The following is a 72,089-nucleotide window of genomic DNA, read 5'->3' on the forward strand; positions in this document are numbered from 1 at the left end:
TCAAATACATTTTGGCATTTGTTACTATTTAAAGATGTGATGAAATAACGTCCAATCGGGGCGTTTTTTTCCCACTGAACACGCGTAAATCGCCTGACGTGATGTTCATTTTTTTATACAACACAAAATACATTCTCACTTTCCATGCGACGTTCTACATGTCTGCATACTTTTCGCGCGCTTTTTATGGAGACAAAGGATATTTTAGCACTTTTTATTTGACGCTAGAATTTGTTAATGTCGCATTAGCATTAAAATTCGGAAACGTGTTTCGGATTACAAATTTAGTAAAGCTCATTTGAGAATCAAACGAAACATTAACATTGTGCGTAATTAATTCAACGATAATTTGTTTAAGCGCATTACGTGCCATATCGCTAATTAAAACGTGAAAATAATAACTAGGAAAGTAGCGTAAATCTAGGTTTCTACACTACACAAATGTAGGTGTATATCTTTAATACACTACACAAATGTAGGTGTATATTACGCTGAGCGTACCTGAAAATAAAAATTAATAATGGCATTACAATTTCCATGGTAATCAAAACTTTAATTATGATATTATTTTATACAAATAAATTTTTTGTTGTTTTACAAAAGTACATGTAAAATTGGTTTGCAATTATTACGATACAAAGATAAAGCAGCGCCGTACATAAAATGAAAACACTGATGAAATTTGACACATTAACTGCACATCAACTGCTTATAAACTAAGTCAGACATGTCTTGATTTATATCGCGCTCCGGATATATCGCGATCGCGATCTTTGGACCCCGTCAATCGTGATATAATGGATCTGTAGTGTATATTTATTTATTTATTTATATATTGTATTGTTTAATAATCTTGTTGTGGCATTGTAGATATGGTGCCTGCCTAGCCATTGGGAGGCCACAGGTTTGATCTCTTCTTGGGGAGGGTTCTCATGATATTTACAAAAACACTATGTACTGGTTCTTCTCAGGAAACAGACTTGAGAGTATCTCAATAAGCCTAAGGCTTTGGATGCAGTCTAGCTAAAATAAATAAGTTTATTATTATACATACATTAATCTTAATGTTTATTCCAATGGTTTTCAATAAAGTTAATATTAATTTCCTAGTCCTACCACATAAAGTATGTTATGTTTTGTTCTCACAAAAACCATTCATGTCCATATTAAAAAAGTGGTTGTTAATCTTAAGAATCTTTGAACTAGAGGCATGTTACTGTTGAGTTAAAATTATATCTACATAAATATATACATTAATGCCAAACCTTATAAAGAATAAATAGCCATTTCTGGAGACGATAAATGATATTATTACCCATGAAATCATTCAATCTGATCCCTGGAATTACTCTAACTCGTTGGACTTGAAGAGTCATTATGACTGATAAGCACTTTCAAACACCTATAAAAAAGTAATAGCAAGATATGAATGCATGTTTCTTTTATATAAATACAACAACAAACAAATATACTGATTAAATGCAAATAACAATACAATTTATATTCAAAGGAGGTACTTCATACTCAAATTCAAATAATCAGTGCCTAAGTGATAAGCTAGAAATAAAGGTTTGATGTTTTCAAATGTTATTGAATAATATTGCTACATACATGTATGAATATGCATGATCTGAGTGTCATAGAACATACATTTTTTAACTGTTGTTGTTTTTTGCACTATTTTGTAATGAAAAGTTTTAGTAAAAATGCATGGTCTATAATTAATTAACTTTGATTGCATATATGATTATGCCCCCCTTCGAAGAAGAGGGGGTATATTGTTTTGCACATGTTGGTCTGTCTGTCTGTCCACCAGATGGTTTCCGGATGATGACTCAAGAACGCTTAGGCCTAGGATCATGAAACTTCATAGGTACATTGATCATAACTGGCAGATGACCCGTATTGATTTTTAGGTCAAAGGTCAAGGTCACAGTGACTTGAAATAGTAAAATGGTTTCCGGATGACAACTCAAGAATGCTTAGGCCTAGGATCATTACACTTCATAGGTACATCAATCATGACTGGCAGATGACCCCTATTGATTTTCAGGTCACTAGGTCAAAGGTCAAGGTCACAGTGACTTGTAATAGTAAAATGGTTTCCGGGTAAAAATTTAAGAATGCTTATGCCTAGGATCATGAAACTTCATAGGTACATCGATCATGATTGGTAGATGACCACTATTGATTTTCAGGTCACTAGGTCAAAGATCAAGGTCACAGTTACTCGAAATAGTAAAATGGTTTCCGGATGATAACTCAAGAATGCATATGCCTAGGATCATGAAACTTCATAGGTACATCGATCATGACTGGTAGATGACCAATTGTGATTTTCAGGCCACTAGGTCAAAGGTCACAGTTACTCGAAATAGTAAAATGGTTTCCGGATGATAACTCAAGAATGCTTAGGCCTATGATCATTACACTTCATAGGTACATTGAACATAACTGGCAGATGACCCGTATTGATTTTCAAGTCACTATGTCAAAGGTTAAGGTCACAGTGACTCAGAATAGTAAAATGGTTTTTGGATGATAATCCAAGAATACTTACGCCTATGATCATGAAACTTCATGGGAACATTGATCATGGCTGGCAGATGAGCCCTATTGATTTTCAGGTCACTAGGTCAAAGGTCAAGGTTACAGTGCAGTGACTCGAAACAGTAAAATAGTGTCAGGATGATAACTCAAGAATGCTTATGCCTAGGATCATGAAACTTTACAGGTACAATGATAATGACCGGCAGATACAATCTATGGATTTTCAGCTCACTAGGTCAAAGGTCAAGGTCACAGTGACTTGAAATAGTAAAATGGTTTCCGGATAATAACTCAAGAACACTTACCCCTAGGATCATTACACTTCATAGGTACATTGATAATGACAGGCAGATGACCCCTATTTATTTTCAGGTCACTTAGCTCAAAGGTCAATGTCACAGCTACAAAAAACGTATTCACACAATGGCTGCCACTACAATTGACAGCCCATATGGGGGGTATGCATTTTTTTCCAAACAGCCCTTGTTTATATTATATTCACATACTGTGAACAGCATGAGATGTATAAATAATTTAAAACGGGTTGATAGGCTGAAACGGCAATTCATCACCTTTATTAGAGATTTACATGTCTTTACTTTCTAGATTGAAATGATCTTTTGCCCGTGGTATTTTGTTGGCACCTTGTTCCTGTTCTTGGAGTTTGGACTATTTCTATCGGCCAATGATTAGAGCATACCCTGGTGTATCTGTAACATCAATATACGCACAAGGGTTTAAATAAATACCGAAAAAAATAAAAAAAAATTATTAAAAGCCAGCACACCTTAAATTCACCATAGTGATAAATGAAAAATGCTAGTTTGTGTGTAACATGGCCACAAATTTAATATGTAACAGTGGGGCCGGGCATTGGTGTTGTATCTACTGTAAGTAAACCAAGCAATATAGATTGAAAAAAATAGTTCAATATTGTATTAATAAGAACACGTTTTCATTATAAATGGCATTTAATTTTATTATAATACAATTTTGGGCATTCATGGAATAGAAGAAATGATTGGTGGTATTTACATTGGTCTGTTCTGGTAACATAAATATGCAATGACAGTCTGCTCAAATTAATCATTCAAGTTTGAGATTAGCAAAGCATGATGTAAAATGTCAACACATTAGGCCATATTAAATTTTTTTTTTTACCGATTAATACTAAATAAAATGTTAATAATAATAATGCTTGCCATCTACATGGTGTAATATATCCTACAAATACGATATTTATGTACATTAACAAATAAGATATCAATACACTAATGATACCTACCCGTTTGGCGTCGCATCTTGCCTGCTTATAGCTCTAATTCATGCGGTTTTCGTGGCATGATTTCTAGGCATTTTGTGCAGCGTTACATGCTTGCCATATATGCCAAATTGTCCCACATCAGGCCTTTACCTTGCCAGTTTGGAAAAAAATCATATAATTTATAGTTATATACTTTGTAAGGTTATTATAAAATACAATTCATATATAATAAGCATAAGACACTTCTTTCTTTAAAAAAAAAAAGACATCAATGGAAATTGGGATTTTTTTTTGTTCAATATTGGTTTGGAATCGGGTACCTTTTAGGGCAATTTTTACATAGCAAAAACCCCCTGATATAATATAAAGTAATTGTTCAATAATGTATATGTGCCATTTTATTGCTACAGTAGACTAAATAATACATGTTTTCAGAATTATTGATTTATAAACATGAGAAATGAAGTATTTTGACTGTCACTACATGACATGTCTATAAATAGAAACTGAGTTCCTGGGAAAGAGACACTTTCTGACCTTGTCTTAATTTTGTGGTTGTTTAATGATTGTACATGAACACTATGTTTACCTGTTGATTGAACTGTGCAATTGTTTCAGTATGTGTAATTGTTTTCATCTGTGTAATTGTTTTACTTCAATTCATGTCTTACTCAACAGTCGCATTTCAACATGTCAAACGTTAACTAAATAGCTCTGCTACTGAAGTTTATTGTCATGTTTTACTATTGAATCATTGAAATGTATGCATATATTTTAGATGTGTAAAGGCCTCTTTATAGCAACATATGTGTAATGCAATATCACTGCAGTATGTTTAATAAGATTATTTAACATTGACAGTAATTCAATATCTTGATGTTACTCTGTTTTACAGTAGACCAGTGTGCTGTGAGTCCCACAGGAGACAGGCTGTACATCATCATCAGTTACTGGCAGCACAACCACTTGCACAACAAGCTTCTCACCCTGGCCAGGGATGGCACACTCCTGGCTACATACTCAGACCCAGCACTAGAGTGCCTAGAGGGTCTACATGTGACCCCTGCAGGCCAGGTGCTGGTCTGTGGATACTATTCCGACACTGTAATACAGGTGGACAGGGAGGGAAAGAGTAAGCTGGCTACATGGGAGGATGGAGTGTTGAACCCATGGTCAATCTGCTACAGCAGCACAACATCATCCATCATTGTGGGACAGGATTGGGACGACACCATTCTGGTGTTCAGAGTGGAATAGTGTGTACATGTATGTATTAGCTGTTGTAACTAGTGATTAGTATTTTAATTACAATGTGTTGTTTAGCATACGAACATAGTAGTGTGTGATGTTACAATACAACATTAAGTGTGTAGTGAAAGATACAAATAATTTATGTACATGTACACATATTGTTATCTGCTTATACAATGTGAGGGGTTTTGTTGGAACATTAGATCTAATGCATATTATGTTATGTTGTCATAACATTTGTGTCATTATGGTCCTAACATTTAGTTCTTGTAAACTGTGCATGAAAAAACAAAGCATTTCAACTGAAAATTTCATATTTGTACATAAATGCACATGTACATAGCAACTGAGGCTATTTTTAGACTTTCATTTCTATAAACACCATGCCATGTAAGAAATGTATATGGATGAATATTTTTTAAATAAAATATTGTTTAAGTAATCTTTGGAGGAACATATATTGATATTTTACGCAATGTTTACAGAAAGGTAACACTTGATGTGAGATTTATTAATTTGCCATATTTTATGCTGTTGCACATCTGTTATTGATTTTCATTACATTTATATAAATTTGTGTGAGTCCTAAAATTCAAGAAAAACATCAAGCTATTTTGCTGCTCCAGTTGCTGCTGAGTCAGGACAAGGATGCTGAGGATGTGGTGGACAAGGATGACCTGAATACACAGAAGGTAACAAAGACGTTTTAATTATCAGGCCTTTTCATAAAGTTGTGAGATATTTAATAAAGCTTATAAATATGATTCCATGGAATACATTTGTTCTCAATAAGAAGGACCCTGGCCTCATTCCCAGCACAGTGTAATAAAAGCTTTAGAGTTAGTTTTCATGCATGCAATGGCAACAATGTAAGGCTGCATGGGAAAACAGGACTTAATGCATGTGTGTAAAGTGTTGTCCCAGATTAGCCTGTGCAGTATGCATATTCCATATTGGTTCGCTCAACGTTACAGCTACTCGCTCAGCAAAGAAGACAACTGTCTGGTGAAAGGCTGGCCATTTACAGTCCAGTGATGTGGGGGGGAACGCGGCCTTTCCATGTCTGGGGATTGCATTTAAGTTAAAAATATTAATTATGAATTGACAGATTAATAAAGTATTGACAAACACTTTAAATGATGTTTGAGTATGATATGGTTTGATTGAATCAATTGTCATGTTATTTTGGATAAGAAACCAGTGAAATGCCAAGTTCAAAATTCATGAGAATGAAGTTTTGCCTTTGAAAAACTTCAACTCTTATTGAGAGACATGGTTTGTTATAGATTGTAATATAAACCTTTTGTACCAGTTCATATTTCCCATGTTTTCAGGAGAGCCCTGGTTTTGATATAGAGTTGGTGCGGCAACAGCACCAGTCGGGCCCGCACAAGCCTCAAGTCAAGCACGACCCCTCCCCTGACCCCTAGCTTCTCCCATTTGACTTCCAGCTTCAAAGGGTCAGCATCGTTGAACAAATTCCTCCTATAAAAAATTTTTAGCACAAAGAGTTTTCACACATGGTTCTCATCAACCACAATTTTCGTGTCGAGTGATCCGCACTTGAGCCTGTTTGGTTTGTTAGACCCGAGTGCCAGAGATGGGACAACCGTTACAGACACAAGGACTTATTGCAGAAGTTATGGCAACATGTACAGTCAGTTCTCAATGTTGGACTTCACAACTTATATCACGATAAATACAAAGTTGGATAACTCGTTCCATTCTTTTTGGGACAAACAATACAACGGAAAGTAACAAGAGAAAATCAAGGAATATTTGTAGAGTTTTAGTCGGAAGCGTATGCTTACCACTGGCATACTCCTGGACAGTCGTAACTTTACTGACAGTCCCGGTTTGTCCTCACAGGTGTCCAAACTGTCCAAAGAGAACGCACTTTTGACGCAGTTGCTAACTTAGAAAGGCAGCACCTACTTTGTTGTGAACACTCAGAGCATCCATGGCCATGCCTCAGGCGGGAAGTTCGACCAACAGCTGAAACAAGATGCTAAAGGTGAACCCATCAGGGTTTGTAACTTCCCACTCCAATCCTTAACAGCCTGGCATTGAGTCGGCGCTTGAGAAGGCGTTGAAAAATGACAGCAGTTTTGTTTTGTGGTCCAGTATGCCCTTTGGCTCTCAACCTGATGTTAGGTAGAACTCAAACTGGGCCCTTAGCAATATCAGCGAGGCTAGAATGTCATCTCTGCATCTTGAGCTTCAGGTGAGACCTTACAGTGTTATTTATTTGGTCAAAGCATTCCTAATCTCAAAAAGTCTATTCCATATTTTTCGATAATTACTGGCTTAATTCCCAATTAAATGTTTGCCAAAACAAATACTGTTTTGAATGGGTTGTGACATTGAGTTCATTTCCTTATTCAGCTCTATAAGTTGAACATTTATATTTATAGCACTGATTCTAAATTTTTAAGTATTCGTTAGCAAAATGTTGTATTGCGTCATATTTAAAGTGGTATAGTGTCACGTCTAAAAGTGCTTAAGTTATTCCTGTTTTTTTAATGTACAGATAAATATGGCAGCTTGCTACATAATGTACTTTACCATGTATTCCTCACTGTTTAAAACCCCAAAATTTCGATTTAACATGTTGGTGCGCGTTATTCATTATTACAATGCTATTGTGAGTGCTAACTTGAGAAAAATAAATCATTATGCAATCCTAAATATAAAATATAGACTCAATGTGTTGCATTAAAAAGCAGGTGTGTTAAGTAAGGTGTTTCAACATACATTGTCAAGGCATATTCATTTGTCACTAAAAACATTCTATTTTTAGCTCGACTATTATATATGAAATATATATAGTAGAGCTATCCTACTCATGTCGGCGTTTCTGTTTCCGTTGCTGTTTCCGTTAGCGTGCAAATGTTAAAGTTTTTGTACTACCCCAATTGTTTTAATTGTCCCTTGACATATTGCTTTCATATTTTGAATACTTCTTTACCAACATGAGCCCAACCTATAAACAAGAGCAGACAACTCTATCAAGCATTTTGTCATAATTATGGCGTCTTTTCCACTTAGAATATGCAGCAAATGTTAAAGTTTGCGTATTACCCCAAATATTTCCTATATCCTTTGACATATTGCTTTTATATTTTGCATACTTGTTTACCAACATGACCCCAACCTATAAACAAGAGCAGACCACTGTATCATTTTGACATAATTATGGCCCCTTTTACACTTACATAAATTGCCATAACTTCTCTATTTATGATCACATTTATTATTACTTTGACAAAACAACACTTACCTGAATACCACAATGGATTCCACCCAAAACAATACCCCACGCCCCTACCCAGAATCCCTCCCCCCCCCAGCCTCCCCCTCCCCCCAATTTTTTTTTTAAACATCATCTTATAAATAACCACACCTCACAGTATACCCTCCTCTCACCCCCCCTACCCCCCCAACCTCCCCCCCCCTAATTTTTTTTTAAACATCATCTAATAAATTACCCAACCCCCCATTATACCCCCTCTCACCCCCCCCCCTACTCCCCCCTACCCCCCCCCCCCCTTTTTTCCTTTTTTTATTTTTGAAAGATCGTCTAATAAATGACCAAACCCCACATTATACCCCCCTCTAAACCCCCCCTCCCCCCTCTTCCAAAAAACAATTTTTGTTTTTCCTTTTTTTATTTTTGAAAGATGGTCTTATAAATTATTGAATATAAACAATTTTCCCATGATGGCTTACGTTATACTGTCAAGCACTCGAATAGTCCAGCGCGCTGTCCTCTGACAGCTCTTGTTAGTTTACTTTCTATTTCCTTTTCAGAAAACATTATAAGCAAACAAGACAAACATCATGAATGTTTAGGCAATCCCAATCCACTTAGTGCACAAATACTACAACTCGCTCAGGAAATTCAGCACGCCACCTTTTAGCATATTCTCACAAGGCGCTAAATCTACACTTCCAACAGCTGAGCCTTGGTGAGTTCAACTTTCATCACGACGAGTCACTCGAGGTGAAACAATCTGATCCACAGATAGAGCAGGCGCTGAGTGACTCGCCTCTTAAAGTGACTGACCTCCATATGTTGCTCTCCAATAATATGAACCTGACGCCTGAGGAGCAGCGTTGTCCTACATTCCCGGTTCAGGGTGGTGACTTTGGCGTCAAGACTCACACAATCTCTGGCTATGGCAGCAGCAGCAACAAAAACAGGAAGTATTTCAGCTGCGCTCTGGGAAAACAGGGCTTAATGCATGTGCCTCAAGTGTTTTACCCATAAAAGCGTGTAAAGTCTGCCCAAGCTAATTTGTGACCACACTTTCCGAATATACCTTAAAACAAAGAATTCCATAAAAGCTGAAAGTGTCGTGGCTGATTAGTTTGTGCAGACTGTACAGGCAAATCTGGAACTCTTTACGCTATAAATGCATTTAGCCCAGTTTTTAAAGAGTTTAGAGTTGCACATTTAGTTCACGTAACATCAGCTTTTTTTTTTTTACCTTTCTGTAGAAAAGTTCCCATTACTGATCAGGAATTTTGTGTTTTTAAATTGGTCAAACTGACTAAATAAATACATATAAGAGTTGATTTGATATCAGTTTTAATCATAAAGGGTCAGGGCATATTTTCATACATTTTTGTGCCAAAATTCAGCCTCATAAGTAAACCAAAAGGTTTTTTTTTGTTTTTCACATGTATATTAACAAAATTCCCCTTGCATAAATTAAAGAAAATACCTATTAAATGCTGGTTGATTTAAATTAAACAATTATTGAAATGCAGTCAGCATTCTATGAAATAATTATCTGCATTTATTTTTTAATAAGGATATCTATAAATTAAAATTAACCACCTGTCCAAGTTTTAAGTATACAAATATGCCGCTGGAGTAAGAATATGCCCTGAAGATTTTTATTCATTATACCCCCGTGATGATTGGGGTATATAGGAATCACCTTGGATGGATGTCTGTCGGTCTTTGTAAATGTCTGTGGCCTATGGGTGTTCACTAACAATTCAACGTTCAGCATTCAAACTTTCAGGTATTTTCATTCTCATATGAGGTTGTGCATCTACATTTTGTATCATATTTCACTGAAAATTACAACACTTAGACAATCTATAACATCATGCGACATATTATGACTTGCAGAATTGGATGATAGTTTAATTAAGTCACAATGGTTACAACTTTTTGTTTGACTAGAAAGCAATGATACCTTTTTAGCTTATAGTATTTTTATACAGATTAAAAGATGTAGTTTCTTCTAACAATAAAAAAAACAACATATTTTTTGCTTTGCGATATGGTCAGCCACATAACTTGTTAATTGAATGGTCATGAAATAATTGTTATGTCCATTCTCTCAATGATTATAGTATGGCAGTTGTCAGTTACTGGCATAAGTATATGCACTTAGTTGATCCAGGAAAAGGTTAATTTAATGACCACACTGCTAGGACTAAAATGCATTTTTATTTGTGTAGAGGTCTATTAAAATCTGATAAAATTCCTGGATTTTCTAGATTTTCCAGTTCCTGCAGGAACCCATACAATCACACATCTTTACACAGCTGAACAACAACAGGCCCTCTGGTCAGTTGGGCCCCCACATCCAAGGACAATGCCTTGGTATAGGCGTCGAGCTCTTGGGTCAGGAATTTTGGGCAAAGCTCCTACCCCAAGGGTACAGCCAGTCTAACCATGGGACTCCAAACTTCACTGCTTAGAGGCCAAGACTACCTCATCTACAAGGTAGGTTGTTATGCAAACAGTATCGCAGTCATTCAAATACTTTTTGGAAGAATATGGATATTAATGTCCCCACTATATGAGGTAAGGGGGGGGTATGAAGATTTGCCCTTATCCGTGATTTTGTCTGTCCTTCCATCCTTCCTTCCATCTCTTACCCTTTTGTGGCTGCCATAGCTCAAAAAGTATTGTGCTAGAGGGATTGAAACTTTGCATTTATATCAAAAAGCATGTAAACTTGTGAACCTCCATATTTTGATTTGATATCTCTGACATAATTGGAGTGATAGCCTCTTTTTCTGATTTTTTTTGTCATTTAGTCATATTTTTTGCTACTAGAGGCCTGAAACTTTGGATGCATTTTGGATACCATGGTATCTGTTGTTCATCCTTTTGCGATGTTTTTGTGTTTGTCTGTCAACTTTTTTTCAATGGACATTTGCTCCTGAAGCACTTGACAGAGTTAAATGAAATCTCACAGGAATGTTCCTTAGGTTTTCAATTTTTTCTTCTTTTTTGAAACCCATAGCCAAGAGGTTTAATGTTTGGTGTGCAATAGTGTAAGTGAGTCCTGTTCAAATGTTACCAATTATGTCCCTTGGGTCAACAATGGCTTAGCCCTAGGATATTCCAGTTTTACATAAACATATTTAGGGACAAAAAAAACAACTTTAAAGCCCAAGTGTTATATATTTGGTATGGAACATAATCTAGAGGTTCTCTACAGAGTTTGTTTGATTAATACACCTGGCCCTAGTGGTCATTGACTTATACAGGTAAAACCTTCGAAAAACATTTGGTTGAACCACAACGCCCCTTGGGTTCATATTTGGTCCATGTACTGGATGCCATTTCTGATTGCATTGAATACATGTCTGAGATTTTTAAAGATCTTTCTATCTGTTCTAAGGGGCCTTTCCCTCACAAGTTCAGGCCCAGAGAATCATGTTACCCAACTCCAGCTGAGGCACTACATCTCAACAGGTAAGTCCCAGTAATAGTTAGTTTCACCACTTTAGAAATGGGGACTGGGGCTCTTTGGATTTGGAAAAACTGTGTTGTTTTAAGTAAAATGGTGACATTGGTGTTGTGGTTATTTTTGCTTACAATTGCTTTAACATTGAGAATAAAATGTGTTCAATATTATATTTACTATGGTTCAACTTGTAGAGCTGAATAGGAAAATGAACTTAAAATTGCATTTTTGTAAATTTGTTTTGGAATCCTTCAATTGTTAATTGTATTCAGTCATTTTGGAAAAATGTATACGTTGTTACATTTAAATTGGGGCCGAATAACAGCCTCAAACAAATTTATATACAAAAACTGAGGTAGTGCCTTGCCATTGGAAAAGGGATCACTGTGGCACAGCTGTGACCATGACCATCCATGAGGCCCATTCTGGGAAAACTAGTCTTAATGCTTGTGCTGCTTAAAGTCTCGCCCTAGATAAGCATGTGCAGTCTACACAGGCTAATAATGCTAATAATGGACGACACTTTCCACTTTTAGGGAATTTTTGTTTAAGGTTTCTCTACTACATGAAAAGAATTTGTCCCTGATTTGCAATCAAGTTTTAACAAATTGTTAATACCCAAATGCAAACTCAGTTTTCTGCACTTCACTTAATTGACCAGTATATCTTATTTCAATATTAGGGTTAAGCGTGAAACAATTGCATCTTGAACAATACAAATGTGAAGGATATACAACAGTTACATGCTAAACCCTCACATTGAGGGTTAAATTGACCATCAAAAGCTCTTTTAAAACAACAACAACAACATACAAATTATCTATAGGCCTAAATCAAACTGACGTTGTATCTGTTTACAAAATCATGTTCCCTATGAAAGGTAATTATCGTAATAAACCTGCCATTTATATATGAAGGAATCACTTGTGTCTGTGCCTTTGCATTAGATGGGTTGTATTTTTGTGGAGATCTCGATTGCAACTTTAATAACCAATAATGCGATTGTAATTGTAATTATATGCAATAATAGTAGTAGTATAAAAACCTTTGTATTGACATCAGGAATTTATTTTATTGCTATAGCCCCAAGAAGACTTGTAAGTGATATGTGATACACATTAACACATTTAAAGATCTTTGTTAAGCTTACTTGAGCATAAAGTGCGCTGTAAAGCAATTGTGATAACCCTATGTAAAGCATTGTGCTGTGTGTATGCATGGTCAACTTTTGGCTCGTTACCACTCTAGATGCCTTATTTGTTAATCCAATCTTGATGAAACTTGGTAAGAATTATTATCTGGACAATATCTAGGTCACTTGCATCCAAAAACTAGGTAACCATGTAACCAAATTAAATCTTTCAAAACCCTTGATGCCACTACAGGGGCAACATTTATGGCATAATCTTGATAAAACTTAGTGAGTATGCTTATATTGACAATGTCTATGAAAATTTAGAGTTCAGTAGATGTGCTAGGTCAAATGTTAGAAAAACCTTCTAACCACTCCAGAGGCAACATTTATGACTCAATTTGATGAAACTTGGTCAAAATGTTTATATTTTAATCAGGGCTATAGATAACAAGCGTATGTGCGTTATTACACAATTAAAATAACCAAAAACATAATTAAATTCAAAATCAAGCGTACAAAAACGCAAATATAAATGTAATAACATAATTCCCGTAAAAACCTTGCGTCACGAAACGCAATTCTTACAAACACCGGGCGTATTTTTTAAGACTGGTTATATCCCATACAAAAATGTACCGAATAGTTTATATTCTGTCCTATGAATAAAAGAAGGCAGTCTTTCCAGCGGTTATCAACCTTTGGGGTAAATTACTGTAATTATTCGTAGACCCGTCTGATTTCTACTTTCATTGTCTTAAAATATCAAAATGGCCACTCGTGGCTGTAGAAAGAGAATCGTCACACAAACAAACACCTAAGACAGGTATTTACACCAGAATATTGGGGAAACCGAAAGCTTCTGTGCTGCTTTGCTGAACGATCTGTTGAAAGATGTGATCATTTCTCCAGAGAATTTAGTTCGCCCGTTATTATCGGAGATTTTGAATGAGGTTGTTGAACCAAAAAAAACACATTATGGGGAGTGTAAGTGAAAAAACTTTAATAAAGTGGCGAAACAAACACCCGTGGCTGGTGATTGATATGGAAAGTGGAGTTATAAAATGTACATAATGCACAAACATGAAAAGTAAACTAACTAATGTTGCTATATTTATTTTTCACATGCACATAATAATATAGTAATCTTAGTAGATTTTTATTATATTATATATGTCATTCCCTAAATTACCCAATGGAGTTAAAAAAAACGGGGGTGAAAAACCCAATTAAGCTCAACAGTAGGTGGTTAAATTTTTTGCTAAAACTCTATTGAATTTACAAAAACCCAATTGTTGTCAAAACAGGGGGTGAAAAACCCAATTACCCGAAAAATTATCTTTAGCCCTGATTTTAATGTACGAGGCTTAGTTTGTTTCAATGTAACATTCATTAAAAAACTAGGTCACCAGGTACTATCTTTAAAAACCTTCTTTCACTTTAGAACTCACATTAATAACTCATTCTTGGTGAAACGTGGTCAAAATGTCGATATTGAATGCTGGACATTGAATTCACATAATGTGCATTCAAAAACTAGGTCACTAGTTCAAATGTTCTAAATATCTTGTTACCACTCTAGATAACTAAATTGACAACTCAATCTCCATAAAACTTCATATGAATGATTTTTGTATTTTGTCGAGAACAACTTTGAAATCGGGTCACATCTTTCCATTAACAAGGTAAATAAGTTAAATCTAATACCACTCTAGAAGCCACATGTATGACTCAATCATTTTCAAACTGGGTCAGAATGTTTATTTTTACATTATCAAGGCCATTTTTGAAACTTCAAGTCTTCTACCAAAGTTTTAAGTTGAACTAAGGTAAGTCTTCAGGGTCATCCTGACCCTCTTGTTTCAATAAGCAAGATGCAAATTATTTTCAAAGAATGATATATTGGATTGCTTTCAATTAAGGAACTTATTGATGTTTTTAAAGATAATTTTTGCATTAAAGAAATATGTTGTGTGTTGTGTTGTTCAGTGTACTTAAAATACTTTTAAAAGAAAATGTATGTTTTCTGCTCATTCTATGTTCAAAGGTCCTCAGTCTCTCTTGCAACAACAAAAGCTGAAGTTGAAGTGTGAAAGAGAGAAAGAGTTGACATGAAATTGCTGCTTCAGCCTTAATTGGAACATCAGCAGCACCAGCAACAACAACACTTAAAATTCAGCAATCAACAGTTCGATTGACGAAGGCTTTCAAATGTATGAGACTTGAGAAAATTAAATTGGAGAATCACCTTTGGTGAATGTTTTTTTTTAATATTTGAGCGGATAATAACAATTGAGGCTTGAACATGTGCTTAAAGTGTCGTCCACACAGGCTAATCTGGGTTAACACTTGTAGCTGTAATGGTATTTGTTTGTATATAGGAAGTCTTTTTTGGCAAAAATCTAGCTAAGGCGGATTGTCGTCAGTGATGAGCCTGTGAGAACTGCACAGGCTAACTTGAGACAATACTCTACATACATTTATTTTATGCTTTCCGGTGGTTTAAAGAGAAATATCAGTGAAATAAAACTGGTTTCACTGTTTTAAACAGTGAAAAATAACAGTGAAAAATATCGATATTTTTCAGTTTTACGGTGAAATGACGTCATTTTTTCGACTAAATGACGTCATAAATACAGCGAAATTATCAAGTTTATCTCTTTTACAATATTAATAAGCGGTGAAAAAAGCATTAAATAAAAAGAAAATGTGTTGGATTTGATCGAATATATATTTTAATTCACTCGTGATCATAAAAAATGCATATTTTCACTCCCGAAGCCTGGCTGCGCCACTTGTGAAAATATTATTTTATATGATCACTCGTGAAATAAAATCGATATTCCATCGAATCAGACAAATATCCTCTATACATTTAACCCCATTTTCACGGAGTGAGGCTCAATTTTGTGAATATTCATATACATGTGGCATTATGATTCTGTCCATGTGACCTTTTCATAGCTCGATGAACCAAATGCATCTACAAATTATAAACTCATTTATTTGTATTACCATTTTATTATTCCATTCCTTTGTTGCGAAATTACATCATTATTTTGTGCCAATCTTTACACAGTAAATATGACGTTACCGTTGGCATTTACCGGAACCCGAGCAGGGTAGGTTATGTTTGGGAGGCAGGTGGTTGACTTTTTAACTTCCATAATGACTGTTTCTTTTCATTTGTCTATGGCAAAATGACGCATTAAATGATGCCATTAAACAAAAATGAAACCAGATACAATAGCGAGTTAGACAATTTTGATATTTCAGCCTATGTTAACTAAAAGTCTTTGTTTTGTAATTATAAGGGTTTAATAGTATTTAAACATTATTTACTATGGGTAAAAATGTGGCGTCTTTTAGTGGTTTGCCTTTAACATTCTATCTGCTCTATATTTCAAAACATTGGATCATCATAATAATTGGTGATAATATTTTTTATCATCATCTCTCGTCCAAGTTTTGTTAGCAGCCAGATCGACTTTAGCACTTTCAACATATGTTTTTGTTTAATGAACACAATTTGACCAAATTAAACTTGTCTGCCATTGCACTCACAATCACTGTAACACAGTTTTCTAAACAGGCGTATGTTGTTGGCATTCTCGTTGTTCATTTATTTGGATTATGAACTGAGTGAAAAAATAAGCCCTGTCTAAGCATAAATACCATAATAATTTATGCACTTGGCGTAATTTTCTTGACAATTAACATATCTTTCGGTGTACTGCTCACATTGCAAAACTTTGCAATGCTTTGTAGAGTTTATGCCCTGTGTCTAACTTCATGTCAAATGGTGACTTGCCTACTTAAAATGACCTTGTTGAGATGAATAGGATAATCTCGTGCTGATGCAACTGTTTCACGTTGTTTCTATTTTATTTTACAGGAAAAACTGTCAATTTTCAAAGCACCCTTCCCTGAAAATCTGGCCAAGCTAATACACAATGTGAATGCATCAACGTGACCCTTCAGAGAAACAGGATTCCAGGCCGAATGTCAAACCGTCTGGGCTCCAGCAGCAGCCTCAGCCGTGGGGGTCAGGTTCATGATGCACCTATGCTCTCAATGCTCTATGAACATCATAATCTCACAGCAACAGTGGATAACATGACCTTCAAGTTGGGGATGGTAAAGCATGATAATTTTATTAAAACCCACAAACCAAGTCTTAGAGAGGATGTATTTAAGTCAATTTTCTGTTAGTTGGTTATTCAGATGGGCGTTTTGTCTGCATATTACCGTATTTCCTCGATTATAAGACGGGTTTTTTTCCCGATTTTTTAAGGCCTAAAGTGGGGGGGTCGTCTTATAAGCGCAGTCTACGAAAAAAAATAAGTTTCTTTACCAATTTTTGTGAAGTGATAACCGTATTTCTGATGAAGAAAAGAAACTACTTTCGTTTAGATACGTGATTTGCCGCTTACATCCTTATGTTATGATATATTATAAATGATATGTCTGTTTGGAATACTCGCGAGTTTAAAATCGAATAAAAATTAAACATAAAAATTTATTAAAGCAAATGTGTACAAATACTGTTGTTATTATTCTATTATTTTCTATTTGCAGCAAAATATTTACTGCGGATCGTTGCTACTGTGGCGGTGAAGAATCAGCGTTAGATCGCTTATGTCATTTTGAATAAATCGGTTGGAAACAATTAACGTTTCTTAAATTTATATAAATATATCGTCTATCTATTTCATTATAATAAATAATTTTTTGCATATTTTGTTCTATTTTCAGGGAATGCAGGGTAAATGTACGTCATGCTTTATTATCTGTATCTTTATTTTTCTAAATAAAACACCTATTTGTTTCCAATTAAACTGCAATTGTTGTGCAAACACTATTGTCATAGATGACAGTTTGTTTATTGCCGAATGACTATCAACATGTGCAACAGTTATCTAGCCGTTAATTGGCAGTTTTATTGATACAATTCGAGATAGTATTGACCCCTAACAGACCCCCTACAGATAGCTTGGTGCTACAAACAGCTAGCAACTAATTGTCAGACAATACTCTTGTTTATTAAGCCGTTAATTGGGTGTTTAATGGACACAGATGGCATTATACCTCCAACACTAATCAAGTTTAAATGACATACCTGGTATTTGATTGGCCAATCTGATGCATACATTAATTATTGAGAAATATGATTGGTTTCAAACATACAGACAGCAATCAAACAATCAGAGATATAACGCGCCGATAATCATAATCGTCATTAATTTCCCAAGTATTTCATTGTATTGAAAATAGGATGACGTGAATCAGGGAACGAATCCAATAACGAGCTTACTTGGTGTATTGTACTTACTTACAAAATGGCCGACCAACAAATTTTGACTATTGAAATTTAACCGATTTTCGTCTTTAAAAAATTGCCCCGTCTTATAAGCGAGTCTACGCAAAATACAGCCAATCTGGACCTAAAGTTGGGGTCTCGTCTTATAGTCAATCCGTCTTATAATCGAGGAAATACGAATAATTGATCATGACTCGCAGATGACCCCTATTGATTTTGAGGTCACTAGGTCACAGGTCAAGGTCACGGTGACCAGAAATAGTAAAATGGTTTCCGGATGATAACTCAAGAACGCATATGCCTAGGATCATGAAACTTCATGGGTAGATTGATCATGATTCGTAGATGACCCCTATTGATTTTGAGATCACAAGGTCAAAGGTCAAGGTCACGGTGGCCCGAAACAGTAAAATGATTTTCGGATGATAACTCATCAACCCATCATGACTCGCAGATGACCCCTATTGATTTTGAGGTCAATAGGTCAAAGGTCAAGGTCACGGTGACCCGAAACAGTAAAATGGTTTTCGGATGATAACTCAAGAACGCTTTCGCCTAGGATCATGAAACTTCATAGGTAGATTGATCATGACTTGCAGATTACCCCTATTGATTTTGAGATCACAAGGTCAAAGGTCAAGGTCACGGTGACCCGAAACAGTAAAATGATTTTCGGATGATAACTCAAGAACGCTTTTGCCTAGGATCATGACACTTCATAGGTACATTGATCGTGACCCGCAGATGACCCCTATTGATTTTCAGGTCACTAGGTCAAAGGTCAAGGTCACAGTGACAAAAATCGTATTCACACAATGGCTGCCACTACAACGGACAGCCCATATGGGGGGGCATGCATGTTTTACAAACAGCCCTTGTGACATATTGATATATTGACTATGCTTTGATTTATTGTTTGATTTAATCACTTTTCCTCTCTTTTACTTACCAGGTTGAGGGTCTCCCAAAACCACCCAGTGCCTTGCGATGAAAACCTCCAACGGGACTGTGAGCTTGCCCTTGGACTCACCTAATGGTCAGGTTCAAGGTCACATGGGCTTAGATAGTCACTGCAGTAAAAAAGTGTATGGTTTTAAAGGTACTTGTTCACAGATTTCATGAGTAGTTTGATTGACCAGACTGACATAACTAAAGCACATTTAAAGTGGCTACGTATACATAAATAAAAAAAACATACAAACATATAACTACAAAGAATACCAATATTTGCAGTTTGGTATTGCGAATTGCTTTTACTGCTTTTAATACAAAATAATAGTAATAATCTCAGTTAAAAACCCAAAAGAAGGCAGTTTTTATAATTTTCTTTCTTAATTTTGTATATTTATTACTTTAGGTTATTCCATAAACTGTGTTGTTGTGGTTTAATAATGTTTGAAAAATGATATGGATAACTCGATGACCAAGTTATATTATATTGTTCCATCTGTATTTGTAAACAAAATGACCGCAGAACAGGGCATCACTACGTTAATGTATTAACATTAACCTTTAAATTTGTATTTTTTTACAATTTTGTATCTCAATACTGTCCCTTCTGCTTAATGTCTATTCAGCAAAAACAAAGGACCCCATTGGAAATAAGTGTTTGCACTTTAATGGGTTATCCTTGACTGCAAGGTCAAAAGAAATACACATACACATTTGTCATAATGACTAAAAAAGGGTATCAACAGAAACATGTTCATTAAATATTGCTCAATCACTGACAGTAAACGGAAATTCTACAGAAAGAAAAATACTTTAAAATATTGCTCCATTGTTTTACTGTAAACGAATTGACTACAGAACAGGAATATATCTTTTAACATTTCCCTTAAAATATTTTATATAATTTTCAGTAAAGAAGATGACTTCACAACATGACATCCAAGACTGCAGGGACGAAATGACTCACGCCAGCAGAGGAAGCCAAGACACAATACGAGAATTTCCAGCGGCTTACCTGCTTGTATGGGTTTATTTTAAACCTAATTATTATTTGATTTAGTTAGGTAATTATATATATTTATATAGTTTAAATATAGATTTGATATTATTCACTGAAGTAAAAATATGAACACAATTATTACAATATTTTTGTTCAACATCAGCCAGCCAGTAAATTGTTTGTTTCTAAAAAATGCAAATGTGTGTCGAATATCAATAGGACATTACGTTTGTCATAAATCAATTTAAAATATTAAATTAATCTACAACAGTGCACACAATCTGACACTTTTTTTTCCACCATACTCAGTCATCGAAATTAGCACACGCCCGATCGCCCGTGGCGAGTAAAATTACTGCCGGGCACATACAAAAATTCACGTTTGTGGCCCGCCGGGCATGTAAATTATTGAAGCCAATTGACAGTTTATAAAAAAAATCGTAAGCGGTTCTTGATATTTGCAGATCTATTTTTCAATTTTGCGAACAAACACCTTGCCATAAGTTGTAAAACAATGAAATTCGATTGGTTTAACAACACGCACCTGCTTGCACACGTCATCGTTATTGTTTTTGACCGATGCAATTCGGTCACATTTGGTTCTTATTGACGGTTTCTCTAGACATTAATCGAGAAGCAATCGTGATACATCGGCTATCTCGGATTCCTCCGTAAGATATTTATGAAATAAATCGTCTGCTGATCCAGAGTGATCGAGAAGATGCTTTTTAAATCGATCATTTCAATCAAGTAATACGCTTCCGTTTTTGTCAATGTAAACAAATGCCATTGTCGACATAGAGGCTATGCAGTATCTTAGGTATGTTGATGGGGCTAAGCCCGATAAAGCACTTCCAAAATAGAAAATTGACAATGATTTAGAGAAAAAGGAAGTCAAGAAATAGTACGAGGACACCAGAGAACGCTCTTTTCAAGAGCACTGGTGTAACGATCGACCGTCTTAATTCTAGTGACTGATTAGATGTAATTGTATTCACTACTATTGAAACAAATGTTCTGCTTTACTATGTGAAGCATGTAAGTGTTAAAATGTTGTGATTTGTTATAATTTTGGTTAAAAAAGTTTGGGCATGTAAAAAATATGTTGGGCATGTACAAATTCTTAAGTAACTGGCCCGACTGGCATGTAACTTTTCAAAGCTTATTTCGAAGACTGCATACTTTTTGTCAGTTTGTAAGGATGCAATTAAAAAGAGTGTGTATCCGACTTTGCATCAGACCCATATTAGAAGTAGAGCCCTGCCTATAAAGAGACTAATCCAGTACCGACCTGTGCACATGTCTATTGCAATAAACAAGCTGTCATAATTGCACTTGTCTTTGGCTTATTCTCAGATGAGTCGCTATATCAATGTATTTAATGTTATTTTTTACCTTAAAAAATAACAGTGTGTAAATGTAAACCCTGTCAATTCAAGTGATTTCAAAATAAAACACATGCAAATGACTTTTAAACTGTCCTCACGTTAGTTTCTGTTTTTGTACTGAACATAAAAAAGTGTTGCATTTGGTAAATCTTCATTTATGAATAACACTTTTTCTAGAACAAGTATATTTAAACCCTTTCTTGTTAACCCGCCTCGTGTATTTTATGCCCCACTTCAATGAAAAGGGGGTATATTATTTTGCAGGATGTTTGCCAGTCTGTCGTTGGGTGTGTTGGTAGACCAGTTGATTTCCTATAACTAACTCATCAACAAATTGATCTATTGGCTTTATACTTCACATGTGCATTGGTCTTGGACAGTAGATGACCTCTATTGAAATTGGGGTCACTACTTCAAAGGTAAAGGTCACTGTCACAATAATTATGAAAATCATGTCAGATCAATAACTTGTCAACAAATTGGCCAATTGGCTTGATACTTCACATATGCATTTGCCTTGGACAGTAGATGACCTCTATTGAAAATGGGGTCGCTAGGTCAAAGGTCACAGTTACAATACGTGTGAAAATCCTTTCTGATCAATAACTCGTCAACAAATTGACTATTGGCTTGATACTTCACATGTGCATTGGCCATGGACAGTAGATGACCCCTATTGAAATTGGGGTCACTAGGTTAATGGTCAAGGTCACTGTTGCAATAAATGCGAAAATCATGTCCGATTAATAACTTGTAAAAAAATTGACCAATTGGCTTGATACTGAACATGTGCATCGGTCTTAGACAGTAGAGGACGTCTATTGAAATTTGGGTCACTTGTTCAAAGGTCAAGGTCACTGTGACATTAGGTGTTAAATTGGTATTCATTCGATATGTCATCAAAGGATTGAGTGGTGGGTGTCAAGGCTCTGTTTTGGGAGGTATCTGTCACAGACCGTGGAGCTCTTGTTTTTATTAACATTCTTTAAAAAAAAGTTTGGTGATAAACCAAAATGAACTTGTGTTTCCTCTCTAATTATTTTAGCTTAATTGCCTTCACATTTTTAAATCGCTTTACATCACTAGAACATCGTCGCTCTAGTTAAATATTTTGACATGGCATTGTCGATATGAAAGGTCGAAACACTGACAAGTGTTTTGTCGGGTTTAAATTAGTTTTGTTTGTCCTTGAAAACGCTAGTATTGTCTTTAATTTTTTTGACGCACGATTTACTTTTATTCCAGAAAACCTGGGAAGCAGAGCAATGAGTATGTCCCAGGAGCATTTGCAGTCACAGCAAGTGAACCAGCGGCAGTCATCGTCTCCAGATTCTGAGATCCCCATGCTTCACAACCCTTAGTCTATGCAAATCATGCAGAGCGAACCTTGGGTGAGTTTTCGTGTCATGTGCATGCTTTTTCATGGCCTCACTTTCAGAGATTGGTGGGTGCATGTAGATTTACCCTTTTGTGTCCATACATCTTTCAATCCAGCTGTGTTTTTTTTGTCATGTGTGACCTAGAAAAGTATTGCTTCTTGTGTGATAAAATCAGACATATTTACAATCATGTGAACTTTCCTTCTTGTTTATTCCCCTTAAAATGAAGTTTAGGGGTGTATATAGGAGTGAGCTTGTCAGTCGGTCGGTTCGTATTAAGTTCCACTCTCTAATTCAAGTTGTTTTCATCCGATTTTCACCAAACTTGGTCAGATGTTGTATCTAGATGATTTCTAGATCAAGTTCGAATATGGATCATGCCGGGTCAAAAACTAGGTCACTGGATCACTTAGTGCGTTTTAAACATTAAGTATGGTGTCCGCTCTCTTATTCAAGTAGTTTTCATCAGAGCTTCACCAAACTTGGTTAGAATTTGTATCTAGATGATGTGTAAGTAAAGTTCAAACATGGGCCTTGCCGGGTTAAAAACTAGGTCACAGGGTCACTTAGTGCATTTTAAACATTAAGGATGGTGTCCGCTGTTTTTTTGTAAAGGCAACATGCAAAATATTCAGTGTCAATGCGGCATGTAGAGTATAAGTCACGACTGTGACGAAGCTCTAGTTTTGGTTTATTTTTAGCTCGGCTGTTTTCGGAGAAAACCCGAGCTATTGTCATAGCCAGCTGGTCGTCGGCCGTCCGGCGTAGGCGTCGTGCTAAAACCTTAACATTGGCCTTAACTTTTTAAATATTGAAGATAGAAACTTGATATTTGGCATGCATGTGTATCGCATAAAGCTGCACATTTTGAGTGGTAAAATTTTAAGGTGAACATCATCCTTCAAGGTCTAGGGTCAAAAAACAAATCCAAGGGAAGTAATAAGCTTTAAATGGACATAGTTATCTGACCTGCCAACGTATATATTTTTGTTAAATAAATCAAAGTGGTGCAGAAGGTGGCATTTTGTTTCTGCAAACACATCATGGTAAAAGGTCAAGGTCATCCTTTACGGTCTACGGTAAAAAATACAAATCCAAGGGAAGTAATAAGCTTTAAAGGGAGATATCTAATCAATATTGAACATAGCAACTTGATATATTTGGCATGCATGTGTATCTCATGGAGCTGCACATTTTCAGAGGTGAATCTACAGTCACGGTAGTGGCTTTTAATTATTTGCTACTCAAAATAGAGATTTGTTAGAGACAATTATTTTCAAGGGAAGTAATTTATGTAATTATAAATGTCATATTATATATTTCCTTACCAAGAATGGAAGTTCTTTTCACAGTTACTGTACAGATTAATTATTTTGATTATTTATAACTCAAATGATTGATTGGTCAATGTTGTTTTTTTTAATTATATAATTATCATTTCTTTCATGTTTATTACATTCCTGTGGACTTATGTCCATAGATACATGATCTGACGAACACATCTCTTGTTTTAAATGATATAGTTATCATTTCTTACCTGTTCTTATTTTTAGATGCTAGTTTTCATTAAATACCAGTGGACTTATGTCCATAGATACATGATGACCCTGGCTATGATTTCTTTGATAAACCACAGGCCTAGGTTGTCAGTGTTGTCTGATTTGATCATTTTTGACTGTCTACAGACCCCCCCCCCCCCCGTTTGGATTTACAAAATCCAAGGGAAGTAATAAGCTTTAAAGGGAGTATTTCTATTCCTGCCAAATGATAAATATAAATTTTATTTCAAAGCGGCGCAGTAGGGGGCATTGTTTCTGACGAACACATCTCTTGTTGGAACACTAGGTCAAAGGTCAAGGACACTGTGATCTCTAAACAAAAAATAATAATTTCTGACAAGCTTTCGCAGCCGAGCGTGGCACCTGTTATGCGGTGCTCTTGTTCTTTCATAGTAGTAAAGTTTTCAGTCAAAAGTTAAATGTGGTTGCATCGGTGACTTTTTGCCTACTTCACAGCAGACATCTCAGAAAAACTCTTTTCAACATGTTTTATTTTCTATTAACTAGCTGGCCCTTTCTTAATTGTTGTTAATGATAAGGAAATATTTTTCCAATGGAAAAATGTATGTTTATGGAATATCATCCCATATTTCCTGATTGATGGAGAGACTTAAAGTTAGTTGGTAGTAAAGTGGTTATAATTAACTTTTAATGTAACTCAATGTATAAAAGTGCTATTATTGTACTTGTTTATCATGGGTAACACGCATAAAATGAAAAACTGACATTTACTGTTATGAATCTTTCTTTTTTTCAGACATTGACGAAATCAACCCGGCAAATCAGAAGGACAGCCTGTTGCTACAGTTATCATATTAACCCCAGTCATACCAAAGAAGCTCAGAGATATAAATGCTGTTTAAGATGTGCTAGTCTCCACATACTCCATGTCTGGTGTGAACATGTATAATTGAAGGTCTCTACATACTCCATGTCTGGTGTGAACATGTACAATTGAAGGTCTCTACATACCCAATGTCTGGTGTGAACATGTACAATTGAATGTCTCTACATACTCCATGTCTGGTGTGAACATGTACAATTGAAGGTCTCTACATACTCCATGTCTGGTGTGAACATGTACAATTGAAGGTCTCTGCATACCCCATGTCAGGTGTGAACATGTACAATTGAAGGTCTCTACATACTCCATGTCTGGTGTGAACATGTACAATTGAAGGTCTCTACATACTCCATGTCTGGTGTGAACATGTACAACTGAAGATCTCTACATACCCCATGTCTGGTGTGAACATGTACACTTGAATGTCTCTATATACCCCATGTCTGGTGTAAACATGTACAATTGAAGGTCTCTACATACCACATGTCTGGTGTGAACATGTACAATTGAAGGTCTCTGCATACCCCATGTCAGGTGTGAACATGTACAATTGAAGGTCTCTACATACTCCATGTCTGGTGTGAACATGTACAATTGAAGGTCTCTACATACCCCATGTCTGGTGTGAACATGTACAACTGAAGATCTCTACATACCCCATGTCTGGTGTGAACATGTACACTTGAATGTCTCTATATACCCCATGTCTGGTGTAAACATGTACAATTGAAGGTCTCTACATACCACATGTCTGGTGTGAACATGTACAATTAAAGGTCTGTACATACCCCATGTCTGGTGTGAACATGTACAATTGAAGGTCTCTACATACCCCATGTCCGGTGTAAACATGTACAATTGAAGGTCTCTACATACCCCATGTCTGGTGTGAACATGTACAATTGAAGGTATCTACATACCCCGTGTCCGGTGTGAACATGTACAATTGAAGGTCTCATCTTTGAAATTGGGACAGGTGGAAAATTGATGCATTGATGCAGACAGAAGTCGCATAATGACAAATCACAACAAAAAGTGAAAATCCAGACAGTCTTGTGGCCAGCCATGTTTTTATGTGACCATCCAAGTTGTGTTCAAAGAAAACAATAGTTCATGTTTTATTGGAACTATGATGCTGATAGTCATTTTATGTAAAAGGCTTTTATGAACTGTATTTAAATACTCAGTATAATAAGATTAAGATTACTTGATAAAAGCAATAATGAACAATATTATTTTAAGAGCAAAATTAACAAGTCTATCCAATTACTGTGTCTGTATTATGAAATTTTATTTTGGAAATGTTAAGGAAAATATAATGTTACTAAATATATGTCTATTAATGTTCATTTTAACATTTGTCAAAGCTGTTTAAATGATGCCGGTAACTTTGACAACATTGAAAGAAAGTGTATTCTTTTCATGTAATGAGACATGCTTCAGTTTGTTTTGCTTAACATGTAATATAGAGGTGGTAGTTACACACATTGTTTAGACAGGTGGATAATTTTAATGCTAAGGCTTTGATAACTTTAAGTGTGCCCATTGGTGTCAGGTGTTTTTGTCAAGCATCTTGTTTATTATCTTAGTATTTCAAGACAATATTGATTAATTTTAGACAAAATCATTTAATCTTCCTTAAATTGTCTATTCGGTATTTACTACCAGTTATTTATTAATTTACTTGAACATGATTTAATAATGACTTTTTTGTTGCTTAAAATGCTTTATATGTTTTAAAACTAAGCATTTAAAAACGAAAATATAAGATGTGGGAATAATGTCCAAAGTTATGATAGTTATTTTTTGTTTTTGTAAAGTTAATTATGCCTTATATGTTTGTGTATAGACATTTAGAGGACCAGATTAACCTGACCAAGAATTCTTGATCAATGTGTATATCGGTCACTTCATTTGTCATTTGTATATAGAGCGATTGCGAAATGATCGTATTGTTAATGAAAATCATGCGTTTATTGTTGCCATTTTGATTTTCGCTGTTAACATGTATTTGTACAAACAATTTTCATCATGTACATCTTTTAGATGCCAGATAATAAAAACAAACATTGCTTGTGGAGATGCTCATTTAAAACTTTCTTAATGATACAGAACAACACATTCTGAAGAGGCTAATAAATTATGCTTTAGGCAAAAGGAACATCTTGTTACTAGTATATGTAATGCCTTTCACTAAATAAAGTCAAGCAACTATTGAAAGATTGGTATAACTTTGTTTTGCATTATCTTAAGAAAAATTAATATATTCAACTTGGAAATCAGTCAATTGCAAATCAAGCGAGAGTGATTTAACATGCTAACACTTGTCAATAATTGAATTGTCTCTCTTTGTACGTAAGATATAGGGATGTTGTTGCTTGAAAAACAAAGTTGTATCCGTTGTTAGATAATGCTTTTGTTCATCTCTCAACATAACAAGTACATTCATACAGTTATTAAAAATTTGACACTCTTAATTCTCAGCCATCAGTTTGTATTGGGAATTTGTGGAATACTTACTAAACTAATATATACGTCTGTTTAATGAATGAATAGCTATGGTACAATATGATACTCAATGTTACAAAACATGTGTAATAAAAATAAAATGTTATTTATTTCAAATCATAAAATTTAGTTGTCCATACAATGCTTACAGTTTTGCAATTGTGACGATAAAGGAAATGTTCTGCTCAAAATGTCTTTTTAAGACATGTGAAAATTGTAGCAATCATATTGTACTTGTATTTATATTATACATTATAAGAATTTACTTACAGCTGATGATAGCGGCAGTTTACTAGTTGTGTAACAGTTTGTTTCACTCGACCATTATACCATATTGCCTTAAAAATGTGATTGTTTATACTGAACTTTAATTGAATGCATGAAACATGATTGTTCTGTTGCTTAACAGCTGAAAATAGCTTGATGTTTGTTAATTGTGTGAAATGTTTCAAATAAATCATATTGATACATAGAAAATAAAATTACATTTTGCGTTAATTTGAATGCATAACAAACAATTGTTACCATACAAACACAGTCATAGTGAACTAAATTGATATTTTGAGATGCAATTTTTACAATAATGTGTTAATATTTTCATCTATTCTAAATAAACATTTTGCATTTGTAAATATAGGGTGTATATATACTTTATAGAAACTGCTTAGACGCCTTATTTAAATTGCGTGTGTACCTCATATTGATTAAAGACTATTAATTATTGCATATTTGTTTGTGCCTATGTCTTACTTATCTCTTCATAGTCCTTACATTACTGCAAATAGTATTTTAATAAAGTTAAAATATTTATCTATACTATAATCAGGTTATCTGTTAAATTAAGTTTCGTGCATTTGTATTGTCTAGCTAATTAAATTGAAGTGTCTATATTCTCGCCTACATAAATTGTTGGTGTATGGTTAAGAGAAATCACATTTCACAACTCGTGTTGTTTTTATCCATCATTAATAACCAGTGTTTAGTCCATAGAGGTTACATTATACAAAATATTTCAGTTGTGCAATGCTTTGCTATCTTAATAAATCAACACTATTTATTGATTTTCTATATAGGCACTTCCCATGACTTTAGGGAGGGAAAACATTGTTTGCTTGAAGGTTAGAAACTTAATGTTGACATCTTGAAAGATGGCAGTATACATTTAGACTAGCTGGGAAAAAGATGGCTGTTAAACAATGTAAGACAGAACTCCACACAAGATATGTTATGCATGCAATACGCATGACCTATCTTTTTCTTTTTTTTTGATCGGAATGATCTTTAAGAACTGGTATGGTTATGAGGGTCTCTATGTGCAAAATGTTGCATTTATTTTGTGTTAAAGTTATTGCTTTAACATTGAATTTGTTATGGAAATATTATAGTTTATGTGACCTTTAGAGATATACATGTTTATATTAATGATGTATTTTTGCTGATCCAAGTATGTTCTTGCACACTATTTAAAGTAGATTACTACAAGTTATCCCATTCAAATGGGAATATTATTTTAATGTGGAAGAGTGGAGTGAGTTTAATAAAAATTCTATGAACCGTTGTATTAGTACTATATTGCCTCCAATATGGAATCTAGGGGACACATATTGATATTGGCCCCTCAGTCCGTTAGTTCGCCGTCATACTTTGGTCGACATTGAATATCAGTCAATATCTTAAGAACTATTCCGTTAAGAGCTTTCAATTTTCACATTGTGATTGGCATTCGCGGAAGTTAAATTTCGTTTAATTTTGGATTTCTCAGGTAAAGTGTCAATGTCACAGGGGTCTCTTACGTGAAAATGGTAACAATGACTGGATTAAGACTTGAGCACACCATCGTCTTTGCATTCAGTATATACTTGACGTAACGTTAAGGAAATCGTACAAAGAGTCGTCACTCAGACGTTTGCACACATTTCCTCATGGTGACAGAGGCGTTATTGAGACGTCGTCACACATGATAATTTTACAAAATCATGCTGGTAAAGCCTAAAATTTGATAACTTCTGTGATGCAATTTGATGCTGACGAAGTCATGTCGTCAGAATATCTGCATGCTATTGGTAAAAGCAAAATTAGCAAAGGCAGACTACTCTCTGTTGACATGACAGTATTGTTTTCAATATATCAAATAACACAAATTTTAGATAAAGAAATTTATGAAAACCTATCTGTAAATGCCATTTGTCTTGTATTGTGAGACAAAACTACCGAAATGGTATAGTGTCCATGATCCATGTAGAAGGGATATCGTTTAATTATCTAACCACACATGTGTGGCATATGCAAGTCAAAATAGTCTACGGACATTAGCCAGTCTGCTATATACAACAAAATGTGAATTAGCAATTCTATAGGAAAGTATTGTGCTTAGATGTTCTATTTATAAGACGCAATGAGATTTTTACACGCGCCATGCAAAAATTGATCTTATGCAAAATGATACCAGCGTAGCTTCAGCCAAGCCCATACATGCCATACGTCCCGGATTTTCCGGGACAGTCCCGGAAATGAAGAACTTGTCCCGCTGTCCCGGAAATCTGTCAAATGTCCCTGAATTTACAAAATCCATATATACATGTACCTTATCTTAGGCTTAACTGCACCTCGAATCTGTGTATATATGCAGCGTCTCCATGACAATGCCTACCCGAATAGGCAGACTACGCTACGTGTCAAAATCGATCAATTAACAGGGGTCCTGTTATCATATTGATTGTCTCACGTTTGCTGTCGAACCGAACAGGCGGCATTGTTTTGGTTGTTAATTGACTTATATCTACATCGAAACAAGAGTGTAACTAATGTGTGACTGTACGGATTTTAAGTTGACGATCTACCGGTACTGTTTTGTTGTATTTGTTTTATGTGATTGGTTGTATGTATTGTAAATTGATTTGAGTTGACAATCTAACGGTACTGTATTGTTGTATTTTTTATTATATAAATGTTATAAATGAATAAAGGCGTATCAACAACTACGCGTTACACACCGGTCTTAATAACAATAACGCAGTGACGTCACCATCTATGTTTAGAACGCTTACACTGAAAACACATGGCCTGTATCTAGTAAAGGAACTAGTAATGTTTAATTTGACGTTAATAGATCAAGTATATTTCGGGTAGGCTTTTGAACTTTTGCAATTAACGATGCGAAACAAAACAAAACGTACCAAAAATGCATATGTCTATAAATATCGCTACATTTTATACATGTCCCGGAATATCGGCAAAAGTCCCGGACAATTTAACACAATGTCCCGGAATTGATCTGAAAAATTATGGCATGTATGGCCAAGCCTGTGCAATCGCTTAGTCTTGTAAGATTATGAATACTGAATAAACTACTCTGGAGTTATTACCAAACCTTGCGTGCCTTTTTTAAAGCGGAAAGCGTAGCCATTGATGGGAAAGTGCGCAGGCTTGGCTTGAGCTACTCTGGCCGCATATGCCATAAGACCGATTTTCGCATGACGCGGATGATATAGTTTTATTTGAATATGGGGAAAAAACTGCGTCTCAAAGCCTAACAACTTATTTGGCATATAAAATGTAAGTATAAATAAGAAACATATTTTATCTATGCCAATTAGAATATATCTGGTGGTTACAAGGTAGAAATCGGTCTTTTTTTGCGCTTTGAAACTTAAAAATAATCGCGTTTGTCGAAATGGACGTATACGTCTTGAAATCCTACTTACGGTTTTAAAAGCGGTACCGTTTAAAAGTAATACATTACTTACTAACTAGGCTATATATTTAATTTTATCTATGTCAATTAGAATATATCCGATGATTACAAGGTATAAATCCATATTTTGTTGCGTTTTAAAACTTAAAAATAATCGCGTTTGTCGAAATGGACGTTTACGTCTAGAAGTCCTACTTTCGGTTTGTTTTAAAAGCGGAACCGTTTGAAAAATAATAAATTACTTGCTAAATAGGCTATATATTTAATTTTATCTATGCCAATTACAATATATCTTGTGTTTACAAGGTAGAAATCCGTCTTTTTTTGCGTTTTAAAACTTAAAAATAATCGCGTTTGTCGAAATGGACGTATACGTCTAGAAATCCTACTTTCGGTTTTAAAAGCGGTACCGTTTGAAAAATTATTAATAACTTGCTAACTAGGCTTTAGATTTAATGACAATTTTGCACATTTTCAAATTGCATCTATATGTTTTGATTAACAAGTATTTCATTTATGGTCAGAGGCAAAGTGTGTGGCTTTAATCAACAAACCATATGTTTTGATCACGAAGAAATACATAATAAACCACGTGAGGACACATGATGTGTTCTCACGAAGTAAAATAATAAAACAGTACTTAAACTTTTGTTTTAACTTTAAAAACATAGAACGTCTATTTTCTACCTTTATTTCTAAGTCAGGATTATTATTTTTTAATTTCTGGTGTGGTTTTGTGTTTTTTGTTGTTGTTGTTTCTTTGTTTTTTTAGGGGGGGGGGGGCAGTAGGAAACCCCACTTGTGCGGTATGGTGACAACCAACCAAACTCACATGCTGCCAAGAACGGGAATTGAACTGGATATGGACAATGTTTGATTCAATGCATTTTATTTAGTATTATTTTGATATTTTATTGACACGCGCAACGATGGACAAGTCCTGAGTATGGGAATTATCACTCTATATGCAGATGCTTACTCGTGACAGAAATTATTGTAACCATCCGCTTTTCATTATTTTAGACAAGTGACGAATGTCCTACACGACGCATATAAGAGCCGCGTTCTGAGGAAACTGGGCTTAATGCATGTGCGTTAAGTGTCGTTCCAAATTAGCCTGTCCTGTTCGCACAGGCTAATAAGGAACGACACTTTCCGCCTTAATTGGATTTTTGCTAAGAAAAGACTTCATTTAAACGAAATATTACATAAAAGCGGAAAGTGTCGTCACTGATTAGCTGTGCGGACTGCACAGGCTAATCTGGGACGACACTTAACGCACATGTTTTATGCCCGCTTTTCTCAGAACGCGACTCATATGGTTAGGGTTCTTGTTAATTTTCTATTACTAGACATGTCTTAATTCCATACGCCGGAGAGAGTTGTGTAAATATGCATTAACAAACACGGCATTGTCGATCAAACATATTGACTTACAACAAATAAAAAGCTTCTGATACGAAACATTTTATTTTGACAATCTTTTTATATAAACGATTGAACGGTTTTACATTTTACAATATATTTTCATAACGATTCTCCACACAAGAAATGACAACGCACGACAAACCCATTAATTATGAGTTTCACCAAATTAAAGGTTCACACTTACGTCCTACATTCCTGTTGTAAATCTTGACGCTTCGGATGAGGAATATCTGCTCGAGATTCACCCATCATGAGACGTTGTGCGACGTTTCGAATTACGGCAAACTTATGCAATATATAAACGCAAAATCGGTCTTGAAGATGAATATCCAGTTTGGTACGATCAGGGACTTCTTCGATTACATTCCTAAGGTCGAGTCTAAATTACGAAAAATAAACGGACAGAAAAAGCATTTCCAGTTTTAAGCGGTGCCTTTTTTCCTTACTCAGATTTTGAAAACGACACGTGGACGGGATATTTTACAACGCGGAAGTGGCTGAAACGATTGACGCGCGAAATTGAGCTGCTAATCCGCGCAGCCGACGTGTTCAGCGTTTCAGCCTTTCACCAATGCAGGAAACCCAAAACAGTCTGCGCTGAATTCTCCAAATCCTACAAAGGTAACATGGGTAGGCTGCGGAACGCCAGGCGGGACGTTGGTATGTTTCAGCATCACGACGAGATCACCGGTACGTCACTTCCGTTTGTTGTCTCAGACGACGAGGAGCGGCTTACCAACGCGTTCCGAAAGGCGCGGGAAGCGTTGGCCTTCGCGCTCAATCTGAACGCATCGGACAGTGGGCTACACCACACCGTCTCTCTGATGTACGAAGGCGGCCGTCATATTGGATTTGGAACTACTTTTGAAAACAATATGGCGGCCCGACGGTTTCAAACCTGACGTAAAGAAAAAAACAGTAGAATGTGTTGTTTGTAGCTCGTCTGTTTCAAGATTACATTCTTTAAATAAAATAAAGTGTAAAGCTGTGAATTCCCACAACATAATTACACTTGTTTAAAAGTAAAGTTTCCAATATTGGCATTGAGTACTCCTATAGTATTAATTATCAATAATGACTTCATGTATGTATTGTCAATATAAATTGCCGCAATAGTCTTTTGATGATTTCTGCTTTGGCAGACTCTTGGCTCAGATTTATTCTGAACGCGAATAATTTCAGCTATCCTATAAATATGAGGTCGATACATCATGTATACAGCTGTAGAGTAATTTACGTCTAATTATTTGGACTAAAAAATGGCATTAAGTAATTTTTAAATTTTCACGTTTTGGTAAATTGAGAAAATTTAAAAACAATGTTTCAGATTCGCATATTTTGGTTTTAGTTATGATATTTGCAAGGAAACAGTAATACTGACCATTTACCATGCTCTGAAATAGCCATTATATGCATCTTTTGACGATTTAAGAGCCTGAAAATTATAAAGCATTGTAATGCGAAACGATTGAATAATTTGGAGAAATCTTTTGTTGTCCTTATATTTTGTGAAGCTATGAAGATTGCTTATATATAGTATAAAATACATCCTTCATTCAATAAGCACGGATGTTTGAGTAGTCTAAATGGTAGACTTTAAATCCAGGAATCTAGGGGTCAGTGGTTCTAGCCCTAATGATGGCTACTTTTTTCCTTATTTTAATTCTATTCTTGATTTTTAACTGGCACCTTTGAATTGACTGTTTTCGTTATAATTTGTGACACAACAAGGATTGCTTACATAAAGTATAAAATACATCACTCATTGTATACGCATGGAAGGCCTAGTGGTCTAAGCGGTAGACTTTTACTCAAGGGGTCAATGGTTCTAGCCAAGTTGAGGGTTACTTTTTTATTTAATTTTATTCTTGTTTTTTATTGGAGCTTTTTAGATCGAATGTTTACATTTATCAATATTGCATTTAATGACACAAATAATTTGGGAGAGTTCTTTTTTTATTGTTTGATTGTGTGATATTTCAAGAAATGCTTATATAAAGTATAAAATAAACCACTGACTATGGAAGCACTGATGGCCCATTGGTTTAAGCGATTGACTTTTAACTCCAAGGGTCAGTGGATTGAGCCTAGTTAAGGAAGACTTCCTTTCTTTTTTTCAGCATAGCTGTTTAACGTCACTTTTGACCTTAGTTTACCTTTAATCATGACCATATAAAAATTCCCGCCAAATGAATAAATCCGAATTGTACTTTAGCTAATAATACAAAAATCACTGTGAACAATGGATGCAAATCATTGAACAGAAATATGAATATATTGTAAAAAACATGTGCATGTTAATTACAATAAATTAAAATCATGACTAAAAACATTCTCTAAACATTACACCGAAACGTTTTTCCTTAGTTTAAGAAGCATTATAGCATTAATCACATTCTCTAAAATTAAAAGAAGCTATTGTTTACATGCCGTTACGCTCACACTAAACACTAAAAAACACACACAAAGTGTAGCAAAGGTACACAAAGTCAAACACATGCTGCAAAGTCCAATAAACCCACTGTAACTCTTGGATTGCCTTTGTTATAACTTGCCTGGAATTATATTAAAACTACTGTAGACCAAATAAAAACAGTTATTTATGTTAAAATCTTTGTTCCTCCTTAATATATTCCCCTAAAAGTCTTAAATTTATTGAATAAAGGATACACTCACTGGTTAACTTATTTGTGTTTTGATCTGACTTTACTTGTCTTTGTAGCCTTTGCTAGACTGTGTGTGTCTTTGCAGTGTTTAGTGAGACCCACTCTTATCTAAATTTGTAAACAGCATAGTTATACATGTCAATGTATCAAGTCAAAAAATGTAATAATTTATACTAGTGTTAGTCTGTTGCACGATTTAGTTCACTGATATATTAATTAAATGTGTTATTACTATTAATCACTTCAAGTGGCATAATAATTGATCAGTTGTGCATTGCGCATCAGACCCAAGACAGAATCGACGCTTGCTGAAGAACTTTTTATTTCAAGATGGTGAGCATAATTAATTGTAGATTTCACCAAGCGCTTATTATATCTAGTTCTGCGGGTTTTCAATGTACATAGCATCAATAGCTTTTGCTGCCATTTTGTTTATCGGTTGCAATTTAGTTCAAACACCCATATGCCAAATGATTGACTGCCCACAATGTTTACCTAATTCTTGATTATGGACATTTTATGAGCAAATTATCGCGTTATATAATTTTGTTGTTACCAGTGCAGCAAGCGCCCCTTTTTTTCAACAACGATATGTTAAGTCATTAAAACTTTAAAAGTGTTTTCTGTTGAGTTCAGTAACAATGTTTATATGTGAATATCTGTAACATTATATATATATTGTTAAGTTTTTTTTTTATTAAGCTAAATATTTCAGTACATTATACTTTCTTGAAGAAATTTTGATGAAGTAATCCCAGAACTTTCCAAGCATATGTTCTGTGTACATCTTTTTTTCTTTATCTGTTTCTTTTACATTTAAAATACTAGTTGGAAACTGTGTAGAGCTATGATTGTCCCACTTTTGTACATGATCTGATGAACATGACCATTCCAAAACTCTATTTTACTGTCTGTTCATGTCAATCTACTATCTAGTCAATTAATATTTCTGTGTTTTTTGTTTTAACTATTTGGGATTATTTTGATGCATGCTACATCAATTAAAAAGTTTTATTTCTTACCGTACAAGAAATCAAACGTTTATCTTGTAAAATGTTGCAACTCGGCCCTGTTTGTATATAAAGTTCATTGAACATTATATAGATCTTAATAGTTTGTGCAGCCCAAAATGTCATATTTAGTTATTCTCATTATTTGCTACTTAATTGCTAGCATAAGAAACATACCATTGTAGTTATTTGAATATTTGTTTCGATTTAGTTGTTGCAGTTTCTTACCGCCTCACTGTCACATGTACCAACACATGTACTCACAGATGTAAATAAGCAAACACATTTTCAACAAGTTGTTGGGTTATGTGTCCAGATTTTTATGGGGATCAATTATCAATTGAAATAAAAAAGGCATTTAATTGTTTCTATAACAAAAAAGTGGTTTTAAATAATCTTTTTCTGATTTCAGGTTCAGTGCTGGTGGAGTTCCTGATCCAGAGCAGCTTTAAAGGCGAGCCCTTATGATACATGTCATTATCAATGTGACAGTTGCCTTAAAAAATGGATGGAGAATAAATTGTTTTTAAAAAGCTTAAAACGTTAATTTACACATTTTGTGTCAAGACTTAATTAAACAATTAATATAGTTTACAGAAATTATTGTAACCAATATTATTGCTGTTAATTGGAACATCCTTATAGTGTAAGCAAACACACCTTTCTATATGGAGAGGAAATCCAGGTTCAAATCCTGGTGGGGATCCCATATTAGCAGCAACTTAGATTATGTTCATATTGATTATACAAACAATACTTTTTGTTGTAAAAGTGTGTTGTATTTCATATGCAAATAAAATTTTCATTGTTTTTTTTATAATTTTCTCTATCTCACACACACTTACGCAGTAATTTTGTTTTGTTTTACTTCATGTCATGTATCATTCGTATTAGGGCACCATTAATAGGTTCACATGATATCAGATGTCAAAAACAAAGGCCCATAATTATGTCCTGGCAATTTATCATAATTATAAAACTTTTACTTTGAAAAGAAAAGGGTTCTTCTTTGTTTCTACAACAGAATCAAATAAAAACGTTATTCTTCGTACTATATTACAAAATCAGGATATACGCCGAATATCTTTTTAGCTCCACTGGCCAAAGACCAGCAGGGCTTATGTCATGGTCCAGTGTTCGTCGTGCGTGCGTGCGTCCGCGCGTTAACTTTTCCTTTAAACATCTTTTATCTTTAACATGAAGTACAAAAAACAAGTGCAAAATTTTAATTGTTTTTGTCCATAGTCTTAAACTAAAAATCCAGACTGAGAAAGAAATTGCCCTCAGTAATGACACATTACAATTCTTTGAACAAAAATGGAATCGGATACAATTTTCATAATGTTTGTCCACTTATATACATTTCACTCTAATGTTAGTTTATCTTTCTAAAACATTTGTGTATATTTTTTTTCAATCTTATAAGATCATTGTGAATATACAACAAAACACACAAGTCCAGTATGCTTTCTTCCCACTTTATACAACTCATCATTTTTCATAACTGTTCCTCTGTTGTTCTTTTCTTTTCCCTTAAAAAAAAACACATATCACAAACAACCAAAGTAAAAACATATTAACCCATTAAAAAAAAAAAATCTTAATCTTAAGGAAACCAAAAAAAGTATGTATATTAGCATATCTTGTATAACATGTCTGAACTTTATTGCTTTGTACAATCACTTTGTTGTATGATCATATACATGTATACATTGTATGTACTATATTGACTAAAAAAAAAATGTAAAAAAAATAAAAATAACATAATTCTAAAACTTTTACTTTGAAAAGAAAGGGGTTCTTCTTTGTTTCTACTACAGAATCAAATAAAAATGTTATTTTTCATACTATATTACAAAATCAGGCTATACGCCGAATATCTTTTAGGCTCCACTGGTCAAAGACAAGCGGGGCTTATGTCATGGTCCTGTGTTCGTCGTGCGTGCGTCCGTCCGTCCGCGTGTTATCTTTTCCTTTAAATAGCTTCTTCTCCTCAACTACTGGTCCAATTCTAATCAAATTTCTCAGGAATGTCCCTGGGGTGAACCTTTTTTAAATTTGTTCAAGTTATGCCCCTGGGGTCAAATTTGACCCTGCCCCAGGGGTCACAAAATTGAAAATTTGCTTATATAAGGCCTATTTTGTGAAAACTTTCAAAATCTTATCGACAATAACCATTGGGCCTAGGGTTATCAAATTTGGTATGTAGAGACATCTAATAGTCCTCTACCAAATTTGTTCAAATTATGCCCCTGGGGTCAAATTTGACTCTGCCCCGGGGGTCACAAAATTGAACATATGCTTATATAAGGCCTATTTTGTGAAAACTTCAAAAATTCTAGTCCATAACCATTGGGCTTAGGGCTACCCAATTTGGTATGTAGTGACATCTAAAATAACCTCTACCAAATTTGTTCAAACAATGCCTCTGGGGTCAACTTGGACCCTGCCCCGGGGGGTCACAAAATTGAATAAACGCTTATAAAGCGCCTATTTTGTGAAATCTTTAAAAATCTTCTTGTCGAAAACCATTCAGACTATGGCTACCAAATTTGGTATGCAGTAGCATCTTATAGTCCTCTACCAAGTTTGGTCAAATAATGCCCTTTGGGTCAAATTTGACCCTGACCGGTGGGTCACAAAATTGAACATTATATACGCTTATATCTTGCTTATTTTGTAAAAATAAAATATTCTTGTACTTAACTCTAGGACCTAGGGCTACCACATTTTGTATGTAGTGAGATATAGTAGTCCTCTACAAAGCTTGCTCAAATTATGCCCCTGGGGTTAAATTTGACCCAGCCCAGGGGGTCACAAAAGTGTACATGTGCTAAAATAGGGCCTATATTTAAGTATTTGCACATGCTGAGAATATTTGTTTCAGCCCTTTTTTCAGCAGTGGAGCGATACAGGGCCATCATGGCCCTCTTGTTTAATAATTAAGACGATAAATGGTTTAAAGCTTGTCTTTGACGTCCTTGCATCTGGAAAGCAGAATTGTTTAGGCATAAATGACTTGTCTTTTTTGTTAGAATCAACATTGATGCATTATTACTTAAGCAAAGTTGAACTCTTTAAAAACTCGATGACTGGGGGACTAAATTTTTCATGTTTGTTGTTTACAATTTACTGAATATATAAATGTTAATGGTGAACAAATGCCATCTCTCTTTACAGGGAGATGGTGTTTTTTCATAAATATCCAGGTTATTTTGTATGAATAAGACCACATAACAAATTCATATAGTATAAAATGAATTCTGAGCTATACATGTATGATGATGACATTATGTGTTTCGCTGTTATAAAAATACAGAGAAAATAGACTACAGCTGCATGCCACAAGAGTTGTTAAAGGGCATTTTGACAGTATTGCCCCGGACTTTTGCCCATTTTGAAGGATAATCTTATAAAAAAACTGATTCTTGGTTTAGCGTGCATAGGGGATGGAGGAGCATTTATTGGTGCCTTTTAAAAAAGTTGTTTCATATTGTGGAAAATTGAGTTTTAAAATGTATAAACGATGCGTTAAATAAGTCAAATTCCAACAATTTCTTTGGTTTTTCATTTAAAAACAAGAGATGTGTTTGTCAGAAACACAATACCCCCTATTGCGCCGCTTTGAAGCCATTTATTTGACCTCGAAGGATGACCTTGACCTCACCACTCAAAATGTGCAGCTACATGAGATGCACATGCATGCCAAATATCAAATTGCTATCTTCAATATTGCAAAAGTTAGGGCAATGTTAAAGTTTTCAGACGGAAGGACAGACAGACAGACTGACGGACAGTTCAAAAACTATATGCCACCCTACCGGAGGCATAAAAAACTGTATTCTTAATTTGTTTATAGGTGTTATTGGTGTCTCCACAGTATAGGAATAACCAATTTACACTTAAGGCTAAAACAGGGCTGATCCATTATATTCACCACCAGGTTCATTTAAATGCTTACTGGGTCAAACATGCGCCGTGGGGATACGCGTCGGCCTCTGCCGCGCCACTTCTAGTTACAATTGTTGCCTGCACAGTTGACCATATTCAGTGTTTTGGTTGCCCAGCTAAAGAGTATCGGCCTGGCCAGAATAACAACATCTGGAATTAAGTTACCTAGGCTTAAATATAAAAAATATCTACCAGAAGTACTGTATGGTTGCCATCATCAAATGCACAGAAAGAATTGTTTTCAAATTCAATCAAGCTCTCCACTTATTCCATCCTGCGAAACCCTTTAGGTGTCTCAATACTGGTAATAGTAATCTCAATACTGGTAATAGTAAACCCCACTGAGGGCCATATGGCTTGTATATAGTTTGTGACTGTCTGGCTTGTCACTATAATGTTGTTGTTGTTTTTTTTTTTTGGGGGGGGGTCTAGGTGGATTTTACTATTTCTTATATAACACCGAAGAGTTTTCCCTGTACCACTGTACAGTGTTGTACGCTTGTTTATGGTATAGAACCTAAACATATGGATTAAATCTCAAAGTTTTTCGCCCTGCAGAACATCCGCAATGTTGTACCGGTAATTAATGCAATTTATGAAATACTGGTTCATTAAGTTTGAATAATGGTGTTGTTTACACTTCAAGAAACAACTAATTGGCTTTCAAAACATTTAATAAACATTTGATAGTTTGTATGTAATGACATCTTATGTTTAACAATAACAGAAACAAATATTCTATTATATTACTCCTCAGAGATATTGGTCCTTCTATATCTATATTATCAGTTAATTAAGTGCAAATTTAATGGTGTGTAACCCGAACTATATTTTCGGTGTAATATCTTCCGCCTAGAGGCGTTAGACATATCCTTCCACCAAATACACCCGAGAGACGATCGCCGATATGGCGGATTTGTCCGAGGAGTCCCGATTGCTTCGCGCTCAGTCTCTTGCTCCAATCGTGATACATCGGCTATCTCGGATTCCTCCGTAAGATAGGCCTCGTGGCTAACGGTCGCCATATTGCCTTGTATTACTACTTTACTACCCAAAAGGTTGTCAGTCTATTGTTATGAGGCTGTATACGATGCGCGTTGAACTAGCGCCAAACTTTTTACCGAAACTTTGATATTAATAGCACTATTAACGTTCATTTGTGTTGCATTTTGACCTATTATCCAAGTGATTTACTTTTCCATTATTATTTAATCACCCTATCATCCAATTTTTAAGATGAAATTACGGTGTTTACAAAACCAACCAAACCGAAAGTGAAACTGGATGCATTACGTTTCGCGATGTAAACATTAAATATTTGTTCAGTTTGAGGAAGCGAATCAATAATAGACGTTGGAATATGTATGCAATACAGACTATCATTGCCGATTGTAATACTGGCTAAAAAATACCTTTTATGACAGGTCATGTAACGTTATAGAACGTTAATCAAATAGTGACCATAAATCACTACAAATGTCTGGGTTGTTCATTAATATAATTAATGCACGTTTCTGATCTAATTGCCTGTATCTAGTTGTAATTACCATGATATTGATAAAATTAAAACGTTTTTTTTTTCATAAATTAACATTACATGTTTTATTTTTATCATTTAGGGAATATATAATTGTATCATTATCATCATTAAATATTCTGAAGATCTAAATTATCATGATTACTTTAAAGTAGAATTTTTAAATTTTACTCATTATTTTTAATGAATTTGCACATTTGCTTGATTCAAAATAAAATGTATTAATAAGGGTTTCAGTTGTTAGTTTTAACCCATTTTTAGTTCGATTAAATTTAAAGTACTAACTACGTACATGTATGTGAAATGCTCTTGAGTTCGTTTCCTGGGCCTAGAACCAGTACTTGGGTGTCTCTTGAAGTTTTCTTAAGAATGCTCCCACACTGGGGATCACACCAGTGACCTCCAGAGCATTATACAATTGAGGATGCATCAAGATGAAAAAATGGTACATGTATAAATTAATAAAGAATCAATAACAATCATGCAGAAACTGTGCATTTTTTTCAGTATTGTGTGAAAGGATTTGAAGTAATTATGTGTTTTTGAAATATGATTTATGTGAATTTGAATAAATATATAAAATTTAGTGATTTTCTCAGACAAAACTGTTTATTACATACTAAAGTATTCAGAATGTATTATTGTAATATTCATTCAAATTTTTTAGTACAAAAAGCACTTTTCCCTGGCATTTGTATTTATAGTACTTACATATTTTATAATTCTGACAGCATTTATAAACTGTGTTCATGCAAGCATGAAACCGGTTTCATTTTTTGAGTATTTAAACAAGAGGGCCATGATGGCCCTGTATCGCTCCACTGCTGAAAAAAGGCTGAAACAAATTTCTCTGCATGTGCAAATACTTAAATATAGGCCCTATTTAAGCACATGTACACTTTTGTGACCTTCTGGGCTGGGTCAAATTTAACCCCAGGGGCATAATTTGAGAAAACTTTGTAGAGGACTACTATATCTCACTACATACAAAATGTGGTAGCCCTAGGTCCTAGAGTTAAGGACAAGAATATTTTTTAAGTTTTCACAAAATAAGCAAGATATAAGCGTATATAATGTTCAATTTTGTGACATGCGGTTCAGGATCAAATTTGACCCAAAAGGCATAATTTGAACAAACTTGGTAGAGGACTATAAGATGTTACTGCATACCAAATTTGGTAGCCATAGTCCAAATGGTTTTCGACAAGAAGATTTTTAAAGATTTCACAAAATAGGCACTTTAAAAGCGTTTATTCAATTTTGTGACCCCCCCCCCGGGCAGGGTCAAAGTTGACCCCAGAGGCATTATTTGAACAAATTTGGTAGAGGTTTATTAGATGTCACTACATACCAAATTTGGTAGCCCTAGGCCCAATGGTTATGGACAACAAGATTTTTAAAGTTTTCACAAAATAGGCCCCATCTAAGTGTATGTTCAGTTTTGTGACCCCTGGCAGGGTCAAATTTGACCCAAGGGGCATAATTTGAACAAACTTGGTAGAGAACTATAACATGTCACTACATACCAAATTTGGTAGCCCTATGCCTTATGGTTAAGGACAAGAAGAGTTTTAAAATTTTCACAAATTAGGCACTATATAAGCATATAATTGATTTTGTGGCCCCCGGGGCAGGGTCAAATTTGACCCCTGGGGCATAATTTGAACAAACTAAGTAGAGGACTATACAATGTCTCTACATACCAAATTGTGGTGCCTTAGGCCTTATGGTTATGGACAAGATTTTTTTAAAGTTATCACAATAGGCATTATATAAGCATATGTTCAATTTTGTGACCCCCGGGGCAGGGTAAAATTTGACCCTAGGGATTAATTTTGAACAAATTTGGTAGAGGACTATTAGATGTCACTATATACCAAATTTGATAGCCCTAGGCCGGATTGTTATGGACAAGAATTTTTTTGAAGTTTTCACAAAATAGGCCTTATATAAGCATATGTTCAATTTTGTGACCCTCGGGGCAGGGTCAAACTTGACCCCAGGGGCATAATTTGAACAAACTTGGTAGAGGATTATAAGATGCCACTACATACCAAATTTGGTAGCCCTAGGCCCAATGGTTATGGACGAGAAGATTTGTAAAGTTTTCACAAAATATACCCTATATAAGCATATGTTCAATTTTGTGACCCCCGGGGCAGGGTCAAATTTGACCCCAGGGGTATAATTTGAACAAATTTGGTAGAGGACTATTAGATGTCTCTACATACCAAATTTGATAGCCCTAGGCCCAATGGTTATGGACGGGAGATTTTGAAAGTTTTCACAAAATAGGCCTTTTTTAAGCAAATTTTCAATTTTGTGACCCCCAGGGCAGAGTCAAATTTGACCCCAGGGGCATAATTTGAACAAATTTGAAAGAGGTTCACCCCAGGAACATTCCTAAGAAATTGGACCAGTAGTTTAGGAGAAGATGTTTAAAGGAAAAGTTTATGCATGGATGCACGATGGACACATGAGCTTTGGCCAGTGGAGCTAAAAATCAAATTAAACATTTAGTTTTGATGTAAAATCAGTTTTTATATGCAAGTGTCTATTTCACTTATAAATTGAAACAGCATATTATTCATTATTGAAAAGATTATTCCAAGCTTGATGTCATATTTCAACTTTGCATAGTGTAGTTAATTGAACATTGTATTGAACTGTATGGGCAGCTATATTTTTTAATTTATGTATGTTGTATTATACAAAATGCATTATTTCTACCACAAGTAGACCATATAAGGCCTACTGCTACTAAATAGGCACTGGTATGAATTTGACACTGTTTTTGATGCTCATACAAAACTTTAAGTATTACAACACTTTAGTATATTAAATATTTTCAAGTTTTTGTTCAACATTTTTTGCAAAAGAAAAGAGTGTCTTAATGCATTTGAAAATATACTTAAAACAAACTAAAAATGCATTTTAACATACCTTTTTCCTGGTAAAGTGTATTTGGGATGATAAAAAATACACTTGAAGAGTATTAATGCTGGAAAAATGCAGACAAAAATACATTTGTTTCTGTTAGAAGTGTGTCTTGTCTGCATTTTTAAGTGTATTAAATACATCAAATGCAGATAAATACAATGCCAATACTGTTACATGTATTGTAATGGACATAAAATGCACTTGTTCTTGTAATTAAATGCTTTAGTGAATTGAAATAACCTTTTATAACGTTTTAACAATTAATAATACCTTTTTATATAAATTTTCTTTTGAAATGTGACACTTAATAGATTTTTGCACCACTAGTAAGAGATATAATTTGTGCTCATAATGCTTTATCATTACACTATATAATATCATTTGTTGTATGAAAATTGCCCGTAAAATTCATGTGAAAGCTCAAGAGATCAATAGCAGCGTGCTATACCCTGCTCCTTTTTACATGACTTGATGGTATTTAGTCCCCAATTCTACATGGCTAAGGGAAAATCAATGTGCAGATTTGACAAATAAGTCTTAACTGGGATCCAATAGGCAGACTTTCATATTACTTGTATTTAATTTAAATCATGATCTGAATTGCTCTTTGGCAAATCTTTGTTGGTCACAGTAGTCAACTGAATTTTGTTCACTTTGTAGTGATTATATTTTCTATATTTATCAGACAACATCTTTCTTCAAAAGTTTAACATGATTGCTTGGTTAATTTAGAAACAAGATCAATGCATCATAACATAAAATGAAAATATGTGTAATAGTAAAAATGGCAGCAAAAAAGCACTAGATTATCTGCCTTAAATCTGAGACGATGTGTTGATGTATTGGAATTTCTCATAAATAATGTGTTCCATAGTTGTATAATTGTATAGTCGCATGCATGAGTGGTGTCAATGTCACAATACCAAGTAAAGCCTATAATTTACTAAAACAATTTGAAGTTTGATGTGTGTTTTTTTCAAGATCTGTTATATATAATTATATATACATGTATGTATATATTGTTGAAAAGTTAACATGCAATAAGTTTACTGTAATTAAGTGACAAATAGTTTTACTGATTTGGTTGGATGCATATATGCTGTTATATCATGGTTTGTGCAGAGGACAGTAGCAAAAACAAGTGCTGTCTCCGTAGGATGACATACGCCCCCGATAAACGCTTTAATAGAAGTTATGAGCATTTTTCAAAACCTAAACGCTGACCCTAAGTTCAAGGTCAAAGGGGTCAAAATTTGTGTGTGTATGGGAAGGCCTTGTCCATATACACATGCATACCAAATATGAATGTTACATCTGAAGCGACATAGAAGTTATGAGCATTTTTTCGAAACCTAAATGCAAAGTGTGACGGATAGACAGACGGACAGTGCGATCACTATATGCCCTCCTTTGGGGGCATAAAAATGTGTTTCACATTGTTTTGGTAAATTAGTAATGTAGTTAAATGAGCAGAATCATCAATTATAAAGTTATTGATTATAAAGTGTTGCTGGCATATTTGATGCATTCATCTAGCTATAAGAAGGTCCCTGTTTTATCCCCACTGGCACCGAGTGAGGGTTCTCAAAATCTTTAAACAATATGAATAACTACATATAGGGTCAAGAGCCTTGTTGATATGGGGGCTAAACACCTGAAATCAAAGCGACCCAGATTAAAGGCCGAGGCAAAATAAATAAACCAGAGGCCGCATGAGCCTGCTATACTCTGAACAAGTATTGTTTCTTCTCAGAAAACTGGCTTAAGTGTCTTACTAAGCTTTAGACTTTGAGTTTCAGTGCACTCAATCTTAAATAAATTGGTCAAATTAAATAATAATTTGTAAAAAATAAACATTCTGCACAAATTCAGTTATGTACTTTACCTGTATGCATGAATCATTTCAGTCTTGATGGTTAGTGAACTATGTCAAAAGCACCATATCTATGAAACACTTGTATTTTGAATAGTGCAATGTTCCACAGAAATGATGCTGATGATAATTCTACACGATGATGAGTTATTAGATATATTTCTAAATTCCATTTCCACCAACAATTCGGTTATTCCACTACCAGTTCACATGCTTCATACACAGTTGAAAATAACACTATTTCACTCAACAACCGTGACACATGTACTAAATTTTTCAACTTTTCGCAATTAAAATTGTCTTCTACTGTTATTGTTGTTGTTGTTCTTTTGAAAGTAGTTCGAAAGATGGCGACCATTAACCCAGAGATTGATTTATGAAATAAATCGTCTGCTGATCCAGAGTGTCTCTTGCTCGCGAAGGGATCTGTACGCTCAACGACGGCACAGCTTCGACAAGAATCCAAGATTACTGCTCTTGTTGAACGAATTGAAATTTCAGAGTGAAAATTTGAAAATCGTAGTTGCGAATCCGATTGAGCATGCGCGCGAGGACGTTGTAAGTGTATGCATTGCTCAGGGTCATGAAGTGGTAGCGGATGAAGAAAGAAACATAAAGCAGTACCAAGCGTCCGAACCCATCCTTCCCACACATAATGGACTGAGTATTGTGTCGTTTTCTGTGAAACTGTTACCGTATGAGGTCCGGACATTTACAATCTCAAAGTTTGCAACAGGCCAGAACGACGCCATCGAGTCAAGCGTTTTATTTGTTTAACGAAAACAGCAAAAGCTCCATAAAATACATATTAATCGAAAACGATTTCATTTACGTACAGTTTGACGTTAGGTTGGGCAATCTAGAGAGCATTAACAATAAGAAGACTGGAACATATACGGTGGTTCTATAAATACATCCCGGGAAAGAGCGGCGCCTACTTGTTCGAGCCCAAGGATCAAGCCCAGAGATCAAACGCCAAAGATCTAGGTCATCAGTGGAGTCAATCAATTAAATTTTAACTACTTTTTTACTAAATGCTATTGGATTATTAATCTTTTATAGTGCTCATAATAGCACATTATTTCAATCGGATAATGAATACAAATGTATATAAATAATCATTATGTTTGCCCGATAAATACATATAATAACATTGAACATATATATCGTTTAAAAAAATGTACACTGTATGTAAATTTCTGGGTATTCCGTGCATAGGCCACATTTTTATTTCCTATTTTTCAATCTTTCTGGAATACCTTCGGGGGCCTGTATTCACATTTCAATTTTAAGACACACGAACAAGCTACATTCTTGAAAGTGTTTTGTTATGTTAAGTGTTTTAATATTTATATTAAATATCATGTAATTCCCATAATAACGACCCACAGTTTAACTGTCTTATATGTATAAAGGCACCAACAGTGTAATGCACATGTCATGTTAATAACCAACGGCGCAAATCTGTTTGTAAATACAATATGAGTCTCGCTCTAGGAATACGGGGACACCTGCCCAAGTATTCCCAGAGCGACTATACATGCAGTAGCGTTTTATTTCGCTGCATTCGTCCGGTTAATAAATCACGTACGTTTTACAGGTGGAGTACAAGGAGGTTACGGGTCCCGTCGTAGAGCCGTGTTTTACACACGTCCCGCTGAATAGCCTGGTCGTCAACGAGCATCTTCTAAACAAGTTGCTTGCCTTCTCCATAGAACAACGAGCCGAAGAATTCACCCGGAAGTTACAGCTACTTGAATTGAAATCTTTCCCATGTGATCTCACGGTTGCGGGACTTATGCATTAGTTTCGAACGATCTCGGATCACGTCGTGCGAGCCTCGTTCTTCACCGGAAGTCGCCGTATTGCACATTTCCAGCGGGAAAGGTGTTATGTTCGATCTCGAATTATAAAGTATTACTCTTGGATGTTATACGTGCCTTAGGTGTGAACCAGACAGTTTTAACGTGACTGAGACGTCGCTTTCGCACTTACATCACGTAAAGTCGTTGACGTTTAATGGAGATATATCTCCCAATTATGGGGAGCTCAGAAGTATTTTGATAAAATAAAAAATGGTAGTGTTTATATTACATTGCGCCTCGTACTGGGAAAAATGGGCTAAATGCATATGCGTTAAGTGTCGTCCCAGATTAGCACGTGCAGTCCGCCCCGGATAATCAGGGATGACACTTTCCGCTGTGACGGTAATTTTCGTTTAAAAGAAGTATCATCTTAGCGAAAATCCAGTTAAGGCACTGTCTAATCTGGGACGAGACTTTACGGACATGAAATCAGGTCCAGTTTTCCCAAAACGAGGCTTTCTTATTGACCAGTTCATTGCTTGCATTTGTAAAACTATTATGTATTGTTATTTTGTTGAAATTCCATTTTGAAATGATGTGATTGTGATTGTAAAAATCCGCGCAATTATACATTGCATTCATAAAACATATTTATTTTGTAAATTGTGTTTACTATATTGTATACATAAAATAATTGCCGGAAAATACACATTTACAATAAATATTTTGTTTAAATCCTGCTGTTTGTGGTCCGCACTCCGAAGAGGTACAGTTCAAAGATGCTATTATTAATATAAATCACGCGCCTATTTGCTTCGTTCAGCTGTCAATGAACGGCTGAAGTAAAGAAAGAGGATGAATCGCATCAAAATATCTGACAGGACGACTAAAACACTGTGGCTAATGCATAATACAATTTAGCAAATACATTATTCTATTAATGCTTTTGTTATCTTTTATTGTGTTAAATAATCACCATAAAATGCATGAACATGTAAACATATTTTCAAATAAATATTTGACGTTACATGGACGAAAAATATTTGACAAGCACTGTAATATATTAACATATACATATATATACATCAACATAGTTAAAATGTATTTTAACATAAATTTACAATTTGAGCAATCAATTGTAGAAACAATTAAACACACCATGAAAAATGTATACATGTATAACAATACATCATTATATAAGCAACGTTCTGTGAAAACAGGGCTTAGTGCATGTACGCTAAGTGTCGTCCCATATTAGCCTGTGCAGTCTGCATAGACTAATCAGGGACGAAACTTTCCAAATAAACTGGATTTGTATTAAGAAGAAACTTCATTCAAACAAACAATTCCATAACAGCGTAAAGTCCCATCCCTGATTAGTCTGTGCAGACCGTACAGAATAATCTGGACGACACTTTAAGCACATGCACCAATCCCGATATTCCTAGAGTGAGATTCATATAACAAATGTCAAATAAGTTAAAAACATTCCGTTAAATAAATGCGCACAAATCAAGAGAAAGGTTGGCATGAACAGCATGTCAAATACGTATTTTACAAGTTACCGATACAGCGCTGTGTTACAACGTCTGCATATTGAATATTGCAGTACTCGTATCCTTATAGCAATGAAATAAAGTGCAAAAAATATTATTAACCATCGTAGGGAATATACACAGCGCGATATCTTTATTTTCGAAACAGTACGCGTCCAAAAAGCCGATATTGCAAATCTAATGATGACATTGTATAAAGATTGTTTTTTTGTAATTTCCACAAGCCCTTTTATATCAGGTACATACAGATCACATTTAAGCGGCTAAACTGCAAAATTACGTCGTAACTCAAAATTTCCTACGAGATCTTTGATACAACAGAAGGTCTCAGCTCAAACAAGACTCGACTTGACTGCGTCGGTGGTAACGATATCTCTGTGAATAAACCGCGTGACGTCACTAACGTTTCCGTCTGACGCAGATTTTAAGTTCAGCCTCGCTTTTAGGCGACATAACTACAATTTTGCTTGTAACGTCACCAAGAAAACGGACGCTGCTGCTGCAGGAATGATTTTCACCGGAAGCAACATCGATGCGTCCGCTCATGTCTCCTTGTCTGAAATTGATAATACCGGTCAAGCCATTTTTGTATTATACCACTACATTGATATATGCCTGATAAATTTCTTTAATATCACGTCATGTTTGGAGGTAGGTCGTATTACTCGGAATCAACTATAAATTCATCATTTTTGGTAAAACAATTATCAGATTCAACTAAACAAATACTTGGATTCCGAGATGTTATATATTTAAGACACAAAAAGCAACACGACAACTAAAAACACGCTTTAAAAATTAATAATCGCAAGTGCGCATGACGTAATTATTAAAACGTCAGACTTTAAACATCATATTTAATCAAGCTAAAAATGTAGCGTCATAGCGATTATAGTATATTATTTCTTTTAAAATATTGACGTAGATGTATGATAAACAGAAAAACAGGTTACTGCCCTATTGTTGTGTAACATAAGAAACTCACCGTTGTTTATTCTAAGCCTCAGCTGATACACAACGATATGACAGTAACCTGTTAGTCTCTATAAGTTTGGTGACATCAGTTCACTCCAGTAAAATGCGTAGAATGCAGTAACGTTTCGCCATAATTAATTGGCGCTAACAATTAAAAACAGAAGCAATGTTTCTCATTACGTGATAACATATTATTTAAATTATAAAGCGTGTACATCCAGAGACTCAGTAACAAGTAAGAACCAACTATTGGGAACAAAACATTTTCAAAAAACATACTTACTCGTGAGTGAATGTTTTCAGCCGACCACAGCATACGATTACTGTAAACAACGTTTTGATAATCTGACGACATAACAACTTTTTGCACTGGACTATGCGTAAGTAATATAACAAAATCACCGGTAGTACGTAATTGCGTTCTGCAGATCTCATCTGACCATTGAGGCACTGTGTAAAAGTATGCACATAAACTTACTATTCACAGCATCGAGCGATGTGAAGATGTTGTATCTGTATCTCAAAGTACTGTACAGAGTACAGGATGTATAAACAGTATTTACAGGTACAATATCATAGGAGAGTGATGAGAAAACGTTTGTTTCAACCTAGAAGTACTGTATAGTAGAGGATGCATATGAAATTACCATTCATGACGTAGTAATGTGATCATTTTTGTTTGACCCTAGAAGTAGTGTGTAGAGAAGTTGATACTAGTAAACTTACCATTAACGACGTAGTGGTGTTAACACTTTTGTCTGGCCTTCGAAGTAGTATGTAGAGTAGAAAATGCACGTACACTTACCATTCACGATGATGCACATAAACTCAAGCTCTGCGTCCCGATCTTCGACGTTGGAGACGGTAAGATTTGACGCCAAGACGCCGTCATGACTACAAAAGATGTCAGTACAAACTAAAGTTCTTCATACAATTTTGAGAACATTGTGAATCTGATCTTTTATACTGAGTGCTATTAGAGGGATGGTTAATATGCCCGTAATCTGTCAATACGTTAAACAAGCAAATTGACAACGATATTGGCCGTTATAACTCATTTTGAATCAATTCCATTTTAATAAATTTTTAGTGACAGCGTAAAAGCCACTTTAAATAAAGTGTTCGTTGCCAAATAAAGTTTATTTACTATTTCAATTACAAGTTTTGTAAAACTGCCTAACTTGAATCAGAGGTAGAGGACGGATGGCCGTCACAATCATTTTACCGCCGAATCCTAAACGGCTAACCGATATCTTTCTGGCTGTGATTCCAGTTAGCGTTCCCCTACCAACTAGACCAGCAGTCCCGTCTATTTAATACCAATTTAGCCAGCCGTCCCGTCTACTTAATACCAATTTAGCCAGCCGTCCCGTCTACTTAATACCAATTTAGCCAGCCGTCCCATCTACTTACTACCAATTTAGCCAGCCGTCCCGTCTTCTTAATACCAATTTAGCCAGCCGTCCAGTCTACTTACTACCAATTTAGCCAGCCGTCCGGTCTACTTAATACCAAGTATACATGGCGTCTCTTCTACTTAATTCCATCTAGGCCAACCGTCCAGTCTAATAACTACCAAATAAGCCAGCCGTCCCGTTTACTTACTACCAACTAAGTAAACCGTCCCGTCTTATTACTACTAACTAAGCCAGTCGTCATATCTACTTACTACCACGTAAGCCAGTGGTTGCGTTTACTTACTTCCAAATACTAGTAAGCAAGCCGTCCTGTCTACTTTTGCCAACTAAGCAAACCGTCCCTTCTACTTCCTATCAACTAAGCAAGTGTAATAACTTTTTTTCTGGACGAATTTAAGTAAATATTGCATTAAATAAAGAGCGTCACATGCTTTTGTTCGGAAGAAACAATCATCCAATGTTATCCAAAACATAGTTTTCAAATCTTAAAATTCGTTATGTACGCGAAATCAATTAAAAAACCCTCGCTATGGGAAAATCGTGCTTAATTCATGTTGGTAAAATGTCGTCCCAGATTATCTTATGCAGTCCGCACACCCTAATCAGGGACGACACGTTCCGCTTAAACTGGATTTTCGCTAAGATGAGACTTCCTTAAACGAAACAATACCATGAGAGCGGAAAGTGGAGACTTCCTTAAACGAAACAATACCATGAGAGCGGAAAGTGGAGACTTCCTTAAACGAAACAATACCATGAGAGCGAAAAGTGTAGTCCCTGATTAGCCTGTGCAAACAGTACAGGCTAATTTAGGACGACAATTTACGCACATGCATTCGACCCAGTTATCGTTATCATAAGCTGTTAATTAAATTAAAGAACCTTGCTCTGAGATAACCGAGTGTAATGCATGAGCGGTAAGTATAGTCACTGATTATCATGTTCAGTCGCAGTCCAGGTACTTGTATGTACTGAAAGTATATATTATTTGACTTAAATATAGGATCTGGCACGAGTTGTCATATCAAACCATATTTTATTAAACGAGTTCAGGAATTGTGCTAGTAAGCGAGCCTTTAGCCTGTCAGATCTTTTTTATCGCATGCTTTTAAATGAGCAAATTAAATAAATTTTACGCAAACATAATGATAAATACCGAATGTTGTCATTTGACGTTGCAACGTCATTTCAGCAAACTAACAAAATGTGATTGGTCAATAAACGAAAACTAAGCCAATGAAAAAGCTTTAAAATGTTGTATTACGCATGTGTAATAAACAAAATGTAATGGTTGTATTACATGGAAAACAGGGTATAGCATGTGATAATGTACTGTATGATATATCGTATGTACTGAAATTATATAACATTTGATTAACGTGACATGAATCGTAATCACGATTTGTTTGTTTTGTTATACTGACGATGTACATTGTGCAAGTTGTAATAAAACACATGTTCTGTTCTGTTCCTAAACTGGATTTTCGCTAAGAAGAGACTTCCTTTGAACGAAAGATACCATAAAAGCAGAAAGTGTCGTCCCGGATAAGTCTGAGCGGACAGGTACGACACTTTACGCGCATGCATTAAGTTCCGTTTTCCCAGAGCGAGGCTCTTTAAAGTATTCACCTCTCTGGTTGGAGGTACAAGGTCGTCCATTTAAAGTATTCACCTCTCTGGTTGGAGGTACAAGGTCGTCCATTTAAAGTATTCACCTCTCTGGTTGGTGGTACAAGGTCGTCCATTTAAAGTATTCACCTCTCTGGTTGGAGGTACAAGGTCGTCCATTTAAAGTATTCACCTCTCTGGTTGGAGGTAGAAGGTCGTCCATCTGTCAGCATTACCCATGGCAGAAAAATACAAGCTGTCACTAACTTGGCTTCCATATTTGGTTTGTAATCTAAATAAACAAAACAAAAAACACGTCATAAAATGCTTTTGATACTATTCCACATTTAAGTCTCATAGGTCCCATCTATTTTCAGACAAGCCTAAACACGAATAATGCTTTGATACATTGACAAAATTAAAAAAAAAATGTTTCAGATTTGCAATTTTTTGATGTAGTTATGCTTTTTTGCAAGGAAACAGTAATACTAAACGTGAAAGTGATATAATGCGCATCTAACAGTATATGCTATGTCTATAGGTGTCTATCGCAACCGTTGTTTATTTCTAGTGTTAACATTTATATTTGTTTATGCAACATCAACATACTAAAAACATATCCCGGAAAGAGAACAATAATGCATTTGAATATCAACCGTACTATCGTTTTGACAACTGACGACAGAAATGAGTCGATGTACGATGCGAGTCTAAATTTAGTTTAAAGGGGCCTTTTCACAGATTTTGGCATTTTTTTAACTTATTCATTAAATGCTTTATATTGATAAATGTAAACATTGGATCGTAAAAGCTCCAGTAAAAAATCAAGAAAAAAATTTAAAAAAGGAAAAGAACATTGCCCGGACCAGGTTTCGAACCAGTGACCCCTGGAGTCCTGCCAGAGTCCTGAAGTAAAAAAGCTTAAGCCTACTGAGCTATTCCGCCGAGTACACATTCTTGACGTATTTTATACCTTATATAAGCAATCTTCGTAGTTTCACAAAATTTAACGACAAATACAGAACTCTCCAAATTATTCAATCGTTTCGCGTTGCAACGCTTTATAATTTTTAGGTTTTAAAATCGTCAAAAGATGCATATAATGGCTATATTAGAGCATGGTTAATGTTCAGTATTACTGTTTCCTCACAAATATCATAACTAAAACGAAAACTTACGAATCTGAAACAACTTTTTTCAATTTTGTCAATTTACCAAAGCGTGAAAAGATCCCTTTAAGTGCAGATTCGTTCATACGACACAAAGACACAATTTTGTTTTACGGATCATTTCGGCTTATGCTAGGTTTACATCTGGCCACGATTACCACGATGTCCCCGATTCCAGAGCATCGTGGCGAACGTAACAGAGCGTGGAGTCGAATCGAGGTGATCGTTGGGGAGCGTAACGGAAGTGGTTGAATCGGGGACATCGTGGGCATCGGGACAGATTTTAAATCAAACTTAAATTTCACCACGATTGTCCCGATTCATTTTCTAATCGTGACAGAGCCTCAAATCGTAGGAGATCGCAACAAAGCGTAACAGAACGTGATGCAAATCGTGGGCTCGATCGTAGCAACAAAACGTGCTGATTTCGTAAGGAAGCGTAACAGAACGTGGAGTATACCATTTAATCGTAGATTTAATCGTAGCCTCTGGCTAATCGGGGAGATCGTGGCCAGATGTAAACTTAGCATTAGATAACTTGGACAGTCATGTAAACTATCGAAATTAATATATACTTTTTATAAACAACTGGTAGCAAGATGAGCTGAAGATAGTTAGTCAGTTACCACATTTTAACTAACTCTTTTGACCTGCTAATTCTTTACAGCTAAATTCAACAATGAAACATGCGCATAATATCACTTTAACCCTGCTCTAAATATCCAATACATGCATCTTATGACTTAAGAAAACTGGAAATTATAAAGCGTTACAAACGCAAAACGATTGAATTATTTGGAAAGTTCTGTTGTTATCGTTATATTTTGTGACATTACGAGGATTGTGGACTATCAATTTGAAGCATCAAATGACAAACTTCAAACATGCAAAAAATTTGTGAACAAGTCCCTTTAACTTTAACCACACTACATAAATAACATCAATTATTGCAATACCTCTGCTGCTGTTACAACAACCACACTACAACAACTACTGCTACTGCTACCACTACAACACGAAACTACAACGGCGTCTGCTCCTAATATATACATACTAAACATATTGTAGTAAATTATATATATATTATAACTACTGCTGCTGCTACAATAGTGATGATGAAGATTTTAATAATAGTAATAAAAATAATAATAATAATTACAATAATAATTACAATAATAATAATAATAATAATAATAATAATAATAATAATAATAATAATAATAATAATAATAATATTATTATTATTATTATTATTATTATTATTATTATTATTATTATTATTATTATTATTATTATTATTATTATTATTAATAGAAATAATAAAAATAAAAGAAATCAATGAAATATTTAAACGAATCTTAGTAAAATTAGCTCTGTCACTGTAGAGTTGTGTCTGCTCTGTTCTCGAATCCTCAATAGACACTCAGTAATGTGTTAGCGTACTTGCAAACGTCACATATAGTGCCTTTGTATATAGTGTGATCCCTTTTACAATTAGAATTCTTCGAAAACACCCGCCACACTCCACATTGCTTACTTAGCTTACTTAGCTCTACATTGTATTTGTAAGAAAGGTTGCATCATGCCATGATTCATGTAAGCTTTTTCTGCTATTTGTGCCATTGATAGATTACGAAAATAACAATAACAACAATAATAACAATACAACTACTACTACTACTACTACTACTTCTAATAATAATGATAACAATAATAATAAAATTAATCAAAATAATAATAATCATAAAAAGAAGAAGAAGAAGAAGAAAAAGAAGAGGAACAAGAACAAAAACAAGAATAAGACGTATAATTATAATTATAAGAATATGAATTACAGTAATAAGACGACGACGAAGAAATAAGAAGAATAAGAAGACGAAAAATAAGAAGAAGAAGAAGAAGAATTAGATGGATAAGAAGAAGAACAGAAAAAAAAGTAGAAGAAACATCGCAACTAATGCTATAATTAGATTTTAACGTCTCTGCTTAGGGGTCGTCCATAGAAAATGTCACGCTATTTTTGTTAACTATTTTACCCCCCCCCCCCCCCAACTCCCTTCCCCCTGTCACAGCTGTCACAAATCTCGGACAACCCCGCCCCCCCCCCCAAAGTACGTCAAACTTAAAAAAAAAATCAATTAACACCGAAAAATGTAATCTAAAACACAATATTTATCTATTAAATTTCCACCTTAGAGAACTTTTCTGACAGGCGTATTCCATATTAGTGAAATTACTTTGATTGATAGATTGATTTTTATTCAGGTTGAAAACACATAATATACAAGTTGTCATTCAAATTTACATAACAATTTTAACCAAAAGTATTAGTGAGATTGCTGCTGATCTAAACCTATGGTGTAAAAGCTGCCATAAAATAATATCAAATAAGATTTGACAATGAAAATGAACACACACGTGCGACAAGATAAAAAAAGTCTTAAGAAAGCGTATCACCTTAAGAAAGTGTGAAAGCGTATCACCTTAAGAAAGTGTAGAGTGGAACGCTTTTCATCATTAGTCCGTGTAGGAAGAAATTTGCGTCGAACAACTCCATATAACAGCATACGGCGTATGGACGCTTGTCCGGCACAAGCTAATCTGGAACGACACTTTACGCACATGCATTAAGCCATGTTTTCCCAGAAAGAGGCTCATATTTACCCAAAGATTCATCAAGTGGCATGAAGGAACATTCAACGCGTTTTTTGTTCGCTTGATTCCTGATATGTGAATGTTTGCATTTATTAAACATTGTTGATTATAAATTTGAATGACCGATATATATTTTATTAACTAATCGTTATTATATTACTAAAGAATTATGTAAAGTGGTATATTTAATGATGATGCGATGAGAGTGATAATAACTGATGGTAACTGATGATAACCGAGGATAACTGAAGATAACCAATGATAACCGAAGCAATGGAAGTACTCTTCAGAGGGATGGGCATTATTTTCTCTTTGATTTCGTCATTATTACACCGAACCAGAATGTTGTAATTTGATAAATACATTTTAATAACCATATACCGTTAATAACATACTTTTCGATAAAACAACCGTCACAATGACGATTCAGTTAATTGCGTCTGGCAGATCTTGTCCAGATTGTAACTTCATCATCGATGCACATTTTAACTTAAATGCCCGAAATGATGACTATTCGGTGACGGTGTTGTCAAGTGCAAGGCATGTATGCATAACTAAAAATCATAATCACACTTACAGGTCAGTTGTTGAATACTAGTATGACGATTCAACAGCTGGACCCGAGTGTAACTTTGCGATAAGTCTGGAGATGTAAAATGAATAACTGAAAAACAAAAAACTGAAATATTTACTACCCATATTATAAAGGTATTAATTCAATCATGCATGACAGTAACCGTTCAGATCTGGAACATATACTATGTTGAATAAATCGGTTGGGCAGTAAAGGAAATACATATATTAATATAGTTAAGCGTCTGCAAAGAATCTGGAGTGGAATAATGATAATTTGGAGCGTACGTCTATTTCTAACATGGCGTTTTAAATAGGCTGAAGAGTATAAAAGCTGGACAGACACAGAGGAAGCATTTTATATTTGACTCGCAGAGTTCCCGGGTTTGAATCCTACGGAAAGCTATTATACTTGACATTATACTTATTGCAGAGTACTACCCACATGACAGTATTTCCGATAAAATCACTCAACAACACGTGCAACAACCAAAACTACAACCTCCGCGCAGAGATTTTTCTGGAACCAGCATAGCTGGATCGAAGTCCTGCCTCCATAACTAACCACGTGATATAGCCGAGCGACGTGGCACAATAGTTTACCCGTTGTAATATTTACGTGTTTTTTTATTTAGGTATTTTTTTATGAACCTTAACTAATTATAAACTATTTTTTTAAATACAAAATAAAATTATACTTCTTTTCATATAGAATCATACAAATAATCCTTCCAAATCTGGTAGGATGTTCTTGTGATGGCAGAGATTGTATGTGAGAGCAAGGAACGACCACTCTTCGTGAAGATTGTAAAAATATGTTTCTCTTCGTCTTTTCGCCAATATGGATGTAACCACTGATAGAAGTTTGGTATTTCGTGGATCTTTTTAACGTACAGTTTTCGTATGTATTCATATTTGCTTTAATTTCGCGTTGTCTCCGTCAAACTTAGTTTGCACTGCTTGACATATAAGCGGATGCTTGAAAGTCTGTATTGTATAATAGATCGTTTGAAAGACGTCCAAACACAGCAATAACTGGTTCTACATAAGAAACGAACTCTAGAATGTCTAAATAAGCCATAGGCTATTGGTGCAATAGAGAAAAATAATAAAAATGTTTAAATACAATACGTGGCAACGTACGATTAAGATGCCCCACCCCCCTAGAAATTCTATAAAACGGCACAGAATGAAGACCTTCGTCTGAAATGGAGTTACAAGTACATGTCAATACATGTTGTAACTGTTATTTATACATGCAATAATATAATAACTATGATAATCAATATGGCAATACAATCACAGCAACCTTAACCATCACCACCACCACCGAAACCGGACAACCACCACCAATACAAACACACGTGTGCACATTTTATGTTATTAATTTTGTTAATGATGAACTGACCATACACCATACATCTAAATTACATTTTATTCATTCCTTCGAATGGAAATATTCACATATTAACGAATTATTGAAATTATTGGAACTTTCCTGAAATTTTACGAAAACAAACGCAAACAATAACTACCGACATGCACTAGTGAAGTACTTGCAGCATTGAGTGTTTCATCAATACCAGGGTGCAGGGTCACGTGGCTTTGTTGGGTTCCCAATTATACGTTTATGATTGTAAACACGCCGGTAAGCGATGCTCTTTTTAAATATTTTTTTAAAACAAGAATTTCAACGATTGCATAAAAGACAGATTTTTATGCTGATATGGCAGTGTGAAATACATCAAAATTACTTTATTTAATACGCCTGTGTTCTTGTTTACAAACTCATTGTGAACTGCACGGTTATGCTTCAAGCAACGTTAACTTTTGTCACCGATTTCAGATGTATTCAAGGATGTATTCTTATACCTTGAGATATTGGCACAAACTGCAAGAACATTTGTGTTTTTTTTGCACTAAAGATTTTTTTCAAATATATTTCAATAACTTGAGATATTTGAAAAAATAAAGTTCTTAACGGTGTATTTACATACTTCTAGCCCGGTCAAAGCAAGACTGTCGCTGATTTTTTCGCAATATTTCGCTTAAGTGATAAAAAAATCAGGCCTACAAAAACGGAGATAATGACATGAATGGAATACATGCGTGTCATTGTGTATTTTTGTAATCTTGTTCTCCGTCTGAGATTTAAAAATATGAAGATCATCGTATTTGCTAGTAAGGTAATTCGGAAATTTAACACTTATTCTTCCCAACCGGATCCCATTCCAATCCCTTACATGCCCGTCCATTTTGGCCTTACCCAGCAAACATATGACGTTGAATAGACGTTGAAAAGACGTTGTACCATGACGTTGAATGACCGTTGAATTTTGGTTGTAAATGAAAGTTTTTTAGACGTCTTTATATGACGTTGATTCGACGTCATGTTACAACCAAAAATCAACCATTTTTCAGCCAAAATCCAACCATTTTACAACCACTTTGCAACCAAAATTCAACCACTTTGCAACGTTATTATTAAATGTATGGTTCGCTTAACGTTCCCGAAACGTTGCGGAATAACGTTATCATTTAACCTGAAACGAACCTAAATCTTATTTTCATATTAAGGTTGAAAACCAACACATCTTTTTTATACACAAGTTTTTTGCATGAATGTAATTTATACAAATACATATCATCGCATTGTTGTTCTTTTTTGTCTTGAATTCGGATCTGTTCGGTTGTCTTCCAAGTTGTCCTGGAAGTACAAAAAAATATAAGAATGACCGACTGTTCCTTTTTAAATAAAACGGCGAACAATTGACCAGACATACATGTACCGCATGAATAACACCAAGAAAACACATATATATGTATATATATATATATATATTTAGGTAACCTAGCTGAAAATTCAAAATTATTTACAAAAATTTACAATTTTTCAAAAAGATCATTATCTCAAACTGAAATTGACGTCTTATTGAGGGGTTTTAAATTTACACCAACACCTAAATATAAAAATGATTCTTATGATCAAATAAAAGATGTGGATGATTTTCATAGATCACTTAGGCTTAAAGAGTTTTTTAATAATAGTGATCATAATAATACAAACAATTCTATTGTAAAAAATCAAACGTCCTTTTATCCACCTAAACATAGAAATAATACACTAGACCATTATATAAATGTTACTCGAACACTTTGCCTTCAACATTCTCAAATGGAAAATGACACTAAACATAACATATCATTAAAAGAAAGAAAAGCTATAGATTTATTAGCAGAAGACAAATCCATAACTATTAAAGAAGCAGATAAGGGTGGCGGAATTGTTATAATGAATACAGACTTTTATAGAAGAAAATTATTAGCAATGTTAAATGACGTTGAATATTATAAACAAATCCCTGATAATGGTAGTCAAATAACACTTTCAAAAATACGCAATTTACTAAAGGAAAATAATAAACTAACTAAACAGGAAAATGATTTCTTAGTAAAATTCGAATGGAAAACAAGTCTATTTTATGGTCTTCCAAAAATTCATAAAAGTAAAATCATTCAGGATGCAATTAAACATAGCAATTCAGAATATATAGAGTTAATGGATCCAGACGATTTAAACTTTCGCCCAATAGTCGCTGGAACTAACTGTGAAACAAGTCGTTTAAGTTCTTTATTGGATATCTTGTTAAAACCGTTTGTAAAATATGTCAATAGCAATATAACAAATAACATAGATTTCCTAAAACATATACCTTCACAAGTTCCAGAGTCAAGTACATTAGTATCATTTGATGTAATTAATTTATATTCTAATATACCGCATACTCTTGGTTTAGAAGCTATTGATTATTGGCTTCAAAAATATCCAGATTCGGTTAATGAAAGGTTTTCGCAACGGTTTATAAAAGAAGGCATAAAAATAATACTTGAAAATAATAACTTCAATTTTGATGATAAGTACTACAACCAATCTAAAGGGACTGCAATGGGTACTAAATTCGCGCCAACATACGCTACATTGGTAGTGGGATTTTTAGAACAAAAACTATATGCAAGAATCGGATCAATTTATAATGATGAATTTCTTTCTTTTATAAAAACATTTTGGAAAAGATTTCTAGACGATTGCTTTATTTTCTGGACAAAATTTCCCCATGAACTTCAAAACTTTTATACTATTTTAAACAACTTACATTCGGATATCAAGTTTACAATGCAAACAAGCACACTCGAGTTACCATTTCTTGATATATTGATTATAAAAAACAATACTGAAATTAATACTGATATATATTACAAAGAAACCGATTCTAAACAATATCTTAATTTCACCTCGTGTCATAATAAACACACAAAGATAAATATTCCTTTCACTTTAGCGAAACGGATCTGCACCATAGTTTCGAATGATAAACTTAAACTAAAACGTTTAAATGAACTTAAGCATTCCCTTATTCAAAGAAAATATCCACAATCTATTATAAATACAGGTATTAAAAAAGCACTTTCCATCCCTAAACATGAATTACTTTCAAAATCAACACAAAAAGACAAGAGTAATATAATTCCATTTATTTCAACACAAAATCCAAAAAATAAAGAACTGTTTGGCGTATTAAAAAACAACATTGACATTTTACAAACAGACCCGGTTATGAAGAAAATAATTTCAAATCAGAAGATAATAAAATGTAAGCGACAGCCACCTAATTTAAAACGTCTGTTAACCAAATCTTACTTTTCATCTCAAGAACCAAGAGTATCCAAATGTAATGACCCTAGATGCGCCCTGTGTGGTTATATTATTGAAGGGAATTCTTTTGATTTTAATGGCAAAATGTTCAAAATAAAAACTAATATGTCATGTGATATACAAAATGTGATTTATGTATTAGTATGCAATGGATGCAAACAATATTATATAGGCCAAACTGGCGATAAACTTAGAAATAGGCGATCTTTCCATGAACAACAAATGCGAGACCCCTCAACAAGACAGATGCCTTTAAGTAAACATTTAGATGAATGTTCACATAATGAACCAAAATTTAAAATATTTCCATTTTATAAGCTATTTTCAAACAATATTTCAGCTAGGTTAGCAAAAGAACAACATTTTATACATGTATTTAAACCCAAATTAAATTTCATTTAATATTTATTGACGTTATGACGTCATAATTGATATGACGTTATCTCCATGACATTTTGACGTTGTAATATATTGTATTATGCCCTGATGAGCTATGCGAAACGCGTTGGCTAAATCAATATATATTTAAAATCCCAGACACGTGTTTTTACTTTTATTATATAATATTCACAATCTGGATTATTACATTTACTTATATAACTATATATATATATATATATATATATATATATATATATATATATATATATATATATATATATATATATATATATATATATATATATATATATATATATATATATATATATGCGTCATCTTGAACAGACACATATATGAAACCGAATTTTGTATCATACATGGTAAAATAATCAAGCGTTACAACATCTTTAAAATTAATAATGTATTTTATGACTGTACCAATTCATAGCTAAATTTGAAATTAACCTACAAGATCACATCTCTCATCTTGTCTAGCACGCCAATGGTCGAACAATCATTAAAAATTGTTTTATTATCATGCTTGTAGAGGAATTTCTTCAAAATTAACATTCCAGTATCTGTGCTTTTACCAGTTAAATTAGACTAATTCCAATTCCGAAAGGATCGCATTATAATACAGCAAACGTTTGAAGCATTTTTTCAATCCTTTCTTTTTCCTATTGCAAGCCTTGTATACATTACAAAGATCGATATGTGTTTCATTAATTTCAATAAAAGGACATGTCATACGAATGCAGACACAACTACAAACATCGTTTTGGCAGCCATATTTCGACAAAGCATTTTTCGACAAAAGCCCCACACAACAGAAAACGCAAATTAAAAGAACATTGTTTAACATAGAATGCAATTGACGTCATAAAAAACTCAGGACACATATAGGATATTATAAATTGCCATATAATACAAGTCTCAGATTGTTGAATGGCTTTTATGCAAGAAGAAAAAAATAACTTTAGAAATTACGCACTACGGAGGGATACTCGATGTTTTAGTTGAATCTAACCTAACCTAAGTGGTAGAGACAGTTCTTAAACCACACGTGTCTACCTTATAGAAAGGCCTAGAAATAACAGAAATTATAAGAGGCAGCCATTTTGAATCTTCTTAAAGTATTTTAGAAACTTTCGCATCCATATATCTGCCTGACATCTGTTGTGTTGCGCGTCACATTCTAATTGAAAGCCGTAAATCTCAACTGCAACTCATAAGAAACTTTTACGCCTGTCTGCATGATATTTATCATGTGTCCTGTGTCCTGGTACCAGTGTTTTGTGTAGTACCTAGCCGCTTATTCGCATTTATCCCATGATAAGAAAGTGCAAGAAACAATGGTAAAAGAACTCGGCTAATACTGCTGCTCTAGAAATCTCGCAGCGTCTACGGTGCAAAATCAAACAGGAAGCAGCCAAGAAGTCCCTGGTCCCACGTGATAAACTTAGCAACATAAATCTGCAAGTGCCCAAAGCTTTTATATACAGACTACTAATAGTATTTGACCTCATTATTCCTTTTAGTCGCTATATCATGGCTTCGCTTGCTATTCCAGCAGGACCCCTTGAAGCTCCAACCGTAGATACTGAAGCACGACCTTATACCTTGAACGTCGAGGCTGCCCTTATCAAGAAGCTGAAGGCCGCAAGAAGGAACATTTCACTTGAAATCCACCATAAGAGGGGAAATCTCGTCATCGATGCAGACCTGGCAACCTTTGAACTGTTGAAATGTGCTATGCTCCAATATTACTCCATCAGAGGACCTAACCGTTCAATAGAAATTAAGAAAGTTTACGATAATAAGCGAATTGCTATCACAGAATACATTATCTGCGTATTGGGTAATGATTGTACTGAACATTCCTACACACTAAACATCTATCCTACAACCAGTAGATGCCTGGTCAACGGAAAAGGTATGCAGGGATTCATTGACGCTGACCTTCCCAAACTCCAGTCTATGCTTCAAGACGCCCAGTCTACTTGTGGTTATAGTTTTGAATACATAAACAGAACATTGCAATCTGGAATAGAAAAAGCCCTGAACAAGAACTCTGAGAAACCTTCTGATATTTGCCGAGGCTGTAACAAGAAATGTAAATCTCGTAGTACCCTTTGCACATTTGGTAATCATTGGATACACTACCGGTGTGAAAAACTGACAGAAGTTGAAATATCATACAACGAAGACAAAGACAATAAGAACAAACAATACAAATGTAAGCTCTGCGTTTCCTCCCTGCCTGCATTAGCTCCACCACCTCCCTGTGTCTTGACATGTGCACAAGATATACTGGATGAAGAGTTAGGTGATCGTTGTGTGGCCTGCGAAACTATCATTATGGACAACAGTGAGGCATGCGACAGTTGTATGGGTACTTGCCACATGGCATGTGTATACAAGAACGGCGGTAGCGTGATCTGTAACCTTTGCGCCGCAAACCAGTCCCAGATTAACATGACAAGTGGCACAGCCCGTAATAACACTGCTTCTCCCAGACATGATGCTGATAACTCCAGAGGCGTAGCAACCACCCACAGCGAGCATAACTCCATCAATCAGTCCACTTCGCACCCAGGTTACTCCTCACCTGCTAGCACTACCGCCTCTCCGGCAGGCTGGAAATCAATCCTCAGTCATCAACAGTCTGTACCTGCACAGAACTGCGACAAATGTTTGCGGTCTGATGAAATTCGTGCAAAAGAAATCAAGCTTACCAAATGGGAGAGTGAATTAAAAATCAAAGATAAAAAGATGGACGCACTCCAAAAAGACAATACTAGACTCGAAGCATTAGTAAAAAAACTTGAATATAGAAACAACGAAATGAATCTGACAATTAAAACTCTAACTACTAGAATCTCCATGTTCGAAAACGAGACACCCCTCAGTAATACTCAAAACATTGGGACCACTTTTATGACGAATGAATCTGTATCGCCATCAATTAACAATAAGTCTGAATCAGATCAGGTTGGAAACATTAGGAGCAAATTTGCGATAAGCTGTCAAGCGCTGCATGATAAAATTTCAGATATTGTATTTGGGGAAATGGAAAAGAAAATCGACCTCATTGCTAAAGTTTTTAATAATAGCACACCATCTTCATGTGAGGACGATCCTATTACACCCAGTGCATGTATGCCAAATATACAGTCTAACACTACTGACCCTAGACCTTTCACAGGAGGTCCTCTATTTCATGTGACACCATCGCCACCAACATATATTACACCCCCACAAATCCTGAAATGGCCCCCACCTACATTCCCTATACCTCCACCTGGTTTTCCTTGGCATAGAGGCATCCCAGACTTCCCCCCTGCACGCAGCCATCATTCTATGCCAGGAGGCGATCAGACCATGAGCAGTGTCCCGGCAAATCCGCCTACCGATAACCGTTACAGGGTACCAGGAAGGGCCCAGCCGGAGAGTAGCGCCTCACTTAAACACCCTCATTGTCAGCCCTCAGCAGGATGTGCACAGCAGGCAAGCAGTGTCTTACGTCAGCTGCCAGACGATAGCCACCCACGCTCGGTACCCGGAAGTGCCAAACCGGTGAACATCGCTCGATGTACGCTACCGGACGACGCCTCTCATCACCCCAGACCAGGAAGCGACCTACGGGGAAACAGCATCCATTGCATGTCACAGTCTGGTAACAGCACTGCAGGCTCAAGTCTGGATAAGATGGGTAATCCTGGCATGACAGAAGTGGTTACAGCGGATGCAACCAGAAATTTTCGACGAACAGCCTCAAACATCCTAAACTTTTAGCAAACGAGGACCACGTGTTACTGCGAGTAGGTTCGTTCAATTGTAAAGATATGAAAGCATCAACACACGCTATTTTAGAAATGTCGAAACAATGTCACATTATATTACTACAAGAACACTGGCTCTTTCAAATTCAAATTTCGCTCCTCGGTGAAATATCCGATAAACTAGACTACGCAGGTAAAGGGTCAGACTTTAATGATCCTTTATTGCCTATCCAATTACCTCGAGGATATGGTGGAGTGGCCATACTGTGGGACAAATCTATAAGCAGTTTCGTCAAACCCCTCCATGAAGGCTCGGAAAGAATCCAATGCGTGGAAATCTGCGACAGAAACGCATGCAATATGAAAACTCTCATTGTGTGTGTATACATGCCATGTCGGGGGTACAGTACTAGTGCTGATGACTTTTGTAGTGTCATTGATGAACTTTTTGAGATTATCTCTAAGTTTAGAAACTCTCACAACATCCTTATAGGCGGCGACCTAAATATAGACCTTAGAACGCAAAACTCCGAAAGAAGACGATCCTATATTGACAATTTCATAGACGAATTTCAACTGGAATATACATGTGTAGGCTCTACGTTCTTCCATCCAAGTGGGGCGTCTGAATCTGAAATAGATTACTTTCTAGCATCAAACTCTAACCACTTTATACACAGAAATAAAGAAGTTCTTCCAATAGTGTCAAACGTCTCTGACCACGTGCCAATCACAGTTATTATAAAACTTGAGCTCACAGCAAAACCATCAGGAGACTGTACTAAGGCTAAATTAACTATTATGAATAGTGTAAAGTGGGACAAAATTGATAAACAAAATTATGCTGATCTCGTTGCTTCAAAGCTCAATAATTGTGAATCGCGTATTAATCAACCGATAGAAAAGTCAGTTACTGAAATTTGTAATATTATGTGCCATGCAGCTCATGAAGTACAGGGAGAAAGGAAAAAACCAAGAAACACTAAACCCAAATTAGCAATATGGAACAATGAAATATCTCAATCCTTAAAGAATCTCAGAATAATAAACAAACTATGGAAAGCGAATGGTAGTAAGATTGACCCGTGTGACCAAACATTCATTGAAAGAAAGAGCGCCAAGAAGGAATTTAGGCGACTATGTAGGGTTAGTGCCGCTAAGAAATTGTGCGATGAGAAACAAGAGATTATGAACTCTAGATCATGTGACAAGAAACTATTTTATAAACTGATTAATAAACAGAGAGGATCCCTGAAACAAGTGGTTGAAGATCTATATGTAGGAGAAACACTCTACTCAGGAACAGATGGTATTCTCGAGGGGTTCAAAGCACACTTCGAGCACTTAGCACAACACTCAGATGACACCAATTTTGATAAAACCTATCAGAGTCAAGTTCAATGTGAGATATCCGCAATCACCAATATCGTCTCCAACTCACCTGTGATTCCTGTGACATCTGCTGAACTGACAAAAGCCCTGAAAACAATTCATAAAGGTAAAGCGGCGGATATTTTTGGTATTAACATAGAGCACGTTGCATTTGGCCCGGACAGTTTAAGAACTAGTATTCTTGAAATCACCAACATTATCTTCAATAACCGAGAAATTCCTACCTGTTTGAAAAGAGGTATCCTAACCCCGGTCTTTAAAAAGAAAGGTGTCCCATCTGAAGTAGGGAACTACAGAGGAATAACAGTACTACCTACTTTGTGCAAAATTATAGAGACAATTTTAAGAAATAGAATTCAAGACTGTATTTTAAAAGTGCAAAACGCTTCACAACGAGGCTTCACGTCAGGGTCCTCCCCCTTAAATGCTGCCTTTATCCTGGAAGAGTACTATCGCGAGTGTACAGACCTAAAAACCTCTGCTCATGTGGTGTTCTTAGACGCCAAGTCAGCGTTCGACGTGGTCGACCACTCCCAACTTTTACGCAGACTCTACCATGCAGGTATAAACGACGGTCATTGGCTCCTCTTGAAATCCTTGCATGAAAACTCATCCAGCGTGGTCAAGTATAGGTCCCAAATAAGTGGTTCCTTCGATATATCACAAGGAGTACGTCAGGGAGGGATCCTCTCCACGGACCTCTACAAGCTCTACGTCAATCCTTTACTGGATAGGTTAGCCGACACCGGACGAGGTGGGCGAATTGGCACCGTACTCGCTAATAGCTCAGCGTGCGCAGATGATGTATGTTTAATGGGTAGAGACCACACAGATGTACAGCTAATGATAAACATGTCCCTATCATTTGCAAATGAAGAACGTTACCTTCTTCAACCCACAAAGACTGTGGCCTTAAATATCAAACCTTCCAAAAGAACAACAATCCCTAAAAGTGAATGCTTCAAACTGGGTGAAATTAACCTCAATCATGTCGATACCTCCGTCCATTTAGGTATAACAAGAACGACGTCTGTCTGTGAAACAGCTGAAGCGAACGTAGAAGGGAACATCTCAAAGGCAAGACGTGCTCTGTACAGTCTCCTTGGAGCCGGGATGCACGGTCATAATGGTCTGGACCATAAATCAATGCTGGATCTTTATAAGTCATTTGTTCTTCCTGTGCTCACCTACGGCATAGAAATATTCACACCAAATAGTACTCTCATCAAACAACTGGACCTGTTCCAAAGGAGAACTATTAAACAGATACTTTCTCTGCCAAATAATGCTGCAGATCCCTGTGTGCTTATCCTTACAGGACTTTTACCAATTGAAGCATTATATCATCTGAAAATCTTAAACTTTTTCAACAATATATGTGGCCAAAAGGAGTCTAGTATTGAACGCCAAATTGTGGTACGACAACTTTCTGTGAAATCAGGAAAATCCTCATCATGGATAAACTGTGTGCTCCCTCTCCTTGTAAAATATGACCTAGGAGATGTTGATGATTATCTGCAAAACCCTCTTAATAAATCCCAATGGAGATTAAAGGTACATAAAACGGTAGTGAATTATTGGAAAGAATATATCGATAGGATCGCCCGCACATATTCCTCTTTGAAATACATGAACATTCAATATTCACCTGGCAAATTTCATCCTTTGATACAAATTGGATGCTCCTCAGCACTAGAGGTAACTCGACTGCCTACAAGATTCAGGCTACTCACCGGCACTTACGTACTCCAAGTAAATAGATGCCGCTTCAACCAGTATGCCATAAGCGCAGTGTGCCCGAACTGTAAAGTGGAAGATGAAACAGTCGAACACTTCCTGTTACACTGCTCTGCATTGGAACAGGTAAGAGCCCCAGTTATGTGCCGAATCTGGAATTTACTGGAAACTATGGACCTCACCAAACAAGTTACTTCCCCTGCTCTATTAGTCCAAACCCTCATTGACTGGTCAATCATAGTCCCAAACCACCCTTCATATAGAGACAAAATGCTTATGCTAGAATTTCATATACGAAGACTATTCTTCCACTTACATACTACAAGATATAGGCTTTATAAAGAACTGTCTGGAAACTGAGGACTTCTTGGTTGCATGGCATGCGGTCTAGATACTTGTTCTGTGTTTGTAATGACTGATGTGTGTATATATATACGAACCCTGTGATGTACGTGTGAAAGAAAATAACATGTGGTCCTTGTCCCCAACGTCTGTAATCACTCGCGTGTATATATATGTGTACTGTACGATACACCTGTGAAAACTGTGCAATGACCGTGATGTGTATATATATGTACCTTGTGATATACTTGTGAAACTATGTATATAGGAACTAGTGCGGTGATGGTGTGATATTTATACTATGGACTTGTACTCCCAGCAACCACTGGGGTTCGCCATCTTTGGCGGTGAAGAATACACAGATACAGATACAGATGGCGGCGTTTGACAACGCATTTAGAGAACGAACATAAAACATACATTTTAGTAACGAATATAAAACTTATAATGTAATGAAACAGGTAAATATGTGTTTCTTACACCTTTTAATGTGCAATAACTATACATTTACGATGGTCTTAATCCTACAATATCAATTTCTCAAACAAATGAATCTTAAACTGCACATTTTGTCAAGAAGGATTAATGAGTTGCTCCCCTTTTCTTTAAATAACATTCGGTGACCTTGTGTAGAAATTCACCTAATATCTATGATTTTGTTTACATTAATCAATGCGCTTTAGGAAACGAAGTTGTTCACCATTGCATAACCTTAGGCCAGGTTTTTTTTGGCCCGATTTTATAGCCGAAATTCGGCTATGTTCCCAATCACAAAAAGTATACTTTTATCCCAAAATGTGGCAAAAATTCCCAATTTTTTTTTTTTTTTTTTTTTTTAGAAAGAAGTCTTATGCGTATTTTTATCTCAATTTCAATTCAATTACATCTAACAAAGTATTATATGATTTTGTTCTTTTAATTTGAATGATTATAAAGAGTTATATCAAATTTAGTATTTCCCTAATCAGTGGACTTTCCATGTGGAAAAAAGGCTAATGAATTTACTTTCCCAATTTCA

The 72,089-nt window shown here is 35.2% G+C and overlaps 2 long non-coding RNA genes across 6 annotated transcripts; both read left to right on the plus strand.

The window, feature by feature from the left end:
- The first annotated feature begins 5,688 nt into the window (after positions 1-5,688).
- Positions 5,689-9,641, plus strand: LOC127841873 (uncharacterized). Its single transcript, XR_008031384.1, has 3 exons — positions 5,689-5,757; positions 6,400-7,289; positions 8,876-9,641. It is a non-coding gene; the product is annotated as an uncharacterized LOC127841873 (long non-coding RNA).
- Positions 9,642-10,314: 673 nt separating this feature from the next.
- Positions 10,315-29,017, plus strand: LOC127841868 (uncharacterized). Of its 5 annotated transcripts, none has more exons than XR_008031375.1 (9): positions 10,315-10,811; positions 11,719-11,792; positions 14,964-15,129; positions 16,812-17,053; positions 19,189-19,335; positions 20,099-20,251; positions 22,821-22,966; positions 25,271-25,385; positions 25,430-29,017. It is a non-coding gene; the product is annotated as an uncharacterized LOC127841868 (long non-coding RNA). The 5 variants fall into 5 exon arrangements; XR_008031374.1 differs by having other exon boundaries at positions 10,326-10,811; positions 19,189-19,272; positions 20,099-20,208; positions 25,430-29,015; XR_008031372.1 differs by having other exon boundaries at positions 10,328-10,811; positions 20,099-20,208; positions 25,430-29,015.
- The last annotated feature ends 43,072 nt before the right edge of the window (positions 29,018-72,089 follow it).

This window comes from Dreissena polymorpha, chromosome 8 (assembly GCF_020536995.1).
Source record: "Dreissena polymorpha isolate Duluth1 chromosome 8, UMN_Dpol_1.0, whole genome shotgun sequence".
Taxonomy (NCBI): Eukaryota; Metazoa; Mollusca; class Bivalvia; order Myida; family Dreissenidae; genus Dreissena; species Dreissena polymorpha.